The sequence below is a fragment of the Narcine bancroftii genome, unplaced genomic scaffold (genome assembly GCF_036971445.1).
Source record: "Narcine bancroftii isolate sNarBan1 unplaced genomic scaffold, sNarBan1.hap1 Scaffold_256, whole genome shotgun sequence".
NCBI lineage: Eukaryota > Metazoa > Chordata > Chondrichthyes > Torpediniformes > Narcinidae > Narcine > Narcine bancroftii.
Window position 1 is genome coordinate 218,639 of NW_027211991.1, and position 71,842 is coordinate 290,480.

Consider the following 71,842-nt stretch of genomic DNA (forward strand, 5'->3'; position numbering starts at 1 on the left):
AGGGGGGACGGGGACCCGGAAGGCTGAGGGGGGACGGGGACCCGGAAGGCTGAGGGGGGACGGGGACCCGGAAGGCTGAGGGGGGACGGGGACCCGGAAGGCTGAGGGGGGACGGGGACCCGGAAGGCTGAGGGGGGACGGGGACCCGGAAGGCTGAGGGGGGACGGGGACCCGGAAGGCTGAGGGGGGACGGGGACCCGGAAGGCTGAGGGGGGACGGGGACCCGGAAGGCTGAGGGGGGACGGGGACCCGGAAGGCTGAGGGGGGACGGGGACCCGGAAGGCAGAGGGGGGACGGGGACCCGGAAGGCTGAGGGGGGACGGGGACCCGGAAGGCTGAGGGGGGACGGGGACCCGGAAGGCTGAGGGGGGACGGGGACCCGGAAGGCTGAGGGGGGACGGGGACCCGGAAGGCTGAGGGGGGACGGGGACCCGGAAGGCTGAGGGGGGACGGGGACCCGGAAGGCTGAGGGGGGACGGGGACCCGGAAGGCTGAGGGGGGACGGGGACCCGGAAGGCTGAGGGGGGACGGGGACCCGGAAGGCTGAGGGGGGACGGGGACCCGGAAGGCTGAGGGGGGACGGGGACCCGGAAGGCTGAGGGGGGACGGGGACCCGGAAGGCTGAGGGGGGACGGGGACCCGGAAGGCTGAGGGGGGACGGGGACCCGGAAGGCTGAGGGGGGACGGGGACCCGGAAGGCTGAGGGGGGACGGGGACCCGGAAGGCTGAGGGGGGACGGGGACCCGGAAGGCTGAGGGGGGACGGGGACCCGGAAGGCTGAGGGGGGACGGGGACCCGGAAGGCTGAGGGGGGACGGGGACCCGGAAGGCTGAGGGGGGACGGGGACCCGGAAGGCTGAGGGGGGACGGGGACCCGGAAGGCTGAGGGGGGACGGGGACCCGGAAGGCTGAGGGGGGACGGGGACCCGGAAGGCTGAGGGGGGACGGGGACCCGGAAGGCTGAGGGGGGACGGGGACCCGGAAGGCTGAGGGGGGACGGGGACCCGGAAGGCTGAGGGGGGACGGGGACCCGGAAGGCTGAGGGGGGACGGGGACCCGGAAGGCTGAGGGGGGACGGGGACCCGGAAGGCTGAGGGGGGACGGGGACCCGGAAGGCTGAGGGGGGACGGGGACCCGGAAGGCTGAGGGGGGACGGGGACCCGGAAGGCTGAGGGGGGACGGGGACCCGGAAGGCTGAGGGGGGACGGGGACCCGGAAGGCTGAGGGGGGACGGGGACCCGGAAGGCTGAGGGGGGACGGGGACCCGGAAGGCTGAGGGGGGACGGGGACCCGGAAGGCTGAGGGGGGACGGGGACCCGGAAGGCTGAGGGGGGACGGGGACCCGGAAGGCTGAGGGGGGACGGGGACCCGGAAGGCTGAGGGGGGACGGGGACCCGGAAGGCTGAGGGGGGACGGGGACCCGGAAGGCTGAGGGGGGACGGGGACCCGGAAGGCTGAGGGGGGACGGGGACCCGGAAGGCTGAGGGGGGACGGGGACCCGGAAGGCTGAGGGGGGACGGGGACCCGGAAGGCTGAGGGGGGACGGGGACGTGGACCCAGAAATCTGAGGGGGACCCGCGAGGCTGAAGGTGGGGGTGTTAATCCACGTGGTTGAGGGGATCCGTGTGGTTGAGGCGATCGGGGAACTGCGAGTGTGAGGGGGACCCGTGAGGGCGAGGGAGTCCCGGACCCATGGATGGGAATGAGCAGGAAGGGATGCTGGTCAGTGGGATGAGAATATCAGTTCACCACAGACTGAAAGCTTTCAGTTCTGTAATGAGACGTCATTAACTATGACACCGACAGCCCAACCCTCTTTCTCCCAGTTTCACTGCAGACATTGGAAGACGGTCCTGTTTCAACTAATCCAAATAACCCTGGGCGCAGACCCGCTGAAGCCACAGATTAGTTCCTGCATCTCAGATGGTGAAGTCTTCAGATTTTTCTTTAAAATATTGTTTACATTGTAAAACACTTTGGAAAGTGCATTAACATATATTGTAATGTTCAATTCAAAAGGAAAAACTAATGGAAAAATCTTAATTCAAACACTTAGCACTAAGCAAGGTTCAAAAAAACACACAGGAATAAAGTGCCAACATCCTGGAGATGGATTTCACAGTGACTCAGGACAAGATACGGGCACCCACGGATTTTCAACTCCGCTAGAATCCTGCCCACAGGGATGACTGTTACGTACTTGACCTTTTTTCATGGTGGGGATGAAGGTGTTGGTTGTCGAATTAGTATTCGCCGTGCAATTAAAAATGAAAATATATCTTTGATTGCGGGGACTGCAGATAACATTTTCCGAGCTCTCTGTTACATGGCACAGGGCGCTTCACCTCGAGTGGATTAGAATTCCTTCATCAGTCAGATCTTATGCTGCCCAGGATTTTACTCCCAAAGTCATTACTGAAAAGGATTTCTACTCCCTGCAAATGCACTAATGTGCTGGAGAGACTCAGGGGGTCACACCGCAACCACAGGAACATTCCGGGCATTCCTGACGGAGGGCCCAGGCATGAAATGTTGGTTGTCCTTTACCTCTTTAGGATGCGGTGTGACCAGCTGAGGTTCTCCAGCACGTCTGTGCATTGCACCCAACCTCAGCAACTTCAGACTTTCCGGTTTAACATGCTACCTTCTGCACCTATCCCAGGGGAGTGGTGGAGAGGGATGATGTGGAAGGAGAGAGAGGATCGAGATGGTAAAAGGTGCTCCAGGTCAAGATTAATTTTATTCAAGGGTTAAATTTAAAAAAAAATTCAGCATCGACCACTCTGGGGCACTCGTCTGCGTGCACAATGATGCAAATTGTGCTGGGGATCCAGAGCTTTGAAAGCATTGATGAGCACCCAGTTATTCAGAAGAATGTGTTTGTTGAGTAGGTTAGATTTGGCCCTTGTGGCTAAGAGGATCAGGGGGTATGGGGAGAAGACAGGAACCGAGTACTGATCAGCCATGATCATATTGAATGGTGGTGTAGGCTTGAAGGGCCAAATGGCCTACTTCTGCACCTATTTTTCTATGTTTCTAAGATTTGTTCTTGTCTCTAGCTGTGTACACACGAAGATGAGAGCAGTGTTTGAGATGCTTCAGCCAGAAAGAATTCCGATCCATATCCACACGTTTTTATTCCTCGGGCTGACGGCAAGGTTCAGACTGAAATAGCAGAGGATGAGAATCCAGGCAAAAGGACAGAAGCCCAGACCAAGCAACAATTTGAGCAGAAGGATTTAGTTCCACCGGTAGAGTGAGAGAGAGAGAGAGTGGAAGGACACTGTCAGAATGCCCATAGGATTTAACCTGTTTAAAAGCAGGTGGCACAAATCTGTGCAGAGCGGCACAATTTAAAGGCGATTGCAGATGTTTGATTGGGAAGCTGCAGGAATTCAGCCCTTCAGAATGAAGTAAATGCAATATTCAGAGAGAGAAACCTTGGGCTTTTCTCTGGAGTGATGCAGGAAGCTCATAGTGAATGGATTTGTGGCAGAGCTTGGTGGAGGAGCAGGCAGTGCTGAGGAAACACAAGGCTGCTGAAGGACTTGTAGAAAGAGAACGTGCAGAAGGCTGCGGGTGCCTGGAGCACATGGCCGGGCAGGATGGTGGAGTCTGGAATAATAGGGACCTTTAACATTTAGGCAGGCACATTGATGCAAGAAAAATAGTGGGTTTACGGGTGTGAGGGGTGAAAGGTTCAGTTTGTAGTAGGTTTGAGCTGTTGTGACACCAATACCCCTGAGCAAAAAGCTCTGCAAAAGTATGGACACCGCCCAGGACATCTCAGGTAAAAACCCTCCACCATTGAGAACATTTGCAGGGAACGCTGCTGTCAGAGAGCAGCAGCAATCAAGGATCCACATCACCCGCTCTGTTCTCACTGCTCCCATCAGGAAAGAGGTATAGCCAGGTTCAGGAATAGCTGCTACCCCTTCAGCACGAGACTCAACACACATTCAGGGATTCATTTAAAGACTCTTCCTTTTGCACTTTGAATTTTTTCTCTCTCTATTGCAGTTTGTTTTCATATCCACATTTTCAGAGATTACAAGTAGATGAGTCCAGTTGGGGAAACTTGGTTTTGGTTTATATAATGGTTACTTTTATCCCCTTTTATTGTTCATTTATATTAGTGTCTGGGCCCCTATGTGGTCCAGGTACAGCTGACAGACCTTTACCAAAGGGTCACGTTTATGTGATTTTTTTTTTCCGTAGGTAACAGCAGTTCATTTCCCCAGCCCAGCGTGCTATCGGACATCCAGTTGATCGTGATACATCTTTTCGTGAAGGCCAGTGCTATTTTTATAAATGATATTAGATATTTGGTTAAGTTGTCGCTTGTTTCCATGAAGATATTGCTCCAGGTCTCACGTGGAGGCCACTCCTGTGATCGTGGTTAATTTTTCTGCGCTTTCCTGCCAAAATGGCCTCACTTTCACGCAAGACCACGTAGAAAAGTTTAATGAAGCTCATCATCCCATTGGCCTTCATAACTATCCTATCAACCTGAGCGGAAACCTTGAGGGATGTTTGGATTTGAACCCCAAATTCCCTCAGTTTATCCACACTCAAGAAACCGACTGGTAACCTTGTACCCAGCCTTCTGGTTTGTACTTCCAAAATGCATCACCTCACACTTACCTGGATTGAAATCCATCTGCAACTTTTCTGCCCAAATCTGCATCCTGTCTGTATCCTCTTGTATCCTTCGACAACCTTCAGCTTCATCCACAACTCCTCCAACCTTCACATCATCTGCAGACTTACTGACCCATCTTCTGCCCCTCCATCCAGGTCATTTATAAAAATCACCAAGTGCAGGGGTCCCAGAACAGATCTTTGTGGCACTCCACTGCTCTCTGCTTTCTTCCAACAAGACAATTTTTTATCCACAGCCAAAGATACCCTGATCCTTTGCCAAATTACTTTCTGATGAGTCTCGTCAAATTCTTGCTAAAATCCATGTAGACCACATCTACCACACGAGCCTCATTCATTTCCTTTGTTACCCCCCTCAAATAAAACTCATTTAGACTTATGAGGCATGACCTTACCATCACAAAGGCATGTTGACTGTCCTTGAGAAGTCTGTACTTCTGCAAATGCTCATAGATCCTATACTGGTCTATAATTCCCAAGATTCTCCCCATTACCTTTTCTAAACAAGGCGACTGCATTTGATGGTTTGCGCTGGATTTTGGGGGCAGGGGGCTGGGTGTTTGTGGGCAAGGGCTGGGTTTGGGGGCTGTAGGGGACTCAGGGAATTCTCTTTTCCTCTTGACTGCAAGGAACACTATGTCTAACTTCCTGCTAATGTGACCCTGTCTGCTTTATGTCTGAATGAAGTGAATTTTGTGTAATATTGCACTTTATACCATGACAATCAATTGAATTTTGATCTTGGCATGTTTGGAAGAATGTTCTTAGTGACAGTAACCCAGTTTCAATCTGTCACCATGTAAGGGGTTTGAGTGTTTTTTTTTCTCACCCTTGTTGAAGTCGATTTCCTGTCAAGGTACAAAAAGGTACAGTAACAAACCACAAACTCTAAAACACAGTCTTTATTGAGTCATGCCAGTAAGAATGAGGGGTACCAGTGGTGGGTGAACAGACTCACCTCACTATTAATGTTTGAACGGGAGTTAAAGAACACAGTCACATGGTAGAGCTTTTAAGACATTTTCCTGCCAACAAATTGGATAACATTTCTTGGAAGGCATTGGTACAGCTTCTGCTTTACATTTTGCACATCCTCTTCCTCAAGACATAGAAAGGATTTGTTGTTGGCAATTTAATCTCATGTGCCCGTTATAATTAAGAACATCCTTCTGGTCTACAAAATTTCAACAGAAATCTGGAAGGGTTGCTCACAGTACACATTGGTAATCATTCTCTGCCTGTCTGATTTCTGGTTTCCAATTTACATATGTAAATGTCTAGTTTCATAGTAATTTTAAATTCTTGAAGTTGACAATGGTGGCTAACAGTTCAAAGCAGAAAATGCCATTCTGGGACTGAGTGGTGCTGAAGGCTTCTTGCAGCCTTTGGATCAGGCCTGATGAGCCTCCTTCAGGTGGCCAGAATACCCCAATGTAAAGTCACATATTCTACCCGAATACGGCTGTATGGAGGCCATGTGAAAGAGCCTGATGCGGCTCGGAGGAGTACTTACCAATCTTCCTTCGGGAGGTATAATCTCCGTGTCTGAGCAATTCCCCCGAGGAACCTGAATGCAGCCGCCTGATGATAATCAGCCAGGGACCCAAATCCCCGCGCCTGACAGCCCCCCTCCTCATGCCCGACAACTCACCGTTCCCGCGTCCGACAGCCCCATTCACCTTACCCGAGAGCCTCCATCACCGCGCCCGACACCACCCATCACTGCTGCCTGACAGCCTCCTCTGCCCCAACATCCTGAGCCAGCCGCACCTGCCCTGATCTCCCGTGCTGACAGGAGCTGGAGTGCGCTCTGAGGCGCCTCTCCTGCAGCTGTCCCTTTCAGGGTGCCACCTGAAAGAACATTCCACAGGGCTGTTTCCGCTTCTGCAGACTGATTCTTGACGTAGAATGCACCTGAAAGTGGCTCCAGCTGTAGTCAATTCGCACTATTGTTTTAGAGATGGGGCAGGCATTAGGATATGAGACTCAGTCGAGGAGTTGAGAATTGATTCCTGTCTGAAATGTCCTTGGTCACTCTCTCTCCTAGCTTCCTGGCAAAATCTGTGTGATGATGTCTTCATCGCAATTATCAGAACAAGATCCAGCTAATATTCTGCACCCTTCATCAAATTGGAAAGTGAATGGGGGGGATTTGTGTGGTCAGGGCTTAATATGACACAGAATGATGCAGGTCTATGTGGATTCAGTTGAAATGAGAGGGCAGATAACCTTTAACTGATCCACCAACAAACCCACGTCTTACCCCCAACCTTCAATACCTGACACTCCCCCAATACTAATCCCCCAAATGGCACAAGGTTGAACTGAGTCCTTTCAGGGTGAGAGGCAGAAGAGTGGCCTTTGTTCTGTACAAGGGCCAACAGATGCCAAGGACCGATCACCTCAAGGAGTGAACGAGGATTTAGAATAGGTTTTCCCCAACACTGTGAGCCCATTCTGCCTTTAGGTGAAGGACCACCAGAATGAGGAATAAAGAATGAAGCTGGAGGAACTCAGCAGGTTAGGCAGTGTCCATGGAGAGAGATGGTCAGTTAATGATTCAGGTCCGTATACAGACTGAAGCGAGAAGGGGAGCTGGCACAAAATTGGGAGGGCCCAGTGCCTCGGAAGCCACAGAGCATCACAAGACCACCCGACAGGCTGAACCTGTGATGGACACTATGAACTATGTATGTCATAAAGTACAGTATGTGCTCTGTGTCGCCACATCACCTCGTTGGGTTTTATCTCAAAGTGGTGAAAGGCTTTTATATAGATGTATGGACTGGCCAGTCCATATCTACCTGACCTTCTCCAACCTCTCCCTTAGCTCCACCCTGGATTTCCCGGACTTGCCCCCTCTGAACCTGGCCCAGTCGTGTATCAGTAATGCTCAGGTTTTTGGTCATTGAAGGTGTTTAATCACTCCATCCTATTTGACGTGATTATTGTGTGCACCACAATGCTGATCCCAAAGGCTTTGGGCAATGTGTCCACCTGGTGTAACTGTGCCCAAACTGTCTGGGCTGCACACGTAGATGAGGAATCGAACTCCCACTTTGAGTTGACTCAGAGAATTAATGAAGGACACAGAGTTTCACCAAACCACACCCCAACTCTCTTTAGTTCTTATATGCAAGATTCTTTGCACAAAACAGAGAGAGAGTTACTGATCGTATTTACACCAGCTTGACTTCAAGTCACAAGATAGTCTCGTGAGCCATTTACTTGAATGATGGCTCGCGTGGCAGCACCCACTCCTGGCGACTGTGGGTCACTCTGATTAGGGCGTTCGAGCAATGCCAGCATAAATGTTGCCAATATTTTGGGGAAGTGTTCCCCAATTAAGGAATGGTTGTGGTGTTTTGGAGAATTTGTGTACAATGGTTGTTTTGGGAGAAGTGGAGGTTCTAATAAACAAAAACTGAAGGTTGTGTTTTGAAGGAAAGTATGGAGTGTTTTGCTAAAAAAAGACAAAAGTTGTATTTTTCAAAATATGTCCTGTTTTTGGGTCAAAACCGATATCTTTGCTGTGCAAAAATGTGTGCAATTTACATTCCAAAAGCCAAAACTGTGATTTACAAATTGGGGTTGAAAAAAACATCTGTGCTTTGTAAAATATGAGACAATAAGATACAGGAGCAGAAGTAGGCCGTTTGGCCCATTGTGTCCATTCCATCATGAACTGATCCATTCTCCCACTCACCTTTAATACCTTGACTATTCAGATATGTCACGGAGTTGTGTTAACCTTTAATATTAATTTAATATTTCTCGTATATAAAAATGTCTTAGTAAAGTAAATTACAGAGGTAAAATATTGTACCTGTATACTTGATCAGTTAGCTTGGATATTTCAGGGGCACAAGGACAAAGCATTAGCATTTTAAACACAGATTGTTCTTGGAGATCGCAAACAGAAGGCAGTTGAGACAAACATGCAAGAAGGTGAAAAGGATTTATGATGTTCTTGAGATATTGAAAACAATAGGTGTTTGTTCAGAAGCACCTGTACAAATGCAGGCCATTTTAATTCTGAGGAAAGCAGACTTCTCAGAGGCATAAATGGATTTAAATGCTTTTTAGCACATTCTTGTCAAAAGGTCCTTTAATCCCAAACATAATTAAAAAGGTTGTTAGTTCATAACATATTTTGGGCTTGTCCTTGCGATTTGGAGTTTTGGGATCTGAAATCTTTGGAGTTTTTGTGATTTATTAGTAAACTGATTTCCCAAGCTCATTAAAAGGCTTATTGTGTGTGTGGGGTTCAAGTACAGCGATGGATTTTGGTCCATGTTTGGCAACTCCAATCTGTGTCGATTTGAAAGTGGAAACTTTGTCAGTTTCTGCAGAATGTGAATGTTTTAAACCCCAATATGAAGTGAGATTCTGCACAAAGTACAGATGAGTGTGTTTTGGAAACAAAACTTAAGTGTGGGCCAAGTGAACTTGTCCAAATAGAAATTAAAAATGTGTTTGGAATCACCAAACTTTTCAGATCTGAAAAAGGAGGAGTTGTTGCTTATTGCTAAGGAGATGAAAGTTCTGGAGGTTAAAAGTTGAACAACGGAAGTTGGCAGTTATGTTGAAAACCTTGGTCAGTGAAGAAGATATTGGACAATTGATTTCAAGAAAGCTTGAGAGAGTCAGCAGCTGAAAGAAACAAGCTGTCAGGTACAGAAGCAAACTAATGAAGAGATCAAAGAGTCAAGCTGTGAATCACCAGTCATTTTAAATATTTTCTTCAGTCAGAATTCTGATTCTGATTTTAAATTTGAAAGTTGTGACAGTGAGGGCAGTGATGTCTAAAATGATTTAAAAGTTTGTGACAGTGAGCAGCAGTTGGCAAAAGGATTTTTCAGAACTTCGAGGAAAATTGATAGAAAAACAAAATGGAGATGGATAGAAACCATTCTCTGGTGAAGGAATTAAAAAGGGCCAGTTGGATATTATTTCAAAGGAGGTTTATTGATGAGAAAATATAATGCGATATTGGATAATGAAGAATGGGCAGAGGTTCATTGGGTTATAGATCCTACAGCCTATAGAGATGAGATTTTGAACATGGCTCATAAAACACATTTGGGTGGGCACCTTTGGGAAAAGGAAATGATGAAACAATTCTACTGACCTAATTTGGAAAAGGATGGAAAGAGATTTTGTAAGACTTGTCACACTTGTCAAATTGCACAGAATTTTCTATTCTTTTGATCCCTTTTTTCTCCCATTCTCTAAAGGAAAGGTTATCTATTGTAAAAGGGATTAGCTGATTTTGCGTCAGTATTAGTTTTGGTAGTTGGTAATTTGTTTTATTCCTTTCTACATGAATCTTCTTCCAAATATTGAGCAGATGATGTAATACTGGAGAATTTCTACGTTGTACCAATTTTTCATCCCATTTATATAATATATGTTCGGGTATCTTCTCCCCTATTTTATCTAGTTCTAATCTAGTCCAATCTGGCTTTTCCCTTGTTTGATAAAAATCTGATAGGTATCTTAATTGTGCGGCTCTATAATAATTTTTAAAGTTTGGCAGTTGTAAGCCTCCTTGTTTATACCATTCTGTTAATTTATCTAGTGCTATCCTCGGTTTCCCCCCTTTCCATAAAAATTTTCTTATTATTTTCTTTAACTCCTTGAAGAATTTCTCCGTCAAGTGTATTGGCAATGCCTAAAATAGGTATTGTATCCTTGGGAAAATGTTCATTTTAATACAGTTTATCCTTCCTATTAGTGTTAGTGGTAAGTCTTTCCAATGCTCTAAGTCATCCTGTAATTTTTTCATTAGTGGATAATAATTGAGTTTATCATCACCCTGTACAAAAACAAAGGCGAGAAATCAGACTGCTCAAACTACAGGGGAATCACGTTGCTCTCCATTGCAGGCAAAATCTTCGCTAGGATTCTACTAAATAGAATAATACCTAGTGTCGCTGAGAATATTCTCCCAGAATCACAGTGCGGCTTTCGCGCAAACAGAGGAACCACTGACATGGTCTTTGCCCTCAGACAGCTCCAAGAAAAGTGCAGAGAACAAAACAAAGGACTCTACATCACCTTTGTTGACCTCACCAAAGCCTTCGACACCGTGAGCAGGAAAGGGCTTTGGCAAATACTAGAGCGCATCGGATGTCCCCCAAAGTTCCTCAACATGATTATCCAACTGCACGAAAACCAACAAGGTCGGGTCAGATACAGCAATGAGCTCTCTGAACCCTTCTCCATTAACAATGGCGTGAAGCAAGGCTGTGTTCTGGCACCAACCCTCTTTTCAATCTTCTTCAGCATGATGCTGAACCAAGCCATGAAAGACCCCAACAATGAAGACGCTGTTTACATCCGGTACCGCACGGATGGCAGTCTCTTCAATCTGAGGCGCCTGCAAGCTCACACCAAGACACAAGAGAAACTTGTCCGTGAACTACTCTTTGCAGATGATGCCGCTTTAGTTGCCCATTCAGAGCCAGCTCTTCAGCGCTTGACGTCCTGCTTTGCGGAAACTGCCAAAATGTTTGGCCTGGAAGTCAGCCTGAAGAAAACTGAGGTCCTCCATCAGCCAGCTCCCCACCATGACTACCAGCCCCCCCACATCTCCATCGGGCACACAAAACTCAAAACGGTCAACCAGTTTACCTATCTCGGCTGCACCATTTCATCAGATGCAAGGATCGACAATGAGATAGACAACAGACTCGCCAAGGCAAATAGCGCCTTTGGAAGACTACACAAAAGAGTCTGGAAAAACAACCAACTGAAAAACCTCACAAAGATAAGCGTATACAGAGCCGTTGTCATACCCACACTCCTGTTCGGCTCCGAATCATGGGTCCTCTACCGGCACCACCTACGGCTCCTAGAACGCTTCCACCAGCGTTGTCTCCGCTCCATCCTCAACATCCATTGGAGCGCTCACACCCCTAACGTCGAGGTACTCGAGATGGCAGAGGTCGACAGCATCGAGTCCACGCTGCTGAAGATCCAGCTGCGCTGGATGGGTCACGTCTCCAGAATGGAGGACCATCGCCTTCCCAAGATCGTATTAAATGGCGAGCTCTCCACTGGCCACCGTGACAGAGGTGCACCAAAGAAAAGGTACAAGGACTGCCTAAAGAAATCTCTTGGTGCCTGCCCCATTGACCACCGCCAGTGGGCTGATAACGCCTCAAACCGTGCATCTTGGCGCCTCACAGTTTGGCGGGCAGCAGCCTCCTTTGAAGAAGACCGCAGAGCCCACCTCACTGACAAAAGGCAAAGGAGGAAAAACCCAACACCCAACCCCAACCAACCAATTTTCCCTTGCAACCGCTGCAATCGTGTCTGCCTGTCCCGCATCGGACTGGTCAGCCACAAACGAGCCTGCAGCTGACGTGGACTTTTTACCCCCTCCATAAATCTTCGTCCGCGAAGCCAAGCCAAAGACAATATAGATGGCCGAGGTTTTTATTTATTTGTATACCTAGGTATCGTATTGCTTGCATTTGCCATCTGAATGGTGATTCTTTCTTAAATTTTGAGAAATCCGCATTATTCATTGGCATTGCTTCACTTTTATTTGCGTTAATCTTGTATCCCGACACTTCTCCATATTCCTTCAATGTGTTATGTAATTCTTTTATTGCTATTTCTGGTTCTGTTAAGTATACCATAACGTCATCTGCAAATAAACTGATTTCATATTCCTTGTCTTTTATTTTTATCCTTTTTATTTTATTTTCTGTTCTTATCAATTCTGCTAGTGGTTCTATGGCTAACGCGAACAATAAGGGCGATAGTGGGCAACCCTGCCTTGTTGATCTTGTTGCTTTGATATATATCCATTTACTGTCACTTTCGCCAATGGCCCCTTATATAATGCTTTAATCCAATGAATATATTTCTCTGGTAAACTGAATTTTTGTAGTACTTTGAATAAATAATTGCATTCTACTCTGTCAAAGGGCTTCTCTGCGTCTAAAGCAATCGCTACTGATGGAGCTTTATTTCCTTCTACTGCATGAATTAAGTTAATAAATTTACAAATATTGTCTGTTGTTCATCTTTTTTAATAAATCCAGTTTGGTCTAGATTTACTATTTTTGGTACATAGTCGGCTAATCTGTTTGCTAATAGTTTAGCTATTATCTTACAATCTGTGTGAAGTAAAGATATTGGTCTATATGACGCTGGTGCGAGTGGATCTTTCCCTGTCTTTGGTATTACTGTAATTATTGCTGTTTTGCATGAATCTGGTAAGCTTTGTGTTTTATCAATCTGGTTGATTACTTCCAGGAGGGGAGGAATTAATAAATCTTTAAAAGTTTTATAGAATTCTATTGTTCCTTTTTATTATTGTGTCTGGGCCCCTTTTGTGGTCCAGGTATGGCTGACAGACCTTTACCAAAGGGTAATGTTTATGTGATTTTTTTCCGTAGGTAACAGCTGTTCATTTCCACAGCCCAGTGTGTTATAAGTAGAGGGGAGTCGGACATCGTGATCCATTTTTTCGCTAAGGCCAGTGCTATTTTTATAAATGTGATTGGATATTTGGTCACGTTGTCATTTGTTTCCATAAAATTACCATGTAGATATTGCTCGAGGATGCACGTGGAGGCCATTCCTGTGATCGTAGTAATTTCCTGCGCTTTCTTACCAAAATGGCCTCATTTTGACGCACGACCACGTAGAAAAGTTAATGAAGCTCAGCATCCCATTGGCCTTCATGACTATCCTATAACTAACCTGTGTGGCAACAACGTTGAGGGATGTTTGGATTTGAACCCCAAAGTCCCTCTGCTTATCCACACCTTCAAGTAATTGCCTATTGACCCTGTACCCAGCCTTCTCTTCCCCTACCTCATTTTTAACACCTCTGTTTCCACCCCTCCATTTCCCCAACTCTGTTTCTACCCCGCTTTCCGCTTCTCTTTTTCAACCAGACTAATTCCACACCTCTGTTTCTCCACTTTAGATTCTACCCATCTCTTATCACTTCTCTTTTTCCACCGCACTCTTTCCCCACCTCTTTTTCCCCGTCTCTCCTACTCCTCTGTTTCCCTTCCTCGATTTCTCCACCTCTCTTTCGTCCATTCTACTTCCAACCATCTGTTCCAACGCCGCTGTTTCCCTGCCTGTTTCGCCGCCGCCGTTTCCCCGCCTCTGTTTATCCACCTCCGTTTCCCCCCTCTTCCCCACCTCTGATTCCCCGCCTTTGATACTCCTCCTCCGATTCCCTGACTCTGATTCCCTGCCTCCCTTACCCCACCTCTGAGTCCCCGCCTCTGATTCTCTGCCTCTCTTTCCCGCCTCTGATTCCCTGCCTCTCTTTCCCGCCTCTGATTCCCCGACTCCGATTCCCTGCTTCAGAGTTCCTGGCTCTTTCCCCGCCTCTCTTTTCCCCCTTCTGAATCAACGCCTCTGATTCCACGCCTCTCATTCCATGCCTCTGATTCCCCGCCTCTGGTTCCCCGCCTCTGATTCCCCACCTCTGATTACCCGCCTCTCTTTCCTTGCGTTTATTTCCACGCCTCTTTCTCTGCCTCTCATTCCCCACATCTCTTTTCCGCACTCTGATTCCCCACCTCTGATTCCCCGACTCCGATTCCCTGCTTCAGAGTCCCTGGCTCTTTCCCCGCCTTTCTTTTCCCACATCTCTATTCCCCCCACTGAATCCTTGCCTCTGATTCCACACCCCTGATTCCACGTCTCTGATTCCTCGCCTCAGCTTCCCCACCTCAGATTCCCCGCCTTTGATTCCACGTCTCTGATTCCCCGCCTCTGATTCCCCGCCTCTGATTCCCCGCCTCTGATTCCCCGCCTCTGATTCCCCGACTTTGAGTCCACACCTCTGATTCCCCGCCTCTATTTCCTTGCCTCTTTCCCTGCCTCTCTTTCCCCACATCTCTTTCCCCGCCTCTGATTCCCCGCCTTGAATTCCCCACATCTGATACCCCGCCTCTCTTTCCCTGCGTCTATTTCCGCGCCTCTTTCCCTGCCTCTCTTTCCCCACATCTCTTTTCCGTCCTCTGATTCCCCGCCTCTGATTGCCCGCTTCTGATTCCCCGCCTCCATTTCTCCGACTCTGATTCCCTTCCTCTGTTTCCCTGCCTCCGATTCCCTGCTTCAGAGTCCCTGGCTCTTTCCCTGGCTCTTTCCCTGCCCTTCTTTCCCCACATCTCTTTTCCCCCCTCTGATTCACCCCCTTTTAATTTCAGCCTCTGATTCCCCGCCTCTGGTTCCCCGCCTCTGATTCCCCGCCTCTGATTCCCCACCTCTCTTTCCTTGCCACTATTTTCCTGCCTCTTTCTCTGCCTCTCTTTTCCCACATCTCATTTCCGCCCACTGATTCCCCGCCTCTGATTCCCTGCCTCTGATTCCCCGACTCTGACTCCCCGCCTCTGATTCCACGCCTCTGATTCCCCGCCTCAGATTCCCCACCTCAGATTCCCCACCTCAGATTCCCCGCCTCAGATTCCCTGCCTCTGATTCCCCGCCTCTGATTCCCTGCCTCTATTTCCTTGCCTCTTTCCCTGCCTCTCTTTCCCCACATCTCTTTTCCAACCTCTGATTCCCCGCCTCAGATTCCACGCCTCTGATTCCCCGCCTCAGATTCCCCGCCTCTGCTTCCCCGCCTCTGATTCCCCGCCTCTGATTCCCCGCCTCTGATTCCCCGCCTCTGATTCCCCGCCTCTGATTCCCCGCCTCTCTTTCCCTGCCACTATTTTCGTGCCTCCTTCTCTGCCTCTCTTTTCCCACATCTCTTTCCCCGCCTCTGATTCCCCACCTCAGATTCCCCACCTCATATAATACGACTCTGATTCTCCGCTTCTGATTCCCCGCCTCCATTTCTCCGACTTTGATTCCCTTCCTCTGTTTCCCTGCCTCTGATTCCCTGCCTCCGATTCCCTGCTTCAGAGTCCCTGGCTCTTTCCCTGGCTCTTTCCCTGCCCTTCTTTCCCCACATCTCTTTTCCCCCCTCTTATTCACCCTCTTTTAATTTCAGCCTCTGATTCCCCGCCTCTGGTTCCCCGCCTCTGGTTCCCCGCCTCTGATTCCCCACCTCAGATTCCCCGCCTCTGATTCCCCGCCTCTGATTCCCCGCCTCTGATTCCCCGACTCCGATTCCCTGCTTCAGAGTCTCTGACTCTTTCCCCGCCTCCCTTTCGCCGCCTCTCTTTTCCCACATCTCTATTCCCCCCTCTGATTCCACGCCTCTGATTCTCCGCCTCAGATTCCCTGCCTCTCTTTCCCCACATCTCTTTCCCCGCCTCTGATTCCCCACATCTGATACCCCGCCTCTCTTTCCCTGCGTCTATTTCCGCGCCTCTTTCCCTGCCTCTCTTTTCCCACATCTCTTTCCCCGCCTCTGATTCCCCGCCTCAGATTCCCCGCCTCTGATACCATGACTCTGATTCCCCGCCTCTGATTCCCCGCCTCTGATTCCACGCATCTGATTCCCCGCCTCTCATTCCCCGCCCCTGATTCCCCACCTCTCTTTCCCTGCCACTATTTTTGTGCCTCTTTCCCTGCCTCTCTTTTCCCACATCTCTATTCCCCCCTCTGATTCCCCGCCTCTGATTCCCCGCCTCTGCTTCCCCGCCTCTGCTTCCCCGCCTCTGCTTCCCCGCCTCTGATTCCCCGCCTCTGATTCCCCGCCTCTCATTTCCCACCTCTCTTTCCGTGCCTCTTTCCCCGCCTCTCTTTCCTTGCCTCTTTCCCTGCCTCTCTTTCTCCACATCTCTTTCCCCACCTCTGATTCCCCGCCTCGGATCCCCCACATCTGATACCCCGCCTCTCTTTCCCTGCGTCTATTTCCACGCCTCTTTCTCTGCCTCTCTTTCCCCACATCTCTTTTCCGCCCTCTGATTCCACGCCTCTGATTCCCCGCCTCTGATTCCCCGCCTCTGATTCCCTGCCTCTCTTTCCCTGCCACTATTTTCGTGCCTCCTTCTCTGCCTCTCTTTTCCCACATCTCATTTCCGCCCTCTGATTCCCCACCTCTGATTCTACGCCGCCTTTTCCCCGCCTCTGATACACCTCCTCTGAGTCCAAGCCTCTGATTCCCCGCCTCTGATTCCCCGCCTCTGATTCCCCACCTCTGATTTCCCGCCTCTCTTTCCGTGCCTCCTTCCCGGCCTCTCTTTCCCCACATCTCTTTTCCTGCCTCTGATTCCCCGCCTCGGATTCCCCGCATCTGATACCCCTCCTCTCTTTCACTGCGTCTATTTCCACGCCTCCGTTCCTCTGCCTCTGATACCCCGCCTCTGATACCCAGCCTCTGATACCCCGCCTCTGATACCCCGCCTCTGATTCCCCGCCTCTTATTCCCCGCCTCTGATTCCCCGCCTCTGATTCCCCTCCTCTGATTCCACGACTCTGATTCCCTGCCTCTGATTCTCCTCCTCTGATTCTCCTCCTCTGATTCCCCGCCTCTGATTCCACGACTCTGATTCCCCGACTCCGATTCCCCACCTTAGATTCCCCGCCTCGGATTCCACGCCTCTGATTCCCCGCCTCAGATTCTCCACCTCAAATTCCCCGCTTCTGATACCACGACTCTGATTCCCCGCCTCTGATTTCCCACCTCTCTTTCCGTGCCTCTTTCCCCGCCTCTCTTTCCTTGCCTCTTTCCCTGCCTCTTTCTCCAAATCTCTTTCTTCACCTCTGATTCCCCGCCTCGGATCCCCCACATCTGATACCCCGCCTCTCTTTCCCTGCGTCTATTTCCACGCCTCTTTCTCTGCCTCTCTTTCCCCACATCTCTTTTCCGCCCTCTGATTCCCCGCTTCTGATTCCCCACCTCCGTTTCTCCGACTCTGTTTCCCTGCCTCCGATTCCCTGCTTCAGAGTCTCTGGCTCTTTCCCGGCTTCTCTTTTCCCACATCCCATTTCCCCCCTCTGATTCACCCCCTTTGAAACTCAGCCTTTGATTCACCACCTCAGATTCCCCACCTCTAATTCCCCGCCTCTGATTCCCCGCCTCTGGTTCCCCGCCTCTGGTTCCCCGCCTCTGGTTCCCCGCCTCTGGTTCCCCGCCTCTGATTCCCCACCTCTGATTCCCCGCCTCTGATTCCCCGCCTCTGATTCCCTGCCTCTCTTTCCCTGCCACTATTTTCGTGCCTCCTTCTCTGCCTCTCTTTTCCCACACCTCATTTCTGCCCTCTTGATTCCCCACCTCTGATTCCACGCCGCCTTTTCTCCGCCTCTGATACACCTCCTCTGAGTCCAAGCCTCTGATTCCCCGCCTCGGATTCCCCGCATCTGATACCCCTCCTCTCTTTCACTGCGTCTATTTCCACGCCTCTTTCTCTGCCTCTCTTTCCCTACATCTCTTTTCCGCCCTCTGATTCCCCGCCTCTGATTCCCCGCCTCTGATTCCCCGTCTCTGATTCCCCGCCTCTGATTCCATGCCTCTGAAACCACGACTCTGATTCCCCGCCTCTGATCCCTCGCCTCTGATTTCACGCCTCTCTTTCCCCACATGTCTTTTCCGTCCTCTGATTCCCCTCTTCTGATTCCCCGCTTCTGATTCCACGCCTCCATTTTTCCGACTCTGATTCCCTTCCTCTGTTTCCCTGCCTCCGATTCCCTGCTTCAGAGTCCCTGACTCTTTCCCTGCCCTTCTTTCCCCACATCTCTTTTCCCCCCTCTGATTCACCCTCATTTAATTTCAGCCTCTGATTCCCCGCCTCTGGTTCCCCGCCTCTGATACCCCGCCTCTGATTCCCCGCCTGTCTTTCCCTGCCACTATTTTCGTGCCTCTTTCTCTGCCTCTCTTTTCCCACATCTCATTTCCGCTCACTGATTCCCCGCCTCTGATTCCCCGCCTCTGATTCCCCGCCTCTGATTCCCCGCCTCTGATTCCCCGCCTCTGATTCTCCGCCTCTGATTCTCTGCCTCTGATTCCCCGCCTCTGATTCCCCTCCTCTGATTCCCCACCTCTGATTCCCCGCCTCTGATTCCCCGCCTCTGATTCCCCGCCTCTGATTCCCCGCCTCTGATTCCCCGCCTCTGATTCCCCGCCTCTGATTCCCCGCCTCTGATTCCCCGACTCTGATTCCCCGACTCTGATTCCCCGACTCTGATTCCCCGACTCTGATTCCCCGACTCTGATTCCCCGACTCCGATTCCCTGCTTCAGAGTCTCTGACTCTTTCCCCGCCTCCCTTTCGCCACCTCTCTTTTTCCACATCTCTATTCCCCCCTCTGATTCCACGCCTCTGATTCCCCGCCTCAGATTCCCTGCCTCTCTTTCCCCACATCTCTTTCCCCGCCTCTGATTCCCCACATCTGATACCCCGCCTCTCTTTCCCTGCGTCTATTTCCGCGCCTCTTTCCTTGCCTCTCTTTCCCCACATCTCTTTTCCGCCCTCTGATTCCCCGCTTCTGATTCCCCGACTCTGATTCCCCGACTCTGATTCCCCAACTCTGATTCCCCGACTCCGATTCCCTGCTTCAGAGTCTCTGACACTTTCCCCGCCTCCCTTTCGCCGCCTCTCTTTTCCCACATCTCTATTCCCCCCTCTGATTCCCCGCCTCAGATTCCCCACCTCAGATTCCCCGCCTCAGATTCCCTGCCTCTGATTCTCCGCCTCTGATTCCCTGCCTCTGATTCCCCACCTCTATTTCCTTGCGTCTTTCCCTGCCTCTCTTTCCCCACATCTCTTTCCCCGCCTCTGATTCCCCGCCTTGAATTCCCCACATCTGATACTCCGCCTCTCTTTCCCTGCGTCTATTTCCGCGCCTCTTTCCCTGCCTCTCTTTCCCCACATCTCTTTTCCACCCTCTGATTCCCCGCTTCTGCTTCCCCGCCTCCGTTTCTCCGACTCTGTTTCCCTGCCTCCGATTCCCTGCTTCAGAGTCCCTGGCTCTTTCCATGCCTCTCTTTCCCCACATTTCTTTTCCCCCTTCTGATTCTCCCCCTTTCAATCTCAGCCTCTGATTTCCCACCTCAGAATCCCCACCTCAAATTCCCCGCCTCTGATTCCCTGCCTCTGATACCCCGCCTCTGCTTCCCCGCCTCTGCTTCCCCGCCTCTGCTTCCCCGCCTCTGCTTCCCCGCCTCTGCTTCCCCGCCTCTGATTCCCCGCCTCTGATTCCCCGCCTCTGATTCCCCGCCTCTGATTCCCCGCCTCTGATTCCCCGCCTCTGATTCCCCGCCTCTGATTCCCTGCCTCTCTTTCCCTGCCACTATTTTCGTGCCTCCTTCTCTGCCTCTCTTTTCCCACATCTCTTTTCCGCCCTCTGATTCCCCGCCTCTGATTCCCCGCCTCTAATTCCCCGCCTCTGATTCACCGCCTCTGATTCCCTGCCTCTCTTTCCCTGCCACTATTTTCGTGCCTCCTTCTCTGCCTCTCTTTTCCCACATCTCATTTCCGCCCTCTGATTCCCCACCTCTGATTCCACGCCGCCTTTTCTCCGCCTCTGATACACCTCCTCTGAGTCCTAGCCTCTGATTCCCCGCCTCTGATTCCCCGCCTCTGATTCCCCGCCTCTGATTCCCCACCTCTGATTTCCCGCCTCTCTTTCCGTGCCTCTTTGCCGGACTCTCTTTCCCCACATCTCTTTTCCTGCCTCTGATTCCCCGCCTCGGATTCCCCGCATCTGATACCCCTCCTCTCTTTCACTGCGTCTATTTCCACGCCTCTTTCTCTGCCTCTCTTTCCCCACATCTCTTTTCTGCCCTCTGATTCCCCACCTCTGATTCCACGCCTCCGTTCCTCTGCCTCTGATTCCCCGCCTCTGATAACCCGACTCTGATTCCCCGCCTCTGATTCCCTGCCTCTGATTCCCCGCCTCTGATTCCCCGCCTCTGATTCCCCGCCTCTGATTCCCCGCCTCTGATTCCCCGCCTCTGATTCCCCGCCTCTGATTCCCCGCCTCTGATTCCCCGCCTCTGATTCCCCACCTTAGATTCCACGCCTCTGATTCCACGCTTCTGATTCCTTGCCTCGGATTGCACACATCTGATAACCCGCCTCTGTTTCTCTGCCTCTCTTTCGCCACATCTCTTTTCCGTTCTCTGATTCCCCGCTTCTGATTCCCCGCTTCTGATTCCCCGCCTCCATTTCTCCGACTCTGATTCCCTTCCTCTGTTTTCCTGCCTCCGATTCCCTGCCTCCGATTCCCTGCTTCAGAGTCCCTGGCTCTTTCCCTGGCTCTTTCCCTGCCCTTCTTTCCCCACATCTCTTTTCCCCCCTCTGATTCACCCCCTTTTAATTTCAACCTCTGATTCCCCGCCTGTGGTTCCCCGCCTCTGATTCCCCGCCTCTGATTCCCCGCCTCTGATTTCCCGCCTCTGATTCCCCGCCTCAGATTCCCCACCTCAGATTCCCCGCCTCAGATTCCCTGCCTCTGATTCTCCGCCTCTGATTCCCTGCCTCTGATTCCCCACCTCTATTTCCTTGCGTCTTTCCCTGCCTCTCTTTCCCCACATCTCTTTCCCCGCCTCTGATTCCCCGCCTTGAATTCCCCACATCTGATACTCCGCCTCTCTTTCCCTGCGTCTATTTCCGCGCCTCTTTCCCTGCCTCTCTTTCCCCACATCTCTTTTCCTGCCTCTGATTCCCCACCTCGGATTCCACGCCTCTGATTCCCCGCCTCAGATTCTCCACCTCTGATTCCCCGCGTCTCATTTCCCACCTCTCTTTCCGTGCCTCTTTCCCCGCCTCTCTTTCCTTGCCTCTTTCTCTGCCTCTCTTTCCCCACATCTCTTTTCCGCCCTCTGATTCCCCGCCTCTGATTCCCTGCCTCTGATTCCCTGCCTCTGATTCCCTGCCTCTGATTCCCCGCCTCTGATTCCCTGCCTCTCTTTCCCTGCCACTATTTTCGTGCCTCCTTCTCTGCCTCTCTTTTCCCACATCTCATTTCCGCCCTCTGATTCCCCACCTCTGATTCCACGCCGCCTTTTCTCCGCCTCTGATACACCTCCTCTGAGTCCAAGCCTCTGATTCCCCGCCTCTGATTCCCCGCCTCTGATTCCCCACCTCTGATTTCCCGCCTCTCTTTCCGTGCCTCTTTCCCGGCCTCTCTTTCCCCGCATCTCTTTCCCCACCTCTGATTCCCCGCCTTGAATTCCCCGCATCTGATACCCCGCCTCTCTTTCCCTGCGTCTATTTCCACGCCTCTTTCTCTGCCTCTCTTTCCCCACATCTCTTTTCTGCCCTCTGATTCCCCACCTCTGATTCCACGCCTCCGTTCCTCTGCCTCTGATACCCCGCCTCTGATACCCCGCCTCTGATACCCCGCCTCTGATTCCCCGCCTCTGATTCCCCGCTTCTGATTCCCCGCCTCTGATTCCCCGCCTCTGATTCCCCTCCTCTGATTCCCCGCCTCTGATTCCCCGCCTCTGATTCTCCTCCTCTGATTCTCCTCCTCTGATTCCCCGCCTCTGATTCCACGACTCTGATTCCCCGACTCCGATTCCCCACCTTAGATACCCCGCCTCTGATTCCACGCCTCTGATTACCCGCCTCTGATTCCCCGCCTCTGATTCCTTGCCTCGGATTCCCTGCCTCTGATTCCCCCCCTCTGATTCCCTGCCTCTGAATCCCCACATCTGATACCCCGCCTCTCTTTCTCTGCCTCTCTTTCCCCACATCTCTTTTCCGTCCTCTGATTCCCCGCTTCTGATTCCCCGTTTCTGATTCCCCGCCTCCATTTCTCCGACTCTGATTCCCTTCCTCTGTTTCCCTGCCACCGATTCCCTGCCTCCGATTCCCTGCTTCAGAGTCCCTGGCTCTTTCCCTGGCTCTTTCCCTGCCCTTCTTTCCCCACATCTCTTTTCCCCCCTCTGATTCACACTCTTTTAATTTCAGCCTCTGATTCCCCGCCTCTGGTTCCCCGCCTCTGATTCCCCGCCTCTCTTTCCCTGCCACTATTTTCGTGCCTCTTTCTCTGCCTCTCTTTTCCCACATCTCATTTCCGCCCACTGATTCCCCGCCTCTGATTCCCCGCCTCTGATTCCCCGCCTCTGATTCCCCGCCTCTGATTCTCCGCCTCTGATTCCCTGCCTCTGATTCCCTGCCTCTGATTCCCCGCCTCTGATTCCCCGCCTCCATTTCTCCGACTCCGATTCCCTGCTTCAGAGTCTCTGACTCTTTCCCCGCCTCCCTTTCGCCGCCTCTCTTTTCCCACATCTCTATTCCCCCCTCTGATTCCCCGCCTCTGATTCCCCGCCTCTGCTTCCCCGCCTCTGATTCCCCGCCTCTGATTCCCCGCCTCTGATTCCCCGCCTCTGATTCCCCGCCTCTGATTCCCCGCCTCTGATTCCCTGCCTCTCTTTCCCTGCCACTATTTTCGTGCCTCATTCTCTGCCTCTCTTTTCCCACATCTCTTTCCCCGCCTCTGATTCCCGGCCTCAGATTCCCCACCTCAGATAATACGACTCTGATTCCCCGCCTCTCATTTCCCACCTCTCTTTCCGTGCCTCTTTCCCCGCCTCTCTTACCTTGCCTCTTTCCCTGCCTCTCTTTCTCCACATCTCTTTCCCCACCTCTGATTCCCCGCCTCGGATCCCCCACATCTGATACCCCGCCTCTCTTTCCCTGCGTCTATTTCCACGCCTCTTTCTCTGCCTCTCTTTCCCCACATCTCTTTTCCCCCCTCTGATTCACCCCCTTTTAATTTCAGCCTCTGATTCCCCGCCTCTGATTCCCCGCCTCTGATTTCCCCGCCTCTGATTCCCCGCCTCTGATTCCCCGCCTCTCTTTCCCTGCCACTATTTTCGTGCCTCTTTCTCTGCCTCTCTTTTCCCACATCTCATTTCCGCCCACTGATTCCCCGCCTCTGATTCCCCGCCTCTGATTCTCTGCCTCTGATTCCCCGCCTCTGATTCCCCGCCTCTGATTCCCCGCCTCTGATTCCCCGCCTCTGATTCCCCGCCTCTGATTCCCCGCCTCTGATTCCCCACCTCTGATTCCCCGACTCCGATTCCCTGCTTCAGAGTCTCTGACTCTTTCCCCGCCTCCCTTTCGCCGCCTCTCTTTTCCCACATCTCTATTCCCCCCTCTGATTCCACGCCTCTGATTCCCCGACTCAGATTCCCCACCTCAGATTCCCCGCCTCAGATTCCCTGCCTCAGATTCCCTGCCTCTGATTCCCCCCCTCTGATTCCCCCCCTCTGATTCCCTGCCTCTGAATCCCCACCTCTGATTCCCCGCCTCTATTTCCTTGCCTCTTTCCCTGCCTCTCTTTCCCCACATCTCTTTCCCCGCCTTGAATTCCCCACATCTGATACCCCGCCTCTCTTTCCCTGCGTCTATTTCCGCGCCTCTTTCCCTGCCTCTCTTTCCCCACATCTATTTTCCGCCCTCTGATTCCCCGCTTCTGATTCCCCGCCTCCGTTCTCCGACGCTGTTTACCTGCCTCCGATTACCTGCTTCAGAGTCCCTGGCTCCTTCCATGCCTCTCTTTCCCTACATATCTTTTCCCCCTTCTGATTCTCCCCCTTTGAATCTCAGCCTCGGATTCCCCACCTCAGATTCCCCACCTCAGATTCCCTGCCTCAGAATCCCCACCTCAGATTCCCCGCCTCTGATTCCCCGCCTCTGATTCCCCGCCTCTGATTCCCCGCCTCTGCTTCCCCGCCTCTGATTCCCCGCTTCTGATTCCCCGCCTATATTTCTCCGACTCTGATTCCCTTCCTCTGTTTCCCTGCCTCCGATTCCCTGCTTCAGAGTCCCTGGCTCTTTCCCTGGCTCTTTCCCTGCCCTTGTTTCCCCACATCTCTTTTCCCCCCTCTGATTCACCCCCTTTTAATTTCAGCCTCTGATTCCCCGCCTGTGGTTCCCCGCCTCTGATTCCCCGCCTCTCTTTCCCTGCCACTATTTTCGTGCCTCTTTCTCTGCCTCTCTTTTCCCACATCTCATTTCCGCCCACTGATTCCCCGCCTCTGATTTTCCGCCTCTGATTCTCCGCCTCTGATTCCCCGCCTCTGATTCCCCGCCTCTGATTCCCCGCCTCTGATTCCCTTCCTCTGATTCCCCGACTCTGATTCCCCGCCTCTGATTCCCCACCTCTGATTCCCCGACTCTAATTCCCCGACACTGATTCCCCGACTCTGATTCCCCGACTCCGATTCCCTGCTTCAGAGTCTCTGACACTTTCCCCGCCTCCATTTCGCCGCCTCTCTTTTCCCACATCTCTATTCCCCCCTCTGATTCCACGCCTCTGATTCCCCGCCTCAGATTCCCCGACTCCGATTCCCTGCTTCAGTCCCTGGCTCTTTCCCCGCCTCTCCATTCCCACATCTCTATTCCCCCCTCTGAATCCCCGCCTCTGATTCCACGCCTCTGATTCCCCGCCTCAGATTCCCCACCTCAGATTCCCCGCCTCTGATTCCACGCCTCCATTTTTCCGACTCTGATTCCCTTCCTCTGTTTCCCTGCCTCCGATTCCCTGCTTCAGAGTCCCTGACTCTCCCTGCCCTTCTTTCCCCACATCTCTTTTCCCCCCTCTGATTCACCCTCATTTAATTTCAGCCTCTGATTCCCCGCCTCTGGTTCCCCGCCTCTGATTCCCCGCCTCTGATTCCCCGCCTCTGATTCTCCGCCTCTGATTCTCTGCCTCTGATTCCCCGCCTCTGATTCCCCGCCTCTGATTCCCCGCCTCTGATTCCCCGCCTCTGATTCCCCGCCTCTGATTCCCCGCCTCTGATTCCCCGCCTCTGATTCCCCGCCTCTGATTCCCCGCCTCTGATTCCCCGCCTCTGATTCCCCGCCTCTGATTCCCCGCCTCTGATTCCCCGCCTCTGATTCCCCGCCTCTGATTCCCCGCCTCTGATTCCCCGCCTCTGATTCCCCGCCTCTGATTCCCCGCCTCTGATTCCCCGCCTCTGATTCCCCGCCTCTGATTCCCCGCCTCTGATTCCCCGCCTCTGATTCCCCGCCTGTCTTTCCCTGCCACTATTTTCGTGCCTCTTTCTCTGCCTCTCTTTTCCCACATCTCATTTCCGCTCACTGATTCCCCGCCTCTGATTCCCCGCCTCTGATTCCCCGCCTCTGATTCTCCGCCTCTGATTCTCTGCCTCTGATTCCCCGCCTCTGATTCCCCGCCTCTGATTCCCCTCCTCTGATTCCCCGCCTCTGATTCCCCGCCTCTGATTCCCCGCCTCTGATTCCCCGCCTCTGATTCCCCGCCTCTGATTCCCCGCCTCTGATTCCCCGCCTCTGATTCCCCGCCTCTGATTCCCCGCCTCTGATTCCCCGCCTCTGATTCCCCGCCTCTGATTCCCCGCCTCTGATTCCCCGCCTCTGATTCCCCGCCTCTGATTCCCCGCCTCTGATTCCCCGCCTCTGATTCCCCGCCTCTGATTCCCCGCCTCTGATTCCCCGCCTCTGATTCCCCGCCTCTGATTCCCCGCCTCTGATTCCCCGCCTGTCTTTCCCTGCCACTATTTTCGTGCCTCTTTCTCTGCCTCTCTTTTCCCACATCTCATTTCCGCTCACTGATTCCCCGCCTCTGATTCCCCGCCTCTGATTCCCCGCCTCTGATTCCCCGCCTCTGATTCTCCGCCTCTGATTCTCTGCCTCTGATTCCCCGCCTCTGATTCCCCGCCTCTGATTCCCCGCCTCTGATTCCCCTCCTCTGATTCCCCGCCTCTGATTCCCCGCCTCTGATTCCCCGCCTCTGATTCCCCGCCTCTGATTCCCCGCCTCTGATTCCCCGCCTCTGATTCCCCGCCTCTGATTCCCCGCCTCTGATTCCCCGCCTCTGATTCCCCGACTCTGATTCCCCGACTCTGATTCCCCGACTCCGATTCCCTGCTTCAGAGTCTCTGACTCTTTCCCCGCCTCCCTTTCGCCACCTCTCTTTTTCCTCATCTCTATTCCCCCCTCTGATTCCACGCCTCTGATTCCCCGCCTCTGATTCCCCGCCTCTGATTCCCTGCCTCTATTTCCTTGCCTCTTTCCCTGCCTCTCTTTCCCCACATCTCTTTCCCCGCCTCTGATTCCCCACCTTGAATTCTCCACATCTGATACCCCGCCTCTCTTTCCCTGCGTCTATTTCCGCGCCTCTTTCCCTGCCTCCCTTTCCCCACATCTCTTTTCCGCCCTCTGAGTCCCCGCTTCTGATTCCCCGCCTCTGTTTCTCCGACTCTGTTTCCCTGCCTCCGATTCCCTGCTTCAGAGTCACTGGCTCTTTCCATGCCTCTCTTTCCCTACATTTCTTTTCCCCCTTCTGATTCTCCCCCTTTGAATCTCAGCCTCTGATTCCCCACCTCAGATTCCCCGCCTCTGATTCCCCGCCTCTTATTCCCCGCCTCTGATTCCCCGCCTCTGATTCCCCGCCTCTGCTTCCCCGCCTCTGATTCCCCGCCTCTGATTCCCCGCCTCTGATTCCCCGCCTCTGATTCCCCGCCTCTGATTCCACGACTCTGATTCCCCGACTCCGATTCCCCACCTTAGATACCCCGCCTCTGATTCCACGCCTCTGATTACCCGCCTCTGATTCCCCGCCTCTGATTCCTTGCCTCGGATTCCCTGCCTCTGATTCCCCCCCTCTGATTCCCTGCCTCTGAATCCCCACATCTGATACCCCGCCTCTCTTTCTCTGCCTCTCTTTCCCCACATCTCTTTTCCGTCCTCTGATTCCCCGCTTCTGATTCCCCGTTTCTGATTCCCCGCCTCCATTTCTCCGACTCTGATTCCCTTCCTCTGTTTCCCTGCCACCGATTCCCTGCCTCCGATTCCCTGCTTCAGAGTCCCTGGCTCTTTCCCTGGCTCTTTCCCTGCCCTTCTTTCCCCACATCTCTTTTCCCCCCTCTGATTCACACTCTTTTAATTTCAGCCTCTGATTCCCCGCCTCTGGTTCCCCGCCTGTGATTCCCCGCCTCTGATTCCCCGCCTCTCTTTCCCTGCCACTATTTTCGTGCCTCTTTCTCTGCCTCTCTTTTCCCACATCTCATTTCCGCCCACTGATTCCCCGCCTCTGATTCCCCGCCTCTGATTCCCCGCCTCTGATTCCCCGCCTCTGATTCTCCGCCTCTGATTCCCTGCCTCTGATTCCCTGCCTCTGATTCCCCGCCTCTGATTCCCCGCCTCCATTTCTCCGACTCCGATTCCCTGCTTCAGAGTCTCTGACTCTTTCCCCGCCTCCCTTTCGCCGCCTCTCTTTTCCCACATCTCTATTCCCCCCTCTGATTCCCCGCCTCTGATTCCCCGCCTCTGCTTCCCCGCCTCTGATTCCCCGCCTCTGATTCCCCGCCTCTGATTCCCCGCCTCTGATTCCCCGCCTCTGATTCCCCGCCTCTGATTCCCTGCCTCTCTTTCCCTGCCACTATTTTCGTGCCTCATTCTCTGCCTCTCTTTTCCCACATCTCTTTCCCCGCCTCTGATTCCCCGCCTCAGATTCCCCACCTCAGATAATACGACTCTGATTCCCCGCCTCTCATTTCCCACCTCTCTTTCCGTGCCTCTTTCCCCGCCTCTCTTACCTTGCCTCTTTCCCTGCCTCTCTTTCTCCACATCTCTTTCCCCACCTCTGATTCCCCGCCTCGGATCCCCCACATCTGATACCCCGCCTCTCTTTCCCTGCGTCTATTTCCACGCCTCTTTCTCTGCCTCTCTTTCCCCACATCTCTTTTCCCCCCTCTGATTCACCCCCTTTTAATTTCAGCCTCTGATTCCCCGCCTCTGATTCCCCGCCTCTGATTTCCCCGCCTCTGATTCCCCGCCTCTGATTCCCCGCCTCTCTTTCCCTGCCACTATTTTCGTGCCTCTTTCTCTGCCTCTCTTTTCCCACATCTCATTTCCGCCCACTGATTCCCCGCCTCTGATTCCCCGCCTCTGATTCTCTGCCTCTGATTCCCCGCCTCTGATTCCCCGCCTCTGATTCCCCGCCTCTGATTCCCCGCCTCTGATTCCCCGCCTCTGATTCCCCGCCTCTGATTCCCCGCCTCTGATTCCCCACCTCTGATTCCCCGACTCCGATTCCCTGCTTCAGAGTCTCTGACTCTTTCCCCGCCTCCCTTTCGCCGCCTCTCTTTTCCCACATCTCTATTCCCCCCTCTGATTCCACGCCTCTGATTCCCCGACTCAGATTCCCCACCTCAGATTCCCCGCCTCAGATTCCCTGCCTCAGATTCCCTGCCTCTGATTCCCCCCCTCTGATTCCCCCCCTCTGATTCCCCCCCTCTGATTCCCTGCCTCTGAATCCCCACCTCTGATTCCCCGCCTCTATTTCCTTGCCTCTTTCCCTGCCTCTCTTTCCCCACATCTCTTTCCCCGCCTTGAATTCCCCACATCTGATACCCCGCCTCTCTTTCCCTGCGTCTATTTCCGCGCCTCTTTCCCTGCCTCTCTTTCCCCACATCTATTTTCCGCCCTCTGATTCCCCGCTTCTGATTCCCCGCCTCCGTTCTCCGACGCTGTTTACCTGCCTCCGATTACCTGCTTCAGAGTCCCTGGCTCCTTCCATGCCTCTCTTTCCCTACATATCTTTTCCCCCTTCTGATTCTCCCCCTTTGAATCTCAGCCTCGGATTCCCCACCTCAGATTCCCCACCTCAGATTCCCTGCCTCAGAATCCCCACCTCAGATTCCCCGCCTCTGATTCCCCGCCTCTGATTCCCCGCCTCTGATTCCCCGCCTCTGCTTCCCCGCCTCTGATTCCCCGCTTCTGATTCCCCGCCTATATTTCTCCGACTCTGATTCCCTTCCTCTGTTTCCCTGCCTCCGATTCCCTGCTTCAGAGTCCCTGGCTCTTTCCCTGGCTCTTTCCCTGCCCTTGTTTCCCCACATCTCTTTTCCCCCCTCTGATTCACCCCCTTTTAATTTCAGCCTCTGATTCCCCGCCTGTGGTTCCCCGCCTCTGATTCCCCGCCTCTCTTTCCCTGCCACTATTTTCGTGCCTCTTTCTCTGCCTCTCTTTTCCCACATCTCATTTCCGCCCACTGATTCCCCGCCTCTGATTCCCCGCCTCTGATTCTCCGCCTCTGATTCCCCGCCTCTGATTCCCCGCCTCTGATTCCCCGCCTCTGATTCCCCGCCTCTGATTCCCTTCCTCTGATTCCCCGACTCTGATTCCCCGCCTCTGATTCCCCACCTCTGATTCCCCGACTCTAATTCCCCGACACTGATTCCCCGACTCTGATTCCCCGACTCCGATTCCCTGCTTCAGAGTCTCTGACACTTTCCCCGCCTCCATTTCGCCGCCTCTCTTTTCCCACATCTCTATTCCCCCCTCTGATTCCACGCCTCTGATTCCCCGCCTCAGATTCCCCAACTCAGATTCCCCGCCTCAGATTCCCTGCCTCTGATTCTCCGCCTCTGATTCCCTGCCTCTGATTCCCCACCTCTATTTCCTTGCGTCTTTCCCTGCCTCTCTTTCCCCACATCTCTTTCCCCGCCTCTGATTCCCCGCCTTGAATTCCCCACATCTGATACTCCGCCTCTCTTTCCCTGCGTCTATTTCCGCGCCTCTTTCCCTGCCTCTCTTTCCCCACATCTCTTTTCCACCCTCTGATTCCCCGCTTCTGATTCCCCGCCTCCGTTTCTCCGACTCTGTTTCCCTGCCTCCGATTCCCTGCTTCAGAGTCCCTGGCTCTTTCCATGCCTCTCTTTCCCTACATATCTTTTCCCCCTTCTGATTCTCTCCCTTTGAATCTCATCCTCGGATTCCCCACCTCAGATTCCCTGCCTCAGAATCCCCACCTCAGATTCCCCGCCTCTGATTCCCCGCCTCTGATTCCCCGCCTCTGCTTCCCCGCCTCTGCTTCCCCGCCTCTGCTTCCCCGCCTCTGCTTCCCCGCCTCTGCTTCCCCGCCTCTGCTTCCCCGCCTCTGCTTCCCCGCCTCTGCTTCCCCGCCTCTGCTTCCCCGCCTCTGCTTCCCCGCCTCTGCTTCCCCGCCTCTGATTCCCCGCCTCCATTTCTCCGACTCCGATTCCCTGCTTCAGAGTCTCTGACTCTTTCCCCGCCTCCCTTTCGCCGCCTCTCTTTTCCCACATCTCTATTCCCCCCTCTGATTCCCCGCGTCTGATTCCCCGCCTCTGCTTCCCCGCCTCTGATTCCCCGCCTCTGATTCCCCGCCTCTGATTCCCCGCCTCTGATTCCCCGCCTCTGATTCCCCGCCTCTGATTCCCTGCCTCTCTTTCCCTGCCACTATTTTCGTGCCTCATTCTCTGCCACTCTTTTCCCACATCTCATTTCCGCCCACTGATTCCCCGCCTCTGATTCCCCGCCTCTGATTCTCCGCCTCTGATTTCCTGCCTCTGATTCCCCGCCTCTGATTCCCCGCCTCCATTTCTCCGACTCCGATTCCCTGCTTCAGAGTCTCTGACTCTTTCCCCGCCTCCCTTTCGCCGCCTCTCTTTTCCCACATCTCTATTCCCCCCTCTGATTCCCCGCGTCTGATTCCCCGCCTCTGCTTCCCCGCCTCTGATTCCCCGCCTCTGATTCCCCGCCTCTGATTCCCCGCCTCTTATTCCCCGCCTCTGATTCCCCGCCTCTGATTCCCCGCCTCTGATTCCCCGCCTCTGATTCCCTGCCTCTCTTTCCCTGCCACTATTTTCGTGCCTCATTCTCTGCCACTCTTTTCCCACATCTCTTTCCCCGCCTCTGATTCCCCGCCTCTGATTTCCCGCCTCTCTTTCCGTGCCTCTTTCCCGGACTCTCTTTCCCCACATCTCTTTTCCTGCCTCTGATTCCCCGCCTCGGATTCCCCGCATCTGATACCCCTCCTCTCTTTCACTGCGTCTATTTCCACGCCTCTTTCTCTGCCTCTCTTTCCCCACATCTCTTTTCTGCCCTCTGATTCCCCACCTCTGATTCCACGCCTCCGTTCCTCTGCCTCTGATACCCCGCCTCTGATACCCCGCCTCTGATACCCCGCCTCTGATACCCCGCCTCTGATACCCCGCCTCTGATTCCCCGCCTCTGATACCCCGCCTCTGATACCCCGCCTCTGATACCCCGCCTCTGATTCCCCGCCTCTGATTCCCCGCCTCTGATTCCCCGCCTCTGATTCCCCGCCTCTGATTCCCCGACTCTGATTCCCCGCCTCTGATTCCACGACTCTGATTCCCCGACTCTGATTCCCCGACTCCGATTCCCCGCCTCTGATTCCCCGCCTCGGATTCCCCGCATCTGATACCCCTCCTCTCTTTCACTGCGTCTATTTCCACGCCTCTTTCTCTGCCTCTCTTTCCCCACATCTCTTTTCTGCCCTCTGATTCCCCACCTCTGATTCCACGCCTCCGTTCCTCTGCCTCTGATACCCCGCCTCTGATACCCCGCCTCTGATACCCCGCCTCTGATACCCCGCCTCTGATACCCCGCCTCTGATTCCCCGCCTCTGATACCCCGCCTCTGATACCCCGCCTCTGATTCCCCGCCTCTGATACCCCGCCTCTGATACCCCGCCTCTGATTCCCCGCCTCTGATTTCCCGCCTCTGATTCCCCGCCTCTGATTCCCCGCCTCTGATTCCCCGCCTCTGATTCCACGACTCTGATTCCCCGACTCTGATTCCCCGACTCCGATTCCCCACCTTCGATTCCCCGCCTCTGATTCCCCGCCTCTGATTCCCCGCCTCTGATTCCTTGCCTCGGATTGCACACATCTGATAACCCGCCTCTCTTTCTCTGCCTCTCTTTCGCCACATCTCTTTTCCGTCCTCTGATTCCCCGCCTCTGGTTCCCCGCCTGTGATTCCCCGCCTCTGATTCCCCGCCTCTCTTTCCCTGCCACTATTTTCGTGCCTCTTTCTCTGCCTCTCTTTTCCCACATCTCATTTCCGCCCACTGATTCCCCGCCTCTGATTCCCCGCCTCTGATTCCCCGCCTCTGATTCTCCGCCTCTGATTTCCTGCCTCTGATTCCCCGCCTCTGATTCCCCGCCTCCATTTCTCCGACTCCGATTCCCTGCTTCAGAGTCTCTGACTCTTTCCCCGCCTCCCTTTCGCCGCCTCTCTTTTCCCACATCTCTATTCCCCCCTCTGATTCCCCGCGTCTGATTCCCCGCCTCTGCTTCCCCGCCTCTGATTCCCCGCCTCTGATTCCCCGCCTCTGATTCCCCGCCTCTGATTCCCCGCCTCTGATTCCCCGCCTCTGATTCCCTGCCTCTCTTTCCCTGCCACTATTTTCGTGCCTCATTCTCTGCCACTCTTTTCCCACATCTCTTTCCCCGCCTCTGATTCCCCGCCTCAGATTCCCCACCTCAGATAATACGACTCTGATTCCCCGCCTCTCATTTCCCACCTCTCTTTCCGTGCCTCTTTCCCCGCCTCTCTTACCTTGCCTCTTTCCCTGCCTCTCTTTCTCCACATCTCTTTCCCCACCTCTGATTCCCCGCCTCGGATCCCCCGCCTCTGATTCCCCGCCTCTGATTCCCCGCCTCTGATTCCCCGCCTCTGATTCCCCGCCTCTGACTCCCCGCCTCTCTTTCCCTGCCACTATTTTCGTGCCTCTTTCTCTGCCTCTCTTTTCCCACATCTCATTTCCGCCCACTGATTCCCCGCCTCTGATTCCCCGCCTCTGATTCCCCGCCTCTGATTCTCTGCCTCTGATTCCCCGCCTCTGATTCCCTGCCTCTGATTCCCCGCCTCTGATTCCCCGCCTCTGATTCCCCGCCTCTGATTCCCCGCCTCTGATTCCCCGCCTCTGATTCCCCGCCTCTGATTCCCCGACTCCGATTCCCTGCTTCAGAGTCTCTGACTCTTTCCCCGCCTCCCTTTCGCCGCCTCTCTTTTCCCACATCTCTATTCCCCCCTCTGATTCCACGCCTCTGATTCCCCGACTCAGATTCCCCACCTCAGATTCCCTGCCTCAGAATCCCCACCTCAGATTCCCCGCCTCTGATTCCCCGCCTCTGATTCCCCGCCTCTGCTTCCCCGCCTCTTATTCCCCGCTTCTGATTCCCCGCCTATATTTCTCCGACTCTGATTCCCTTCCTCTGTTTCCCTGCCTCCGATTCCCTGCTTCAGAGTCCCTGGCTCTTTCCCTGCCCTTGTTTCCCCACATCTCTTTTCCCCCCTCTGATTCACCCCCTTTTAATTTCAGCCTCTGATTCCCCGCCTGTGGTTCCCCGCCTCTGATTCCCCGCCTCTCTTTCCCTGCCACTATTTTCGTGCCTCTTTCTCTGCCTCTCTTTTCCCACATCTCATTTCCGCCCACTGATTCCCCGCCTCTGATTCCCCGCCTCTGATTCTCCGCCTCTGATTCCCCGCCTCTGATTCCCCGCCTCTGATTCCCCGCCTCTGATTCCCTGCCTCTGATTCCCTTCCTCTGATTCCCCGACTCTGATTCCCCGCCTCTGATTCCCCACTTCTGATTCCCCGACTCTAATTCCCCGACACTGATTCCCCGACTCTGATTCCCCGACTCCGATTCCCTGCTTCAGAGTCTCTGACACTTTCCCCGCCTCCATTTCGCCGCCTCTCTTTTCCCACATCTCTATTCCCCCCTCTGATTCCACGCCTCTGATTCCCCGCCTCAGATTCCCCACCTCAGATTCCCCGCCTCAGATTCCCTGCCTCTGATTCTCCGCCTCTGATTCCCTGCCTCTGATTCCCCACCTCTATTTCCTTGCGTCTTTCCCTGCCTCTCTTTCCCCACATCTCTTTCCCCGCCTCTGATTCCCCGCCTTGAATTCCCCACATCTGATACTCCGCCTCTCTTTCCCTGCGTCTATTTCCGCGCCTCTTTCCCTGCCTCTCTTTCCCCACATCTCTTTTCCACCCTCTGATTCCCCGCTTCTGATTCCCCGCCTCCGTTTCTCCGACTCTGTTTCCCTGCCTCCGATTCCCTGCTTCAGAGTCCCTGGCTCTTTCCATGCCTCTCTTTCCCCACATTTCTTTTCCCCCTTCTGATTCTCCCCCTTTCAATCTCAGCCTCTGATTTCCCACCTCAGAATCCCCACCTCAAATTCCCCGCCTCTGCTTCCCCGCCTCTGCTTCCCCGCCTCTGCTTCCCCGCCTCTGCTTCCCCGCCTCTGCTTCCCCGCCTCTGCTTCCCCGCCTCTGCTTCCCCGCCTCTGATTCCCCGCCTCTGATTCCCCGCCTCTGATTCCCCGCCTCTGATTCCCCGCCTCTGATTCCCCGCCTCTGATTCCCTGCCTCTCTTTCCCTGCCACTATTTTCGTGCCTCCTTCTCTGCTTCTCTTTTCCCACATCTCTTTTCCGCCCTCTGATTCCCCGCCTCTGATTCCTTGCCTCGGATTGCACACATCTGATAACCCGCCTCTCTTTCTCTGCCTCTCTTTCGCCACATCTCTTTTCCGTCCTCTGATTCCCCGCTTCTGATTCCTCGCTTCTGATTCCCCGCCTCCATTTCTCCGACTCTGATTCCCTTCCTCTGTTTTCCTGCCTCCGATTCCCTGCCTCCGATTCCCTGCTTCAGAGTCCCTGGCTCTTTCCCTGGCTCTTTCCCTGCCCTTCTTTCCCCACATCTCTTTTCCCCCCTCTGATTCACCCTCTTTTAATTTCAGCCTCTGATTCCCCGCCTCTGGTTCCCCGCCTGTGATTCCCCGCCTCTGATTCCCCGCCTCTCTTTCCCTGCCACTATTTTCGTGTCTCTTTCTCTGCCTCTCTTTTCCCACATCTCATTTCTGCCCACTGATTCCCCGCATCTGATTCCCCGCCTCTGATTCCCCGCCTCTGATTCCCCGCCTCTGATTCCCCGCCTCTGATTCCCCGCCTCTGATTCCCCGCCTCTGATTCTCCGCCTCTGATTGCCTGCCTCTGATTCCCCGCCTCTGATTCCCCGACTCTGATTCCCCGACTCCGATTCCCTGCTTCAGAGTCTCTGACTCTTTCCCCGCCTCCCTTTCGCCGCCTCTCTTTTCCCACATCTCTATTCCCCCCTCTGATTCCACGCCTCTGATTCCCCGACAGACTCCCCACCTCAGATTCCCTGCCTCAGATTCCCTGCCTCTGATTCCCCTCATCTGATTCCCTGCCTCTGAATCCCCACCTCTGATTCCCCGCCTCTATTTCCTTGCCTCTTTCCCTGCCTCTCTTTCCCCACATCTCTTTCCCCGCCTTGAATTCCCCACATCTGATACCCCGCCTCTCTTTCCCTGCGTCTATTTCCGCGCCTCTTTCCCTGCCTCTCTTTCCCCACATCTCTTTTCCGCCCTCTGATTCCCCGCTTCTGATTCCCCGCCTCCGTTCTCCGACTCTGTTTCCCTGCCTCCGATTCCCTGCTTCAGAGTACCTGGCTCTTTCCATGCCTCTCTTTCCCTACATATCTTTTCCCCCTTCTGATTCTCTCCCTTTGAATCTCATCCTCGGATTCCCCACCTCAGATTCCCCACCTCAGATTCCCTGCCTCAGAATCCCCACCTCAGATTCCCCGCCTTTGATTCCCCGCCTCTGATTCCCCGCCTCTGCTTCCCCGCCTCTGATTCCCCGCCTCTGATTCCCCGCCTCCATTTCTCCCACTCTGATTCCCTTCCTCTGTTTCCCTGCCTCCGATTCCCTGCTTCAGAGTCCCTGGCTCTTTCCCTGGCTCTTTCCCTGACCTTCTTTCCCCACATCTCTTTACCCCCCTCTGATTCACCCCCTTTTAATTTCAGCCTCTGATTCCCCGCCTCTGATTCTCCGCCTCTGATTCCCCGCCTCTGATTCCCCGCCTCTGATTCCCCGCCTCTGATTCCCCGACTCTGATTCCCTGACACTGATTCCCCGACTCTGATTCCCCGACTCTGATTCCCCGACTCCGATTCCCTGTTTCAGAGTCTCTGACTCTTTCCCCGCCTCCCTTTCGCCGCCTCTCTTTTCCCACATCTCTATTCCCCCCTCTGATTCCACGCCTCTGATTCCCCGCCTCAGATTCCCCGCCTCAGATTCCCTGCCTCTGGATCTCCGCCTCTGATTCCCTGCCTCTGATTCCCCACCTCTATTTCCTTGCCTCTTTCCCTGCCTCTCTTTCCCCACATCTCTTTCCCCACATCTCTTTCCCCGCCTCTGATTCCCCGCCTTGAATTCCCCACATCTGATACTCCGCCTCTCTTTCCCTGCGTCTATTTCCGCGCCTCTTTCCCTGCCTCTCTTTCCCCACATCTCTTTTCCACCCTCTGATTCCCCGCTTCTGATTCCCCGCCTCCGTTTCTCCGACTCTGTTTCCCTGCCTCCGATTCCCTGCTTCAGAGTCCCTGGCTCTTTCCATGCCTCTCTTTCCCCACATTTCTTTTCCCCCTTCTGATTCTCCCCCTTTCAATCTCAGCCTCTGATTTCCCACCTCAGAATCCCCACCTCAAATTCCCCGCCTCTGATTCCCCGACTCCGATTCCCTGTTTCAGAGTCTCTGACTCTTTCCCCGCCTCCCTTTCGCCGCCTCCCTTTCGCCGCCTCTCTTTTCCCACATCTCTATTCCCCCCTCTGATTCCACGCCTCTGATTCCCCGCCTCTGCTTCCCCGCCTCTGCTTCCCCGCCTCTGATTCCCCGCCTCTGATTGCCCGCCTCTGATTGCCCGCCTCTGATTTCCCGCCTCTGATTCCCCGCCTCTGATTCCCCGCCTCTGATTCCCCGCCTCTGATTCCCCGCCTCTGATTCCCCGCCTCTGATTCCCCGCCTCTGATTCCCCGCCTCTCTTTCCCTGCCACTATTTTCGTGCCTCCTTCTCTGCCTCTCTTTTCCCACATCTCTTTCCCCGCCTCTGATTCCCTGCCTCCGATTCCCCGCCTCAGATAATACGACTCTGATTCCCCGCCTCTGATTCCCCGCCTGTGATTCACCGCCTCTGATTTCCTGCCTCTCTTTCCGTGCCTCTTTCCCGGCCTCTCTTTCCCCACATCTCTTTTCCTGCCTCTGATGCCCCGCCTCGGATTCCACGCCTCTGATTCCCCGCCTCAGATTTTCCACTTCAGATTCCCCACATCTGATACCCCGCCTCTCTTTCCCTGCGTCTATTTCCGCGCCTCTTTCCCTGCCTCTCTTTCCCCACATCTCTTTCCCCGCCTCTGATTCCCCGCCTCGGATTCCCCACATCTGATACCCCGCCTCTCTTTCCCTGCGTCTATTTCCGCGCCTCTTTCCCTGCCTCTCTTTTCCCACATCTCTTTCCCCGCCTCTGATTCCCCGCCTCAGATTCCCCGCCTCTGATACCATGACTCTGATTCCCCGCCTCTGATTCCCCGCCTCTGATTCCACGCATCTGATTCCCCGCCTCTCATTCCCCGCCCCTGATTCCCCGCCTCTCTTTCCCTGCCACTATTTTTGTGCCTCTTTCCCTGCCTCTCTTTTCCCACATCTCTTTCCCCGCCTCTGATTCCCCGCCTCAGATTCCCCGCCTCTGAAACCACGACTCTGATTCCCCGCCTCTGATTCCCCGCCTCTGATTCCCCGCCTCTGATTCCCCGCCTCTGATTCCCCGCCTCTGATTCCCTGCCTCTGATTCCCCGACTCTGATTCCCCGCCTCCGATTCCCCACCTCTGATTCCCCGACTCTGATTCCCTGACACTGATTCCCCGACTCTGATTCCCCGACTCTGATTCCCCGACTCAGATTCCCTGTTTCAGAGTCTCTGACTCTTTCCCCGCCTCCCTTTCGCCGCCTCTCTTTTCCCACATCTCTATTCCCCCCTCTGATTCCACGCCTCTGATTCCCCGCCTCAGATTCGCCGCCTCAGATTCCCTGCCTCTGGATCTCCGCCTCTGATTCCCTGCCTCTGATTCCCCACCTCTATTTCCTTGCCTCTTTCCCTGCCTCTCTTTCCCCACATCTCTTTCCCCGCCTCTGATTCCCCGCCTTGAATTCCCCACATCTGATACTCCGCCTCTCTTTCCCTGCGTCTATTTCCGCGCCTCTTTCCCTGCCTCTCTTTCCCCACATCTATTTTCCACCCTCTGATTCCCCGCTTCTGATTCCCCGCCTCCGTTTCTCCGACTCTGTTTGCCTGCCTCCGATTCCCTGCTTCAGAGTCCCTGGCTCTTTCCATGCCTCTCTTTCCCCACATTTCTTTTCCCCCTTCTGATTCTCCCCCTTTCAATCTCAGCCTCTGATTCCCCGCCTCAGATTTTCCACCTCAGATTCCCCAGATCTGATACCCCGCCTCTCTTTCCCTGCGTCTATTTCCGCGCCTCTTTCCCTGCCTCTCTTTCCCCACATCTCTTTCCCCGCCTCTGATTCCCCGCCTCGGATTCCCCACATCTGATACCCCGCCTCTCTTTCCCTGCGTCTATTTCCGCGCCTCTTTCCCCGCCTCTCTTTTCCCACATCTCTTTCCCCGCCTCTGATTCCCCGCCTCTGATTCCCCGCCTCTGAAACCACGACTCTGATTCCCCGCCTCTGATTCCTCGCCTCTGATTTCCCGCCTCTCTTTCCGTGCCTCTTTCCCGGCCTCTCTTTCCCCACATCTCTTTTCCGCCCTCTGATTCCCCGCCTCTGATTCCCCGCCTCCGTTTCTCCGACTCTGTTTCCCTGCCTCCGATTCCCTGCTTCAGAGTCCCTGGCTCTTTCCATGCCTCTCTTTCCCCACATTTCTTTTCCCCCTTCTGATTCTCCCCCTTTCAATCTCAGCCTCTGATTTCCCACCTCAGAATCCCCACCTCAAATTCCCCGCCTCTGATTCCCTGCCTCCGATTCCCCGCCTCAGATAATACGACTCTGATTCCCCGCCTCTGATTCCCCGCCTGTGATTCACCGCCTCTGATTTCCTGCCTCTCTTTCCATGCCTCTTTCCCGGCCTCTCTTTCCCCACATCTCTTTTCCTGCCTCTGATGCCCCGCCTCGGATTCCACGCCTCTGATTCCCTGCCTCAGATTTTCCACTTCAGATTCCCCACATCTGATACCCCGCCTCTCTTTCCCTGCGTCTATTTCCGCGCCTCTTTCCCTGCCTCTCTTTCCCCACATCTCTTTCCCCGCCTCTGATTCCCCGCCTCTGATTCCCCGCCTCTGATTCCCCGCCTCTGATTCCCCACATCTGATACCCCGCCTCTCTTTCCCTGCGTCTATTTCCGCGCCTCTTTCCCTGCCTCTCTTTTCCCACATCTCTTTCCCCGCCTCAGATTCCCCGCCTCTGATACCATGACTCTGATTCCCCGCCTCTGATTCCCCGCCTCTGATTCCACGCATCTGATTCCCCGCCTCTCATTCCCCGCCCCTGATTCCCCGCCTCTCTTTCCCTGCCACTATTTTTGTGCCTCTTTCCCTGCCTCTCTTTTCCCACATCTCTTTCCCCGCCTCTGATTCCCCGCCTCAGATTCCCCGCCTCTGAAACCACGACTCTGATTCCCCGCCTCTGATTCCCCGCCTCTGATTCCCCGCCTCAGATTTTCCACTTCAGATTCCCCACATCTGATACCCCGCCTCTCTTTCCCTGCGTCTATTTCCGCGCCTCTTTCCCTGCCTCTCTTTCCCCACATCTCTTTCCCCGCCTCTGATTCCCCGCCTCGGATTCCCCGCCCCTGATTCCCCGCCTCTCTTTCCCTGCCACTATTTTTGTGCCTCTTTCCCTGCCTCTCTTTTCCCACATCTCTTTCCCCGCCTCTGATTCCCCGCCTCAGATTCCCCGCCTCTGAAACCACGACTCTGATTCCCCGCCTCTGATTCCCCGCCTCTGATTCCCCGCCTCTGATTCCCCGCCTCTGATTCCCTGCCTCTGATTCCCCGACTCTGATTCCCCGCCTCTGATTCCCCACCTCTGATTCCCCGACTCTGATTCCCTGACACTGATTCCCCGACTCTGATTCCCCGACTCAGATTCCCTGTTTCAGAGTCTCTGACTCTTTCCCCGCCTCCCTTTCGCCGCCTCTCTTTTCCCACATCTCTATTCCCCCCTCTGATTCCACGCCTCTGATTCCCCGCCTCAGATTCGCCGCCTCAGATTCCCTGCCTCTGGATCTCCGCCTCTGATTCCCTGCCTCTGATTCCCCACCTCTATTTCCTTGCCTCTTTCCCTGCCTCTCTTTCCCCACATCTCTTTCCCCGCTTCTGATTCCCCGCCTTGAATTCCCCACATCTGATACTCCGCCTCTCTTTCCCTGCGTCTATTTGCGCGCCTCTTTCCCTGCCTCTCTTTCCCCACATCTCTTTTCCACCCTCTGATTCCCCGCCTCTGATTCCCTGCCTCTCTTTCCCTGCCACTATTTTCGTGCCTCCTTCTCTGCCTCTCTTTTCCCACATCTCTTTCCCCTCCTCTGATTCCCCGCCTGTGATTCACCGCCTCTGATTTCCTGCCTCTCTTTCCGTGCCTCTTTCCCGGCCTCTCTTTCCCCACATCTCTTTTCCTTCCTCTGATGCCCCGCCTCGGATTCCACGCCTCTGATTCCCCGCCTCAGATTTTCCACCTCAGATTCCCCACATCTGATACCCCGCCTCTCTTTCCCTGCGTCTATTTCCGCGCCTCTTTCCCCGCCTCTCTTTTCCCACATCTCTTTCCCCGCCTCTGATTCCCCGCCTCTGATTCCCCGCCTCTGATACCATGACTCTGATTCCCCGCCTCTGATTCCCCGCCTCTGAAACCACGACTCTGATTCCCCGCTTCTGATACCACGACTCTGATTCCCCGCCTCTGATTCCCCGCCTCTCATTTCCCACCTCTCTTTCCGTGCCTCTTTCCCCACCTCTCTTTCCTTGCCTCTTTCCCTGCCTCTCTTTCTCCACATCTCTTTCCCCACCTCTGATTCCCCGCCTCGGATCCCCCACATCTGATACCCCGCCTCTCTTTCCCTGCGTCTATTTCCACGCCTCTTTCTCTGCCTCTCTTTCCCCACATCTCTTTTCCGCCCTCTGATTCCCCGCCTCTGATTTCCCGCCTCTGATTCCCCGCCTCTGATTCCCTGCCTCTCTTTCCCTGCCACTATTTTCGTGCCTCCTTCTCTGCCTCTCTTTTCCCACATCTCATTTCCGCCCTCTGATTCCCCACCTTTGATTCCACGCCGCCTTCTCTCCGCCTCTGATACACCTCCTCTGAGTCCAAGCCTCTGATTCCCCGCCTCTGATTCCCCGCCTCTGATTCCCCGCCTCTGATTCCCCGCCTCTGATTCTCCGCCTCTGATTCCCTGCCTCTGATTCCCCGCCTCTGATTCCCCGCCTCCATTTCTCCGACTCCGATTCCCTGCTTCAGAGTCTCTGACTCTTTCCCCGCCTCCCTTTCGCCGCCTCTCTTTTCCCACATCTCTATTCCCCCCTCTGATTCCCCGCCTCTGATTCCCCGCCTCTGCTTCCCCGCCTCTGATTCCCCGCCTCTGATTCCCCGCCTCTGATTCCCCGCCTCTGATTCCCCGCCTATGATTCCCCGCCTCTGATTCCCCGCCTCTGATTCCCCGCCTCTGATTCCCCGCCTCTGATTCCCCGCCTCTGATTCCCCGCCTCTGATTCCCCGCCTCTGATTCCCCGCCTCTGATTCCCCGCCTCTGATTTCCCGCCTCTGATTCCCTGCCTCTCTTTCTCTGCCTCTCTTTCCCCACATCTCTTTTCCGTCCTCTGATTCCCCGCTTCTGATTCCCCGCTTCTGATTCCCCGCCTCCATTTCTCCGACTCTGATTCCCTTCCTCTGTTTCCCTGCCACCGATTCCCTGCCTCCGATTCCCTGCTTCAGAGTCCCTGGCTCTTTCCCTGGCTCTTTCCCTGCCCTTCTTTCCCCACATCTCTTTTCCGTCCTCTGATTCCCCACCTCTGATTCCCCGCCTCTGATTCCCCGCCTCTGATTCCCCGCCTCTGATTCCCCGCCTCTGATTCTCCGCCTCTGATTCCCTGCCTCTGATTCCCCGCCTCTGATTCCCCGACTCTGATTCCCCGACTCCGATTCCCTGCTTCAGAGTCTCTGACTCTTTCCCCGCCTCCCTTTCGCCGCCTCTCTTTTCCCACATCTCTATTCCCCCCTCTGATTCCACGCCTCTGATTCCCCGACAGACTCCCCACCTCAGATTCCCTGCCTCAGATTCCCTGCCTCTGATTCCCCTCATCTGATTCCCTGCCTCTGAATCCCCACCTCTGATTCCCCGCCTCTATTTCCTTGCCTCTTTCCCTGCCTCTCTTTCCCCACATCTCTTTCCCCGCCTTGAATTCCCCACATCTGATACCCCGCCTCTCTTTCCCTGCGTCTATTTCCGCGCCTCTTTCCCTGCCTCTCTTTCCCCACATCTCTTTTCCGCCCTCTGATTCCCCGCTTCTGATTCCCCGCCTCCGTTCTCCGACTCTGTTTCCCTGCCTCCGATTCCCTGCTTCAGAGTACCTGGCTCTTTCCATGCCTCTCTTTCCCTACATATCTTTTCCCCCTTCTGATTCTCTCCCTTTGAATCTCATCCTCGGATTCCCCACCTCAGATTCCCCACCTCAGATTCCCTGCCTCAGAATCCCCACCTCAGATTCCCCGCCTCTGATTCCCCGCCTCTGATTCCCCGCCTCTGCTTCCCCGCCTCTGATTCCCCGCCTCTGATTCCCCGCCTCCATTTCTCCCACTCTGATTCCCTTCCTCTGTTTCCCTGCCTCCGATTCCCTGCTTCAGAGTCCCTGGCTCTTTCCCTGGCTCTTTCCCTGCCCTTCTTTCCCCACATCTCTTTACCCCCCTCTGATTCACCCCCTTTTAATTTCAGCCTCTGATTCCCCGCCTGTGGTTCCCCGCCTCTGATTCCCCGCCTCTCTTTCCCTGCCACTATTTTCGTGCCTCTTTCTCTGCCTCTCTTTTCCCACATCTCATTTCCGCCCACTGATTCCCCGCCTCTGATTCACCACCTCAGATTCCCCACCTCTAATTCCCCGCCTCTGTTTTCCTGCCTCTGATTCCCCGCCTCTGGTTCCCCGCCTCTGATTCCCCGCCTCTGATTCCCCGCCTCTGATTCCCCGCCTCCGATTTCCCGCCTCTCTTTCCGTGCCTCTTTCCCGGCCTCTCTTTCCCCACACTTCTTTTCCTGCCTCTGATACCCCGCCTCGTATTCCCCGCATCTGATACCCCTCCTCTCTTTCACTGCGTCTATTTCCACGCTTCTTTCTGTGCCTCTCTTTCCCTACATCTCTTTTCCGCCCTCTGATTCCCCACCTCTGATTCCACGCCTCCGTTCCTCTGCCTCTGATACCCCGCCTCTGATTCCCCGCCTCTGATTCCCCGCCTCTGATTCCCCGCCTCTGATTCCCCGCCTCTGATTCCCCGCCTCTGATTTCCCGCCTCTCTTTCCGTGCCTCTTTCCCGGCCTCTCTTTCCCCACACCTCTTTTCCTGCCTCTGATACCCCGCCTCGTATTCCCCGCATCTGATACCCCTCCTCTCTTTCACTGCGTCTATTTCCACGCTTCTTTCTCTGCCTCTCTTTCCCTACATCTCTTTTCCGCCCTCTGATACCCCGCCTCTGATACCCCGCCTCTGATTCCCCGCCTCTGATTCCCCGCCTCTGATTCCCCGCCTCTGATTCCCCTCCTCTGATTCCCCGCTTCTCATTCCCCGCCTCTGATTCCCCGCCTCTGATTCCCCGCCTCTGATTCCCCGCCTCTGATTCCCCGCTTCTCATTCCCCGCCTCTGATTCTCCTCCTCTGATTCTCCGCCTCTGATTCCCCGACTCTGATTCCCCGACTCCGATTCCCTGCTTCAGTCCCTTGCTCTTTCCCCGCCTCTCCATTCCCACATCTCTATTCCCCCCTCTGAATCCCCGCCTCTGATTCCCCGCCTCTGATTCCCCGCCTCTGATTCTCCGCCTCTGATTCCCTGCCTCTGATTCCCCGCCTCTGATTCCCCGACTCTGATTCCCCGACTCCGATTCCCTGCTTCAGAGTCTCTGACTCTTTCCCCGCCTCCCTTTCGCCGCCTCTCTTTTCCCACATCTCTATTCCCCCCTCTGATTCCACGCCTCTGATTCCCCGACAGACTCCCCACCTCAGATTCCCTGCCTCAGATTCCCTGCCTCTGATTCCCCTCATCTGATTCCCTGCCTCTGAATCCCCACCTCTGATTCCCCGCCTCTATTTCCTTGCCTCTTTCCCTGCCTCTCTTTCCCCACATCTCTTTCCCCGCCTTGAATCCATCTTTGTTCTCGATGCACTTGCCCCTACTCTCCTATCACTTTTAGTTCCCTTTTTCCTTATTGTTTCACCGTCTAACAGAACCACCCCTATATTCACTCTCCTATCTGCTTCCCTATCAGTCCTGTTCCCTTCCCCCTGCCAAATTAGTTTTAAATTTGAAGGTGGATTCCCATGGAGAAAGAAGGCTTTGGGTACGCTGGCCTTTATAAATCATAGCATGGAATATAGGATCTGGGGAGGTGATGTTCAGAGTGTTGGTGAGGCCAAGTTTGGAGTATTGTATGCCGTTCTGGACTCCAAATTATAGGAAGGATATCAATAAGGTAGAGAGAGTGCAAAGAAGTTTGACAAAAATGTTGCCTGGATTGCAGTATTTTGAATACGTAGAAAGATTGAGTAGACTGGGACTTCATTCATTGGAGCGTAGAGGGTTGAGCGGGGATTTGATAGAGGTATTTAAAATTATCAATGGAATAGATAGAGTAGCCGTGAATAGGCTCTTTCCCCTAAGGGGAGCAGAGATTGGAACAAGGGGTCATAAGTTAAGGGGCAAAACTTAAGTAATACAGGAGGATGCTTCTTCACTCAGAGTGGTGGCTGAGTGGAATGATCTACTGGAAGAAGTTGCGCCAGGGTCAATTCTGTCATTTAAGATGAGGTTATATGAGTACATGGATGCGAGGGGGTGGGAGGGTTATGGGCAAGGGAAGTAGGTAGGTGGAACTCGTGGAGTTTCACGTAAATTGGTGCTTTAGGTGCCATGAGCAAGTTGGCTCTTTCTTGCACTCGACTTGATTACGTGAAACCTTTCTGGGATAGAATCAAGGAACTTATTAAAATTTAAACTTTCACTTGATCCTAAGGTATTTTTATTGGGTGATATGAAGAAATTGAGTTTAGAATTAAAATTAGATGAGTCTCAAATTGCTCTTTGAGATTGGCTTTAGCTGGGGCTAGAAAATGACGAGTATTCAATGGTGGCATTCAGAAAGGAGGTCTTGTATTCCATTAGAAAAGATAACGTATAATACAAGCCTCGTCTCCGAGTGGAAATATTAAACAGGCGGAAAACTATTCATAGTCTGAAAATGAGAGGTTATCCGTATAAAAGAGATCAGGAAGAACTTCTTTAGCCAGAGGGTCGTGGATGTGTGGAACTCACTGCGGCATACAGCAGTGGAAGCCAGATCGCTGGGAGTATTTTAAAAAGAACGACAAATATCTCATTAGTGAGGGCATCAAGGGATTATGGGGGAAAGGCCAAAAATGAGAACTAGTGTAGAGTAGCTTAGTGTAGATTTATGGAACAGACTCGATGGGCCTAGTGGCCTGGTTCTGTTCCTTTGTCTGTGATCACTAATGGAGTTATTTCAGAAATGTACAGAAAAAAAGCTGCTAAATTAGAAATTCATCAATCAAGATTAAAATGGGAATCTGATTTGAAAGTTAAAATATGAAAATCATTAAGTACAACTAAAATTATTAATGTCAGGTCGAGACTGGCACAATATAATCTTTTTTACATCGATTATACTTGAAACCCAATTTAAATAAATTTAATTTGACATTATCAGATTTGTCTTGGATGTAATAAAGTAGGTTCTTTTATGTGGATAAATGTGAGGTGATCCACTTTGGAGGCAAGAACAGGAAAGAGGACTATTATCTCAACGGTATCTGTTCAGGAAATGCAGAGAGACTTGGGTGTTGCTGTGCATCAGTCGTTGAAAGTGGGCATGCAGGTGCAACAGGCGGTGAGGAAGGCATTCATAGCAAGAGGACTTGAGTACAGAGATCCTGCTGCAGCCATACACGGCCTTGGTGAGACCACACCTGCAATACTGCGTGCTGTTTTGGCCTCTTTAATCCGAGGAAGGACATCCTCGCCGTGGAGTGGGTGCAGAGAAGATTCACTAGACTGATACCAGGGATGGAAGGACTTGCAGATGAAGAAAGGTTGGATAGACTAGGCTTGTATTCTCTGGAATTTAGGAAATTGAAGGTGGATCTTATAGAAACAAAATTCTAAAGGGTTTAGATAGACTAGATGCGGGTAGGTTGTTTGCAATGCTGGGAAAAACAGAACCAGGGGTTACAGTTTAAGGATAACCATACTATAACCATATAACCATTTACGGAGCGGAAACAGGCCATGTTGGCCTTTCGAGTCCGCACCAGTTCACTGATTTTATGCGCCCTCTTCAGGCATTGGGGGAAGGTTTTCAGGACCGAGATGAGGAAAGATTTCCTCTCTTGGAGGATGATGGATCTATGGAATTCTTTGCTACAGAAAGTAGTTGAGGCTGGTTCCTTGTCAATGTTCAAGAGTAGGTTAGAATTGGCCCTTGTGGCTAAGGGGATCAGGAGGTATGGAGAGAAGGCAGGAACTGGGTACTGATCAGCCATGATCGTATTGAATGGCAGGGTAGGTTTGAAGGGCAAAATGGCCGAATCCTGCACCTATTTTTCTATGTTTATATATTCTACTTGGGTTTGTCCAAAATATATACATTTTGGTCCAAAATTAAAATTTTGAACACTCCCAATGGATCCTAGAATATTTTTCCTGGAAGAGACTAAAAATATTTGGATTAAACGGGATTTTTTCAGGTTGCTTTAGCTGTTTCATATTTGGAGGACCAAGTCACCAAATTGCAGAATCCATGTGATTGAAGGAGTGCAGAGATTGGTTAGGTTGTTGCTGGGACTTGAAGGTGAACCCACCAGGGCCTACAGCTGGTCCTCAATGTTGTCGACACATTCTTGGAAAGTGTGACTTGAAGTGAAATGAAGGTTTTACCATGGGCTCAATGATCAAAAATAAGAGAAGTTCCTATTTTGGACACCAAATATCATCATTCAGGTGCCTTACCGTCCAGCGAGGGCGATCCTGTCTCTCAATCCACCACAATCTCTGAACCTCTGAATTGTAGTTGTGGCCTCCCCGTTCTTTTCTGAGCTGAGACCAATATTGACGTTTAGGTCATGGTTACAGATGGGCTGGAAATACTGAAGAAGTTTCCTCTTGCCTTACTCAGTTGCAGTGTCCATACTGGATGGGTAACCCTGGCCATTGATCAGCAGATCCAGAGAACACCGCACAGTACAGGCCCTTCAGGCCTTGATGTTGTTCTAGCCCATATATTCACTCCTTAAATATAACGTACTAAACCAATGGTTCTCAACCTTTTTCCTTGCACTCACATACCACTTTTAGTGGTAAGTGGGTGGAAAGAAAGTTCAAACCCTCTTTTAAAATAATCATATGAACAATCTAGAAGCGTCATTCTCAACCTTCCCTTCCCACTCACCTACCACATGAAGCAATCCCTTAATGTTCAGAGATTACTTAAGGTGGTACGTGAGTGAGAAGATGAAGGTTGAGAACCTCTTTCTGCAGGCAAACTAATTCTGAATCCACACAACCAAGGTTCCACAGATCCTTTGCCTCATGACTATCAGAATGAATCTACCCTGGGCAACCCTGTCAAAGGCCTCACTAAAATCCACACACCCCACATCCACTCCCCTGCCCTTCATTTGTTATTTCATTGTTTTCAAACACTTTCTTTCCCCACCACACTTTTAAGTCATCCCTGTCTAATCACGGAACCAACAGTCAAAGGACAAGGCCAGTGCCATTTTTATAAATGAGATTTGATATTTGCTTAAGTTGTCGTTTGTTTCCATGAAATTACCTCAAAGATATTGCTGCGGGTCGACTGTGGAGGCCACTCCTGTGATCGCGGTTCGTTTTACTGCGCTTTTTTGGCCAAAATGGCCACACTTTCACGCACGACCACGCCGTACATGGAAAGATTAATGATGCCTGGCGTCCCATTGGCCTGAAATATTCTATTAAATTTTATTAAAATTTTCAAAGGAAAGCTTAACATAACGTAATACTTTTTGCTTATTTTCAAGAGTTGTGGAGAGTGAGGAGGGTTTTCATGGACTACAAAAGGATTTGGACTGTTTGGAAAGATGGCAGATGGAGTTTAATGTAGGTAAGTGTGAGGTGCTTTATTTTGGGAAGAATAACCAAGACGTACGTATGCAGTGAAGGGGAGGGCATTGAGGAACAGAGGGACCTTGGAGGAATGGTTCAATAGACAATAGGAGCAGGAGTAGGCCCTCCGGCCTGTCGAGCCAGCACCACCATTTTACAGATCATGGCTGATCACTACTATCAGTACCCCTTTCCAGCCTTATCCCCATAACCCTTAACTCCTTTGCCCACTAGAGTCTTATCTAACTCTCTTTTGAACATAATCAGCGAATCTGCCTCTACCACCCTCTGTGGCAGAGCATTCCACAGATTCACACTTCTCTGGGTAAAAAAATGTTTTCTCATCTCCGTCCTAAAGGGCCTTCCCTGTATTCTTAAACTATGCCCTCGAGTCCTCGTCTCCCCCATCACTGGGAACAAGTAATCCGACTTCACCCTGTCCATCCCCCTGATAATTTTGTATACCTCAATCATGTCCCCCCTCATCCTTCTAAACTCCATCGGATACAAGTCCAGTTTCTCTAGCCTTTCAGCATATGTCAACCCCGCCATCCCTGGAACTAACCTTGTAAATCTGCGCTGCACACCCTCTATAGCTAGTATGTCCTTCCTCAAAACTGGAGACCAGTACTGGACGCATTACTCCAGGTGGGGTCTCACCAGGGCCCTGTACAACTGCAGAAGGGTGTCTCTGTTCCTATACTCCAATCCCCTCTTTATGAAAGCCAACATGCCATTTGTCTTCTTCACAGCTTTTTGAACCTGCATGTTAGCCTTCAGTGACCGGTGAACAAGTACACCCAGATCCATTTGCTCCTCCCCACTCCCGAGCTTGTCTCCAATTAAATAATACTCAGCTTTCCTATTATTGCCCCCAAAATGGATAACCTCACATTTGCTCACATTGAACGTCATCTTCCATTCAGCAGCCCACACCCCCAACCTGTCCAAGTCCCTCTGCATTTTCTTGACATCCTCCTCACACCCCACACCGCCACCCAGTTTAGTGTCATCTGCAAATTTGCTCATGTTATTAATAATCCCCTCATCCAAATCATTTACATTAATTACAAACAACTGAGGACCCAATACCGATCCCTGCGGCACTTCACTCGTCACATCCTGCCATCCTGAAAAGGACCGGCTTACTCCAACCCTTTGTTTCCTATTTATTAACCAATTTCCTATCCATGTCAGCACCTTACCTCCAATTGCATGCTCCCTGATCTTGCCCACTCGTCTCCCGTGCGGTACCTTATCAAAGGCCTTCTGGAAGTCCAAATACACCCCATCCACTGGCTCTCCCAAGTCCACCCTCTTTGTCACATCCTCGAAAAATTCCAGAAGATTAGTCAAGCATGACTTACCCTTAAGGAATCCATGCTGACTAGCCCTTATACTATTATTTCTGCCTAAGTGTTCTGCTATTACTCCTTTTATGATAGATTCCAATATCTTCCCCACCACTGACGTCAGGCTGACCGGTCTATAATTTACCGTTTTCTCCCTCCCTCCCTTCTTAAAAATCGGCACCACATCATCCATTCTCCAATCCTCAGGGACCTCCCCTGAATCTATGGAACTTTGGAAACTGTCGACCAGTGCCTCCACAATTTCCATAGCAACTTCTTTAAGCACCCTGGGATGCAGCCCATCAGGCCCTGGGGTTTTATCAGCCCTCAGTCCCAACAATTTACTCACAACCTCCTGCTTCTAGATCCGGATATCCATTAGATCCCCTACTTCCCCAGGAAAGTTCCCCAAGTCTCTTGATACCACATGACCACTACCCCCTAACTGACCATAACCTATATCCTCCTTGGTGAAGACCGATGCAAAGTATTTGTTAAATTCCTCAGCCATCTCCTTGTTTCCGGTAATAATTCCAGCCTTTTCCATTCTTAATGGACCAATTTTAGACCGAACCAATTTCTTCCTCTTCACATATTTAAAAAAGCTTTTGCTATCCTCCAAGATATTATTTGCTAATTTCCTCTCATACTTCATTTTCCCCTCTCTTATGACTTTCTTAGTTACCCTCTGATGCTCTTTGAAGGTTTCCCAATCCTCTAGCTTCCCACTCCACTTCGCTATCTTATACTTACTCCCTTTGGATTTGATATTGCACTTGATTTCATTAGTTAGTCACGGCTGCCATTTGCATCTCCTAGGGCATTTCCTCCACTTTGGAATAAATTTGTCCTGAATCCTGTGGAAAATGTCCAAAAACACCTGCCATTTTTCCCGAGTTGTCCTACCAGCTAGTGTATCTTTCCATTTTATTTTGGCTAGATCCTCCCTCATAGCTGCATAATCCCCTTTATTTAACTGCAGTACAGATGCTTCCGACTTCCTTTCTTTTTCCCTTTCTAATTGCAGCTCAAAAGTAACCATACCATGCTCACTATTCCCTAATGGCTCTCCTACATCGAGGTCACTTATTAACTCTGTGTTGCTGCAATGTACCAAGTCCTGAATCGACTTCCTCATGGTATGTTCCTCCACTAGCTGCTCCAAGAAAGTATCTCGTAGACATTCAATAAACTCACTCTTGTGTTCCTGCCCCCGTCTGATTATCCCAGTCCACCTTCATGTTGAAGTCCCCCATAACTACCGTATTGCTACCACTTTGACATGCCACTCTTAATTCCTGATTTATACTGCCACCGATATCTGAACTACTTTTCGGAGGCCTGTAAATTTCCCCCATTATGGTCCTCATGCCTTTACAATTTCTTAATTCTATCCAAACAGACTCTACCCACCTGTTTCAATGTCTTTCCTTTCAAACGCCTGAATTTCATTTCTTACCAACAGAGCTACCCCACCCCCTCTTCTCAACTTTCTGTCTTTTCTATAGGACGTGTACCCGGGAACATTGATTTCCCAATCCATTCGTGGGAATTCGGTCGTGTCTACAGGAAAAAGGGAATCTCAGGGTTGGATGTGATGTCGTGCATGTTCTCTGCCAATCAATGGGAAATCTCCAAATCTTCAATCTTGGTGCAAGAGCCCACGAGGTACAAACCAACCATCTCCTGTCCAAGCTGCAGATTGCAAGGGCTGTAAAGTGCTGCCACCGCCTGTTCACACCGAGTACTGCATACATGATGAGAGAGGGAGAGAGAGAGAGAGAGATCTAGGTATAATACCACCACCTGGTGTCCGGACTCGCGAACTTCAGGATACATGATTTTTATTTTTCATGGGAGTGTTGGAGAATGAGAGGAGACTTGATTAAGGTTAACAAAATAGAGCAAGATGGATAATATGGAGCTCCAATGAACAGGGAGGTCTCACCTGTGAAGGAGCAAGTGTGAGATCTCCCAGTTCATTCTTGCTCGGGCAATGGTGGCCAATTCAAGACAGCTCCAATTAGGGGAAGAGAATATGCTGTTTCAGGTCATGGGTTTGAAACGGTTTCCCCAGTTGTGCCATTCAGACTCAAGAGAGCAGATGCTTGCAGACAGGAAGGAAACCTAGTTTTATTGTGGAGAATTGCTTGTTTTTTGGGGTGAAGGTTGTTTGTGGTCTGAGATTCCTAAATACTTTACAATGGAAGCACCACTTTCCCTTGTGCCTGATTGCTACATAGCGGGTAAAATGTCTCAAATCTATCGCTCAGCCAGTACTTTTGGTCATTGATTTGGAGAGAGAGTGATGGCTTGGCAATATTTCTAGCATGGTGAGTCCAAAGCTCTCAAAGTGACAGTGTGGAAGGAGTTTGTCTGTTCTTTTTGTTTTCTGCCACCCTTGAGAACTTAAAAAGTGTCTGTGAATTGTGGTATTGGTGAGACACAAGCTTGTTTTGCCCTGTTTTTGTTCTGTATGTCTATAAAGTTTCAGTTTAGGGATAAAATGTCCAGACACTGTTCTGTTCAAAAGTCTAGTAACCAAATCAGATTCTCCCGAGTTCTTGTCATGGATATGCATCAAGAAGCCTGTTTAGCAGCAGTCGTGTTGCATTAGAGGTGCACATACAATTTTCAAAAATAATGAGTTTGAAACCAGAAAAAGATCAGGTCGTGCCCAAAGGTTCATCCGTGCAGTTGAATTGAATTGATGCCCCCAGGACCAGAATGTGCACTTCCACCCCATGGTCTTGAGCTTCCCAATTCGCCAATGAACTTACGGCCACCTTGAGCTGTGGAGTGTGGGAGGAAATCCACATAGACACCAAGAGGATGTAGAAACTTCTTGCAGTCAGTGCTCACTTGATCCATGACTCGTGCTGGAGAGGTGGGTCTACTGTCCTGCCTTCACCTTGTGATGGCTGATTTTTGTCTGTTGGTGGATGGAGGTCTGACATGATATTCCCTTGGCCTTGAGGGAAAGAAGAGTAGAAATTGCAAGGGCTCTGACAGAAATATTTAAAACCTGTTTATCCACGGGTGAGGTGCCAGAGGAATGGATGTAATCTAATGTTCCTTTGTTTAAAAACGGCTTCAAAAGCCAACCAGGTGAGCCTGACAGTGATAGGTTAATTATTGGAGGGTAATCAGAGAGTACCTCGAAAAGAATCTGTTCAAATAGCTGGCCTTGATCAACCATAGCATAGAATACGGGAGTCGGGCAGTGAGGTTGAGACTAGACAAGATATTGGTGAGGCCCTGTTGAGAGTACTGTGTGCAGTTCTGGTCACCAAATGAGAGGAAAGCTATCAACAAAGTAGAGAGGGTGCAGAGAAGATTTAAGTCAATGTTACCTGGATATCAGCAACTAGATTACAAAGAAAGATTCAGCAAATGAAGTCTTTATTCTATGGATTGTAGATGGTTGAGAGGGGATTTGATCGAGGTCTTTAAAATTACTAGGAGGATAGAACGAGTTGATGTGGAGAGACTTTTTTCATTGCGGGAGCAGAGATTGAAACAGGAGGTAAAAGTTTGGAAGTAACATGAGGGGGAACTTCTTTACTCAGAGTGGTGGCTGAGTGGAGTGAGCTTCCGGGAGAAATAGTGGCGGCAGGGTCCATTTTGTCATTTCAGGGAAAATTGGAGGGGAGGGGAATGCAGAGAGGTGGTACGAGAGGAGAGTATTTTGTTCAGTGCAGACAAGAAGGGCCAAGTGACCTGTTTCTGTGCTGTAATTGTTATAGGGTTAAAATGTGTGGCAGTAACTTGGAAGTCCGATGCGTATTTGGGAATGGGTCGATGGCCACACTGAAATAGGCCGTTGATTCCCACTTGAAATAATTACATCGAATTCACGGAACAAATTTGAATTTCTCTTTTGAAGATTTGGGATGTGTATTTACCAATTGTCAGAATTAAGTTTTAACCACCCAACACGAACTTTCTGACTCCTAAAACCAAGAAAACCAAGATTTTATTTGAGAGTTTTGGTCAATTTTTATAAATACTATCTAGATGTTTCCTCTCTTTATTGTTTTCTATTGGGCAGCTGTGGGAGGGGTTACTTTTTAAATCACTATGCATTAATTTTATCTTATTTTCAAACAAGAAATTTAAGTTTTTTAATGCATATGTTAAATTAAATGTAAAAATGTTACAAATAAGATGAATGAAGAATTGTTTCAGGAACTGGCGATCTTCCACGAGTGCCGTGAACCCCAGGAAGCAGGAATGTGTGAACGAAACACAAAACTGGCCAGAAGAACTGAGGAAACACAGCTAAAAGTGTCCAAAAAGGTGCTGATGCCATCTTGATTTTAATGCAGGTGACACCGAGGAATGCGTTGGGGCAGAGATGGTCTATGGGCAGCCAATACGGACGCCTTGGGGAACAAAGCCGCACCACCAGTAGGGATGGATAATGGTGGGTAATGAATAAGCATATATTAGAGACACCGAGAGAGAGCGACACACACATACCCAGACAGACAGACACACACACACAGACACAGAGAGACAGATACACACACACAGACACACAGAGAAACACACACAGACAGAGACAGAGAGAGAGACACTGACAGCGAGAGACAGACAGACAGAGACACACACAGACAGACACAGACAGACAGAGAGACACACACACAGACAGAGAGAGACACACACACGACACAAAGAGACAGACACACACACAGTCAGAGACAGAGACAAACACACGACACAGAGAGACAGACACACACAGATACATACACACAGACATAGATAGAGAGAGACACACACAGAGACATAGACACACAGACACACAGATATAGAGACACAGACAGAGAGACACACAGACAGCGACACAGAGAGAGACACAGACAGAGAGAGAGACACAGACAGAGAGACACAGACAGACACACACACAGATACAGAGACACAGAAAGAGACAGAGAGAGAGAGACACACAAACATACAGACACAGAGAGACACACATTGTGCCACAGGGAGAGAGAGACACACACACAGACAGTGACACACAAAGAGACACAGACAGAGACACACAAACAGACACAGAGAGACACACACAGACAGAGACACACAGACACAGAGAATCACACAGTCACAGATACACACACAGACCGATAGACAGACAGAGAGAGAGAGACACAGACACAGAGAGAGACACACACACAGAGACACACACACAGACACAGAGACACACAGAGACATAGAGAGAAACACACAGACGTAGTGACACACGCACACAGACAGACAGAGACCCCTTGGTTGTGCCCTTCACCTTCGCACTTAACTCCCTCATCTCTCCTGGCAGGATCTCATCACCATTCCTACCCATGGACCATGACACCTGTCTGCTCATCCTCCTTCCTGAGAATGGTGTGAACTCTACCCTAGAAACCCCACAGCAAAGAAAAGGGACCCTTCGGCCCTTCTCGTTCATGGTGAAATATCATTCTGCCAGTCTCATCGACCTGCACCCAGTCCCTAACCCTCCTGACTTCCCACATCCATGGATCTCTGCAATTGATTCTTAAAACGTAAGAGTTTGAATGTTAAATGGTACACCATTGAGGAGTGTTGTCAAACAAAGGGATTGAGGAACTGTGGTACAGAACTGCCCGAAAGTGGAGTCCCATGTGGAGATGGGGGGGGGGGGTGGGGGGAGTGAAGAAAGCTTCTGGTATTTTGGCCTTCAGAAATGAGAGGATTGAGTGCAGGAGGTGGGAGGCCACGAGGAAGTTGGACGAGGCATGGGTGAGGCCAACTTGGGAACATTGTGTGCCGTTTGGGTGGCTGGAGGAGAGGAAGGATAGGAATGAGACAGCGCGTCGAGGAGAGGGACAAGAAGGTGGTCTGGCTTTCGGGGTTTGAGTTCCAGGGGAAGGTTGGACAGGCTGGGACTTTATTCCCTGGAGCGTCGAAGATTGAGGAAGATTTGAAAATTGTGAGGGGGGACGGATCGTGTCCATGGGGACAGGCTGTTTCCAAGGAGAGTGGGGGAGATTCAAAGAGGAGGACATGGATTGAGATTGAAGGGGGATTTTCTTCCCTCAGAGGGGGGTGGGAGCGTGGAATGAGCTTTGGGCCAAGGTGGTGGAGGTGGGATGGACTGGAATCTTGGGGGGGAATGTGGGGCAGGTCCTGGTGTGGAAATGTGCAGCCTGAAGGGGAGATGGACTGGAGGCCCGAGGCAGCTCTCGGCCCCTTCCCCAGTGGGACTGGGCTGGCGAAGAGATCCCGTGGAGGGGTGGCCCAAGCTCTCGCGAGAGCGACCCCTGGGGGCCGCCATGTTGTTGATCTTTCCCGCCATTGGAGCAGTTGGTCGCGAGCGGGAGAGGTTCGTGTCGGTGCTTCACGGGCGGGAATCGGGGCATTTTGGGAGCGAGACCAGGGAGGAGGGAGTTTCCACGGGTCGCCCTTTGGGTCCGGGGCGGCCGGAGCTCGGAGGGGAACGGGCGGGGAGATGGTTGTGAGGTGGGGCCGGGGAACCGTGAGGGAGTTTGGGTCGGGGTGGCGTTAGGGTGTGTGGTAGTCGGGGCCCGCGAGGCTGAGGGGGGGGTCGGGGCCCGCGAGGCTGAGGGGGGGGTCGGGGCCCACGAGGCTGAGGGGGGGGTCGGGGCCCGCGAGGCTGAGGGGGGGGTCGGGGCCCGCGAGGCTGAGGGGGGGGTCGGGGCCCGCGAGGCTGAGGGGGGGGTCGGGGCCCGCGAGGCTGAGGGGGGGGGTCGGGGCCCGCGAGGCTGAGGGGGGGGTCGGGGCCCGCGAGGCTGAGGGGGGGGTCGGGGCCCGCGAGGCTGAGGGGGGTCGGGCCCGCGAGACTGAGGGGGGTCGGGGGACCCGCGAGACTGAGGGGGTGTCGGGGCCCGCGAGGCTGAGGGGGGTCGGGGGACCGGCGAGGCTGAGGGGGGTCGGGGGACCCGCGAGGCTGAGGGGGGGGTCGGGGGACCCGCGAGGCTGAGGGCGGGGTGTCGGGGACCCGCGAGGCTGAGGGGGGGGTTGGGGACCCTCGAGGCTGAGGGGGGGTCGGGGGACCCGCGAGGCTGAGGGGGGGGTCGGGGACCCGCGAGGCTGAGGGGGGGGGGTCGGGGGCGGCGAGGCTGAGGGGGGGTCGGGGCCCGCGAGGTTGGAGGTGGGTCGGGGGCCGCGAGGCGGAGGTGGGGGGGCGGGGGCCGTGAGCCTGAGGTCGGGGGGCGGGGGCCGCGAGCCTGAGGTGGGGGGGCGGGGGCCGCGAGGCTGAGGGGGGGGTCGGGGCCCGAGAGGCTGAGGGGGGGTGTCGGGGACCCGCGAGGCTGAGGGGGGCGTCGGGGACCCGCGAGGCTGAGGGGGGGGTCGGGGACTCGCGAGGCTGAGGGGGGCAGTGGAATGCTGAGGCTGCTGGGAGAGGGGACAAGGACCCAGAAGGGTGACGGGGTCCCGCCAGAGGGGTGAGGGTGATCAGGACCCAGAGGGGTGAGGGTGATCAGGACCCAGAGGGGTGAGGGTGATCAGGACCCAGAGGGGTGAGGGTGATCAGGACCCAGAGGGGTGAGGGTGATCAGGACCCAGAAGGGTGAGGGTGATCAGGACCCAGAAGGCTGAGGGGGGACGGGGACCCGGAAGGCTGAGGGGGGACGGGGACCCGGAAGGCTGAGGGGGGACGGGGACCCGGAAGGCTGAGGGGGGACGGGGACCCGGAAGGCTGAGGGGGGACGGGGACCCGGAAGGCTGAGGGGGGACGGGGACCCGGAAGGCTGAGGGGGGACGGGGACCCGGAAGGCTGAGGGGGGACGGGGACCCGGAAGGCTGAGGGGGGACGGGGACCCGGAAGGCTGAGGGGGGACGGGGACCCGGAAGGCTGAGGGGGGACGGGGACCCGGAAGGCAGAGGGGGGACGGGGACCCGGAAGGCTGAGGGGGGACGGGGACCCGGAAGGCTGAGGGGGGACGGGGACCCGGAAGGCTGAGGGGGGACGGGGACCCGGAAGGCTGAGGGGGGACGGGGACCCGGAAGGCTGAGGGGGGACGGGGACCCGGAAGGCTGAGGGGGGACGGGGACCCGGAAGGCTGAGGGGGGACGGGGACCCGGAAGGCTGAGGGGGGACGGGGACCCGGAAGGCTGAGGGGGGACGGGGACCCGGAAGGCTGAGGGGGGACGGGGACCCGGAAGGCTGAGGGGGGACGGGGACCCGGAAGGCTGAGGGGGGACGGGGACCCGGAAGGCTGAGGGGGGACGGGGACCCGGAAGGCTGAGGGGGGACGGGGACCCGGAAGGCTGAGGGGGGACGGGGACCCGGAAGGCTGAGGGGGGACGGGGACCCGGAAGGCTGAGGGGGGACGGGGACCCGGAAGGCTGAGGGGGGACGGGGACCCGGAAGGCTGAGGGGGGACGGGGACCCGGAAGGCTGAGGGGGGACGGGGACCCGGAAGGCTGAGGGGGGACGGGGACCCGGAAGGCTGAGGGGGGACGGGGACCCGGAAGGCTGAGGGGGGACGGGGACCCGGAAGGCTGAGGGGGGACGGGGACCCGGAAGGCTGAGGGGGGACGGGGACCCGGAAGGCTGAGGGGGGACGGGGACCCGGAAGGCTGAGGGGGGACGGGGACCCGGAAGGCTGAGGGGGGACGGGGACCCGGAAGGCTGAGGGGGGACGGGGACCCGGAAGGCTGAGGGGGGACGGGGACCCGGAAGGCTGAGGGGGGACGGGGACCCGGAAGGCTGAGGGGGGACGGGGACCCGGAAGGCTGAGGGGGGACGGGGACCCGGAAGGCTGAGGGGGGACGGGGACCCGGAAGGCTGAGGGGGGACGGGGACCCGGAAGGCTGAGGGGGGACGGGGACCCGGAAGGCTGAGGGGGGACGGGGACCCGGAAGGCTGAGGGGGGACGGGGACCCGGAAGGCTGAGGGGGGACGGGGACCCGGAAGGCTGAGGGGGGACGGGGACCCGGAAGGCTGAGGGGGGACGGGGACCCGGAAGGCTGAGGGGGGACGGGGACCCGGAAGGCTGAGGGGGGACGGGGACCCGGAAGGCTGAGGGGGGACGGGGACCCGGAAGGCTGAGGGGGGACGGGGACCCGGAAGGCTGAGGGGGGACGGGGACCCGGAAGGCTGAGGGGGGACGGGGACGTGGACCCAGAAATCTGAGGGGGACCCGCGAGGCTGAAGGTGGGGGTGTTAATCCACGTGGTTGAGGGGATCCGTGTGGTTGAGGCGATCGGGGAACTGCGAGTGTGAGGGGGACCCGTGAGGGCGAGGGAGTCCCGGACCCATGGATGGGAATGAGCAGGAAGGGATGCTGGTCAGTGGGATGAGAATATCAGTTCACCACAGACTGAAAGCTTTCAGTTCTGTAATGAGACGTCATTAACTATGACACCGACAGCCCAACCCTCTTTCTCCCAGTTTCACTGCAGACATTGGAAGACGGTCCTGTTTCAACTAATCCAAATAACCCTGGGCGCAGACCCGCTGAAGCCACAGATTAGTTCCTGCATCTCAGATGGTGAAGTCTTCAGATTTTTCTTTAAAATATTGTTTACATTGTAAAACACTTTGGAAAGTGCATTAACATATATTGTAATGTTCAATTCAAAAGGAAAAACTAATGGAAAAATCTTAATTCAAACACTTAGCACTAAGCAAGGTTCAAAAAAACACACAGGAATAAAGTGCCAACATCCTGGAGATGGATTTCACAGTGACTCAGGACAAGATACGGGCACCCACGGATTTTCAACTCCGCTAGAATCCTGCCCACAGGGATGACTGTTACGTACTTGACCTTTTTTCATGGTGGGGATGAAGGTGTTGGTTGTCGAATTAGTATTCGCCGTGCAATTAAAAATGAAAATATATCTTTGATTGCGGGGACTGCAGATAACATTTTCCGAGCTCTCTGTTACATGGCACAGGGCGCTTCACCTCGAGTGGATTAGAATTCCTTCATCAGTCAGATCTTATGCTGCCCAGGATTTTACTCCCAAAGTCATTACTGAAAAGGATTTCTACTCCCTGCAAATGCACTAATGTGCTGGAGAGACTCAGGGGGTCACACCGCAACCACAGGAACATTCCGGGCATTCCTGACGGAGGGCCCAGGCATGAAATGTTGGTTGTCCTTTACCTCTTTAGGATGCGGTGTGACCAGCTGAGGTTCTCCAGCACGTCTGTGCATTGCACCCAACCTCAGCAACTTCAGACTTTCCGGTTTAACATGCTACCTTCTGCACCTATCCCAGGGGAGTGGTGGAGAGGGATGATGTGGAAGGAGAGAGAGGATCGAGATGGTAAAAGGTGCTCCAGGTCAAGATTAATTTTATTCAAGGGTTAAATTTAAAAAAAAATTCAGCATCGACCACTCTGGGGCACTCGTCTGCGTGCACAATGATGCAAATTGTGCTGGGGATCCAGAGCTTTGAAAGCATTGATGAGCACCCAGTTATTCAGAAGAATGTGTTTGTTGAGTAGGTTAGATTTGGCCCTTGTGGCTAAGAGGATCAGGGGGTATGGGGAGAAGACAGGAACCGAGTACTGATCAGCCATGATCATATTGAATGGTGGTGTAGGCTTGAAGGGCCAAATGGCCTACTTCTGCACCTATTTTTCTATGTTTCTAAGATTTGTTCTTGTCTCTAGCTGTGTACACACGAAGATGAGAGCAGTGTTTGAGATGCTTCAGCCAGAAAGAATTCCGATCCATATCCACACGTTTTTATTCCTCGGGCTGACGGCAAGGTTCAGACTGAAATAGCAGAGGATGAGAATCCAGGCAAAAGGACAGAAGCCCAGACCAAGCAACAATTTGAGCAGAAGGATTTAGTTCCACCGGTAGAGTGAGAGAGAGAGAGAGTGGAAGGACACTGTCAGAATGCCCATAGGATTTAACCTGTTTAAAAGCAGGTGGCACAAATCTGTGCAGAGCGGCACAATTTAAAGGCGATTGCAGATGTTTGATTGGGAAGCTGCAGGAATTCAGCCCTTCAGAATGAAGTAAATGCAATATTCAGAGAGAGAAACCTTGGGCTTTTCTCTGGAGTGATGCAGGAAGCTCATAGTGAATGGATTTGTGGCAGAGCTTGGTGGAGGAGCAGGCAGTGCTGAGGAAACACAAGGCTGCTGAAGGACTTGTAGAAAGAGAACGTGCAGAAGGCTGCGGGTGCCTGGAGCACATGGCCGGGCAGGATGGTGGAGTCTGGAATAATAGGGACCTTTAACATTTAGGCAGGCACATTGATGCAAGAAAAATAGTGGGTTTACGGGTGTGAGGGGTGAAAGGTTCAGTTTGTAGTAGGTTTGAGCTGTTGTGACACCAATACCCCTGAGCAAAAAGCTCTGCAAAAGTATGGACACCGCCCAGGACATCTCAGGTAAAAACCCTCCACCATTGAGAACATTTGCAGGGAACGCTGCTGTCAGAGAGCAGCAGCAATCAAGGATCCACATCACCCGCTCTGTTCTCACTGCTCCCATCAGGAAAGAGGTATAGCCAGGTTCAGGAATAGCTGCTACCCCTTCAGCACGAGACTCAACACACATTCAGGGATTCATTTAAAGACTCTTCCTTTTGCACTTTGAATTTTTTCTCTCTCTATTGCAGTTTGTTTTCATATCCACATTTTCAGAGATTACAAGTAGATGAGTCCAGTTGGGGAAACTTGGTTTTGGTTTATATAATGGTTACTTTTATCCCCTTTTATTGTTCATTTATATTAGTGTCTGGGCCCCTATGTGGTCCAGGTACAGCTGACAGACCTTTACCAAAGGGTCACGTTTATGTGATTTTTTTTTTCCGTAGGTAACAGCAGTTCATTTCCCCAGCCCAGCGTGCTATCGGACATCCAGTTGATCGTGATACATCTTTTCGTGAAGGCCAGTGCTATTTTTATAAATGATATTAGATATTTGGTTAAGTTGTCGCTTGTTTCCATGAAGATATTGCTCCAGGTCTCACGTGGAGGCCACTCCTGTGATCGTGGTTAATTTTTCTGCGCTTTCCTGCCAAAATGGCCTCACTTTCACGCAAGACCACGTAGAAAAGTTTAATGAAGCTCATCATCCCATTGGCCTTCATAACTATCCTATCAACCTGAGCGGAAACCTTGAGGGATGTTTGGATTTGAACCCCAAATTCCCTCAGTTTATCCACACTCAAGAAACCGACTGGTAACCTTGTACCCAGCCTTCTGGTTTGTACTTCCAAAATGCATCACCTCACACTTACCTGGATTGAAATCCATCTGCAACTTTTCTGCCCAAATCTGCATCCTGTCTGTATCCTCTTGTATCCTTCGACAACCTTCAGCTTCATCCACAACTCCTCCAACCTTCACATCATCTGCAGACTTACTGACCCATCTTCTGCCCCTCCATCCAGGTCATTTATAAAAATCACCAAGTGCAGGGGTCCCAGAACAGATCTTTGTGGCACTCCACTGCTCTCTGCTTTCTTCCAACAAGACAATTTTTTATCCACAGCCAAAGATACCCTGATCCTTTGCCAAATTACTTTCTGATGAGTCTCGTCAAATTCTTGCTAAAATCCATGTAGACCACATCTACCACACGAGCCTCATTCATTTCCTTTGTTACCCCCCTCAAATAAAACTCATTTAGACTTATGAGGCATGACCTTACCATCACAAAGGCATGTTGACTGTCCTTGAGAAGTCTGTACTTCTGCAAATGCTCATAGATCCTATACTGGTCTATAATTCCCAAGATTCTCCCCATTACCTTTTCTAAACAAGGCGACTGCATTTGATGGTTTGCGCTGGATTTTGGGGGCAGGGGGCTGGGTGTTTGTGGGCAAGGGCTGGGTTTGGGGGCTGTAGGGGACTCAGGGAATTCTCTTTTCCTCTTGACTGCAAGGAACACTATGTCTAACTTCCTGCTAATGTGACCCTGTCTGCTTTATGTCTGAATGAAGTGAATTTTGTGTAATATTGCACTTTATACCATGACAATCAATTGAATTTTGATCTTGGCATGTTTGGAAGAATGTTCTTAGTGACAGTAACCCAGTTTCAATCTGTCACCATGTAAGGGGTTTGAGTGTTTTTTTTTCTCACCCTTGTTGAAGTCGATTTCCTGTCAAGGTACAAAAAGGTACAGTAACAAACCACAAACTCTAAAACACAGTCTTTATTGAGTCATGCCAGTAAGAATGAGGGGTACCAGTGGTGGGTGAACAGACTCACCTCACTATTAATGTTTGAACGGGAGTTAAAGAACACAGTCACATGGTAGAGCTTTTAAGACATTTTCCTGCCAACAAATTGGATAACATTTCTTGGAAGGCATTGGTACAGCTTCTGCTTTACATTTTGCACATCCTCTTCCTCAAGACATAGAAAGGATTTGTTGTTGGCAATTTAATCTCATGTGCCCGTTATAATTAAGAACATCCTTCTGGTCTACAAAATTTCAACAGAAATCTGGAAGGGTTGCTCACAGTACACATTGGTAATCATTCTCTGCCTGTCTGATTTCTGGTTTCCAATTTACATATGTAAATGTCTAGTTTCATAGTAATTTTAAATTCTTGAAGTTGACAATGGTGGCTAACAGTTCAAAGCAGAAAATGCCATTCTGGGACTGAGTGGTGCTGAAGGCTTCTTGCAGCCTTTGGATCAGGCCTGATGAGCCTCCTTCAGGTGGCCAGAATACCCCAATGTAAAGTCACATATTCTACCCGAATACGGCTGTATGGAGGCCATGTGAAAGAGCCTGATGCGGCTCGGAGGAGTACTTACCAATCTTCCTTCGGGAGGTATAATCTCCGTGTCTGAGCAATTCCCCCGAGGAACCTGAATGCAGCCGCCTGATGATAATCAGCCAGGGACCCAAATCCCCGCGCCTGACAGCCCCCCTCCTCATGCCCGACAACTCACCGTTCCCGCGTCCGACAGCCCCATTCACCTTACCCGAGAGCCTCCATCACCGCGCCCGACACCACCCATCACTGCTGCCTGACAGCCTCCTCTGCCCCAACATCCTGAGCCAGCCGCACCTGCCCTGATCTCCCGTGCTGACAGGAGCTGGAGTGCGCTCTGAGGCGCCTCTCCTGCAGCTGTCCCTTTCAGGGTGCCACCTGAAAGAACATTCCACAGGGCTGTTTCCGCTTCTGCAGACTGATTCTTGACGTAGAATGCACCTGAAAGTGGCTCCAGCTGTAGTCAATTCGCACTATTGTTTTAGAGATGGGGCAGGCATTAGGATATGAGACTCAGTCGAGGAGTTGAGAATTGATTCCTGTCTGAAATGTCCTTGGTCACTCTCTCTCCTAGCTTCCTGGCAAAATCTGTGTGATGATGTCTTCATCGCAATTATCAGAACAAGATCCAGCTAATATTCTGCACCCTTCATCAAATTGGAAAGTGAATGGGGGGGATTTGTGTGGTCAGGGCTTAATATGACACAGAATGATGCAGGTCTATGTGGATTCAGTTGAAATGAGAGGGCAGATAACCTTTAACTGATCCACCAACAAACCCACGTCTTACCCCCAACCTTCAATACCTGACACTCCCCCAATACTAATCCCCCAAATGGCACAAGGTTGAACTGAGTCCTTTCAGGGTGAGAGGCAGAAGAGTGGCCTTTGTTCTGTACAAGGGCCAACAGATGCCAAGGACCGATCACCTCAAGGAGTGAACGAGGATTTAGAATAGGTTTTCCCCAACACTGTGAGCCCATTCTGCCTTTAGGTGAAGGACCACCAGAATGAGGAATAAAGAATGAAGCTGGAGGAACTCAGCAGGTTAGGCAGTGTCCATGGAGAGAGATGGTCAGTTAATGATTCAGGTCCGTATACAGACTGAAGCGAGAAGGGGAGCTGGCACAAAATTGGGAGGGCCCAGTGCCTCGGAAGCCACAGAGCATCACAAGACCACCCGACAGGCTGAACCTGTGATGGACACTATGAACTATGTATGTCATAAAGTACAGTATGTGCTCTGTGTCGCCACATCACCTCGTTGGGTTTTATCTCAAAGTGGTGAAAGGCTTTTATATAGATGTATGGACTGGCCAGTCCATATCTACCTGACCTTCTCCAACCTCTCCCTTAGCTCCACCCTGGATTTCCCGGACTTGCCCCCTCTGAACCTGGCCCAGTCGTGTATCAGTAATGCTCAGGTTTTTGGTCATTGAAGGTGTTTAATCACTCCATCCTATTTGACGTGATTATTGTGTGCACCACAATGCTGATCCCAAAGGCTTTGGGCAATGTGTCCACCTGGTGTAACTGTGCCCAAACTGTCTGGGCTGCACACGTAGATGAGGAATCGAACTCCCACTTTGAGTTGACTCAGAGAATTAATGAAGGACACAGAGTTTCACCAAACCACACCCCAACTCTCTTTAGTTCTTATATGCAAGATTCTTTGCACAAAACAGAGAGAGAGTTACTGATCGTATTTACACCAGCTTGACTTCAAGTCACAAGATAGTCTCGTGAGCCATTTACTTGAATGATGGCTCGCGTGGCAGCACCCACTCCTGGCGACTGTGGGTCACTCTGATTAGGGCGTTCGAGCAATGCCAGCATAAATGTTGCCAATATTTTGGGGAAGTGTTCCCCAATTAAGGAATGGTTGTGGTGTTTTGGAGAATTTGTGTACAATGGTTGTTTTGGGAGAAGTGGAGGTTCTAATAAACAAAAACTGAAGGTTGTGTTTTGAAGGAAAGTATGGAGTGTTTTGCTAAAAAAAGACAAAAGTTGTATTTTTCAAAATATGTCCTGTTTTTGGGTCAAAACCGATATCTTTGCTGTGCAAAAATGTGTGCAATTTACATTCCAAAAGCCAAAACTGTGATTTACAAATTGGGGTTGAAAAAAACATCTGTGCTTTGTAAAATATGAGACAATAAGATACAGGAGCAGAAGTAGGCCGTTTGGCCCATTGTGTCCATTCCATCATGAACTGATCCATTCTCCCACTCACCTTTAATACCTTGACTATTCAGATATGTCACGGAGTTGTGTTAACCTTTAATATTAATTTAATATTTCTCGTATATAAAAATGTCTTAGTAAAGTAAATTACAGAGGTAAAATATTGTACCTGTATACTTGATCAGTTAGCTTGGATATTTCAGGGGCACAAGGACAAAGCATTAGCATTTTAAACACAGATTGTTCTTGGAGATCGCAAACAGAAGGCAGTTGAGACAAACATGCAAGAAGGTGAAAAGGATTTATGATGTTCTTGAGATATTGAAAACAATAGGTGTTTGTTCAGAAGCACCTGTACAAATGCAGGCCATTTTAATTCTGAGGAAAGCAGACTTCTCAGAGGCATAAATGGATTTAAATGCTTTTTAGCACATTCTTGTCAAAAGGTCCTTTAATCCCAAACATAATTAAAAAGGTTGTTAGTTCATAACATATTTTGGGCTTGTCCTTGCGATTTGGAGTTTTGGGATCTGAAATCTTTGGAGTTTTTGTGATTTATTAGTAAACTGATTTCCCAAGCTCATTAAAAGGCTTATTGTGTGTGTGGGGTTCAAGTACAGCGATGGATTTTGGTCCATGTTTGGCAACTCCAATCTGTGTCGATTTGAAAGTGGAAACTTTGTCAGTTTCTGCAGAATGTGAATGTTTTAAACCCCAATATGAAGTGAGATTCTGCACAAAGTACAGATGAGTGTGTTTTGGAAACAAAACTTAAGTGTGGGCCAAGTGAACTTGTCCAAATAGAAATTAAAAATGTGTTTGGAATCACCAAACTTTTCAGATCTGAAAAAGGAGGAGTTGTTGCTTATTGCTAAGGAGATGAAAGTTCTGGAGGTTAAAAGTTGAACAACGGAAGTTGGCAGTTATGTTGAAAACCTTGGTCAGTGAAGAAGATATTGGACAATTGATTTCAAGAAAGCTTGAGAGAGTCAGCAGCTGAAAGAAACAAGCTGTCAGGTACAGAAGCAAACTAATGAAGAGATCAAAGAGTCAAGCTGTGAATCACCAGTCATTTTAAATATTTTCTTCAGTCAGAATTCTGATTCTGATTTTAAATTTGAAAGTTGTGACAGTGAGGGCAGTGATGTCTAAAATGATTTAAAAGTTTGTGACAGTGAGCAGCAGTTGGCAAAAGGATTTTTCAGAACTTCGAGGAAAATTGATAGAAAAACAAAATGGAGATGGATAGAAACCATTCTCTGGTGAAGGAATTAAAAAGGGCCAGTTGGATATTATTTCAAAGGAGGTTTATTGATGAGAAAATATAATGCGATATTGGATAATGAAGAATGGGCAGAGGTTCATTGGGTTATAGATCCTACAGCCTATAGAGATGAGATTTTGAACATGGCTCATAAAACACATTTGGGTGGGCACCTTTGGGAAAAGGAAATGATGAAACAATTCTACTGACCTAATTTGGAAAAGGATGGAAAGAGATTTTGTAAGACTTGTCACACTTGTCAAATTGCACAGAATTTTCTATTCTTTTGATCCCTTTTTTCTCCCATTCTCTAAAGGAAAGGTTATCTATTGTAAAAGGGATTAGCTGATTTTGCGTCAGTATTAGTTTTGGTAGTTGGTAATTTGTTTTATTCCTTTCTACATGAATCTTCTTCCAAATATTGAGCAGATGATGTAATACTGGAGAATTTCTACGTTGTACCAATTTTTCATCCCATTTATATAATATATGTTCGGGTATCTTCTCCCCTATTTTATCTAGTTCTAATCTAGTCCAATCTGGCTTTTCCCTTGTTTGATAAAAATCTGATAGGTATCTTAATTGTGCGGCTCTATAATAATTTTTAAAGTTTGGCAGTTGTAAGCCTCCTTGTTTATACCATTCTGTTAATTTATCTAGTGCTATCCTCGGTTTCCCCCCTTTCCATAAAAATTTTCTTATTATTTTCTTTAACTCCTTGAAGAATTTCTCCGTCAAGTGTATTGGCAATGCCTAAAATAGGTATTGTATCCTTGGGAAAATGTTCATTTTAATACAGTTTATCCTTCCTATTAGTGTTAGTGGTAAGTCTTTCCAATGCTCTAAGTCATCCTGTAATTTTTTCATTAGTGGATAATAATTGAGTTTATCATCACCCTGTACAAAAACAAAGGCGAGAAATCAGACTGCTCAAACTACAGGGGAATCACGTTGCTCTCCATTGCAGGCAAAATCTTCGCTAGGATTCTACTAAATAGAATAATACCTAGTGTCGCTGAGAATATTCTCCCAGAATCACAGTGCGGCTTTCGCGCAAACAGAGGAACCACTGACATGGTCTTTGCCCTCAGACAGCTCCAAGAAAAGTGCAGAGAACAAAACAAAGGACTCTACATCACCTTTGTTGACCTCACCAAAGCCTTCGACACCGTGAGCAGGAAAGGGCTTTGGCAAATACTAGAGCGCATCGGATGTCCCCCAAAGTTCCTCAACATGATTATCCAACTGCACGAAAACCAACAAGGTCGGGTCAGATACAGCAATGAGCTCTCTGAACCCTTCTCCATTAACAATGGCGTGAAGCAAGGCTGTGTTCTGGCACCAACCCTCTTTTCAATCTTCTTCAGCATGATGCTGAACCAAGCCATGAAAGACCCCAACAATGAAGACGCTGTTTACATCCGGTACCGCACGGATGGCAGTCTCTTCAATCTGAGGCGCCTGCAAGCTCACACCAAGACACAAGAGAAACTTGTCCGTGAACTACTCTTTGCAGATGATGCCGCTTTAGTTGCCCATTCAGAGCCAGCTCTTCAGCGCTTGACGTCCTGCTTTGCGGAAACTGCCAAAATGTTTGGCCTGGAAGTCAGCCTGAAGAAAACTGAGGTCCTCCATCAGCCAGCTCCCCACCATGACTACCAGCCCCCCCACATCTCCATCGGGCACACAAAACTCAAAACGGTCAACCAGTTTACCTATCTCGGCTGCACCATTTCATCAGATGCAAGGATCGACAATGAGATAGACAACAGACTCGCCAAGGCAAATAGCGCCTTTGGAAGACTACACAAAAGAGTCTGGAAAAACAACCAACTGAAAAACCTCACAAAGATAAGCGTATACAGAGCCGTTGTCATACCCACACTCCTGTTCGGCTCCGAATCATGGGTCCTCTACCGGCACCACCTACGGCTCCTAGAACGCTTCCACCAGCGTTGTCTCCGCTCCATCCTCAACATCCATTGGAGCGCTCACACCCCTAACGTCGAGGTACTCGAGATGGCAGAGGTCGACAGCATCGAGTCCACGCTGCTGAAGATCCAGCTGCGCTGGATGGGTCACGTCTCCAGAATGGAGGACCATCGCCTTCCCAAGATCGTATTAAATGGCGAGCTCTCCACTGGCCACCGTGACAGAGGTGCACCAAAGAAAAGGTACAAGGACTGCCTAAAGAAATCTCTTGGTGCCTGCCCCATTGACCACCGCCAGTGGGCTGATAACGCCTCAAACCGTGCATCTTGGCGCCTCACAGTTTGGCGGGCAGCAGCCTCCTTTGAAGAAGACCGCAGAGCCCACCTCACTGACAAAAGGCAAAGGAGGAAAAACCCAACACCCAACCCCAACCAACCAATTTTCCCTTGCAACCGCTGCAATCGTGTCTGCCTGTCCCGCATCGGACTGGTCAGCCACAAACGAGCCTGCAGCTGACGTGGACTTTTTACCCCCTCCATAAATCTTCGTCCGCGAAGCCAAGCCAAAGACAATATAGATGGCCGAGGTTTTTATTTATTTGTATACCTAGGTATCGTATTGCTTGCATTTGCCATCTGAATGGTGATTCTTTCTTAAATTTTGAGAAATCCGCATTATTCATTGGCATTGCTTCACTTTTATTTGCGTTAATCTTGTATCCCGACACTTCTCCATATTCCTTCAATGTGTTATGTAATTCTTTTATTGCTATTTCTGGTTCTGTTAAGTATACCATAACGTCATCTGCAAATAAACTGATTTCATATTCCTTGTCTTTTATTTTTATCCTTTTTATTTTATTTTCTGTTCTTATCAATTCTGCTAGTGGTTCTATGGCTAACGCGAACAATAAGGGCGATAGTGGGCAACCCTGCCTTGTTGATCTTGTTGCTTTGATATATATCCATTTACTGTCACTTTCGCCAATGGCCCCTTATATAATGCTTTAATCCAATGAATATATTTCTCTGGTAAACTGAATTTTTGTAGTACTTTGAATAAATAATTGCATTCTACTCTGTCAAAGGGCTTCTCTGCGTCTAAAGCAATCGCTACTGATGGAGCTTTATTTCCTTCTACTGCATGAATTAAGTTAATAAATTTACAAATATTGTCTGTTGTTCATCTTTTTTAATAAATCCAGTTTGGTCTAGATTTACTATTTTTGGTACATAGTCGGCTAATCTGTTTGCTAATAGTTTAGCTATTATCTTACAATCTGTGTGAAGTAAAGATATTGGTCTATATGACGCTGGTGCGAGTGGATCTTTCCCTGTCTTTGGTATTACTGTAATTATTGCTGTTTTGCATGAATCTGGTAAGCTTTGTGTTTTATCAATCTGGTTGATTACTTCCAGGAGGGGAGGAATTAATAAATCTTTAAAAGTTTTATAGAATTCTATTGTTCCTTTTTATTATTGTGTCTGGGCCCCTTTTGTGGTCCAGGTATGGCTGACAGACCTTTACCAAAGGGTAATGTTTATGTGATTTTTTTCCGTAGGTAACAGCTGTTCATTTCCACAGCCCAGTGTGTTATAAGTAGAGGGGAGTCGGACATCGTGATCCATTTTTTCGCTAAGGCCAGTGCTATTTTTATAAATGTGATTGGATATTTGGTCACGTTGTCATTTGTTTCCATAAAATTACCATGTAGATATTGCTCGAGGATGCACGTGGAGGCCATTCCTGTGATCGTAGTAATTTCCTGCGCTTTCTTACCAAAATGGCCTCATTTTGACGCACGACCACGTAGAAAAGTTAATGAAGCTCAGCATCCCATTGGCCTTCATGACTATCCTATAACTAACCTGTGTGGCAACAACGTTGAGGGATGTTTGGATTTGAACCCCAAAGTCCCTCTGCTTATCCACACCTTCAAGTAATTGCCTATTGACCCTGTACCCAGCCTTCTCTTCCCCTACCTCATTTTTAACACCTCTGTTTCCACCCCTCCATTTCCCCAACTCTGTTTCTACCCCGCTTTCCGCTTCTCTTTTTCAACCAGACTAATTCCACACCTCTGTTTCTCCACTTTAGATTCTACCCATCTCTTATCACTTCTCTTTTTCCACCGCACTCTTTCCCCACCTCTTTTTCCCCGTCTCTCCTACTCCTCTGTTTCCCTTCCTCGATTTCTCCACCTCTCTTTCGTCCATTCTACTTCCAACCATCTGTTCCAACGCCGCTGTTTCCCTGCCTGTTTCGCCGCCGCCGTTTCCCCGCCTCTGTTTATCCACCTCCGTTTCCCCCCTCTTCCCCACCTCTGATTCCCCGCCTTTGATACTCCTCCTCCGATTCCCTGACTCTGATTCCCTGCCTCCCTTACCCCACCTCTGAGTCCCCGCCTCTGATTCTCTGCCTCTCTTTCCCGCCTCTGATTCCCTGCCTCTCTTTCCCGCCTCTGATTCCCCGACTCCGATTCCCTGCTTCAGAGTTCCTGGCTCTTTCCCCGCCTCTCTTTTCCCCCTTCTGAATCAACGCCTCTGATTCCACGCCTCTCATTCCATGCCTCTGATTCCCCGCCTCTGGTTCCCCGCCTCTGATTCCCCACCTCTGATTACCCGCCTCTCTTTCCTTGCGTTTATTTCCACGCCTCTTTCTCTGCCTCTCATTCCCCACATCTCTTTTCCGCACTCTGATTCCCCACCTCTGATTCCCCGACTCCGATTCCCTGCTTCAGAGTCCCTGGCTCTTTCCCCGCCTTTCTTTTCCCACATCTCTATTCCCCCCACTGAATCCTTGCCTCTGATTCCACACCCCTGATTCCACGTCTCTGATTCCTCGCCTCAGCTTCCCCACCTCAGATTCCCCGCCTTTG